We start from the raw sequence: 69,553 nt of genomic DNA on the forward strand, positions 1-69,553 counted from the left end.
AATTAAAAAAGAAAAAGTTCTCTGGAAGGCAGAGCTCTCTAAGTTATCTGTGGGCAGTAACAATCAGGGAACAGATGCCCAGCGGCTCTACACCCTGAAGCACTCCTCTCATTACTTTATCCCAGGAGGGAAAACCGCAGCCCAATTCCCACAGAATACACATTACTGGCCAAGATAGCTGACACTTGCAAGGGAATATGAGCTCAGAGCCACAATAACCACCAAAAAATGACTAGCAGAAGAAGTAAAATGAACAGACTGACAGAAGAGGAATTTACCGTAGAACGATATATATCTTCAAGATATAAGGAAGGACACCATAAATATGAAGCAGGAAAACAATGACTTAAAAATAACTAGAAATGTTGAAACAAATAACTCAGTAGATAGGGTAAATGGCAGAACCTATTCAACCAAAGAATAAATCAGAGAGCTGGACGACTGAGCAGAAGACGAGCACTAACATCAACAATACCAGGAAGGGTATAGAGATAGAAAATATTTAAAAAGTTAAAAACAAAACAAAAGTGCCTGCTCCATTTAACAGGAATCTCAGAAAAAGAAAACTAAACAGAAAAGTATTTTAAGATACAATGTCTAATTATTTCTCATAATTAAATATGGGGAAGCTCAGATTGAAAGCGCCTTGGAAGCATGGTCAATTTTCCCCACAGGACGTTTGCTGAGTACTTGGGTGGCTCAGGAGGCTGGGGGAGGGGCACAGACCAACAAACTGAAAATTTCCACTCTCACAGTAGTTAGTAGACAACATCTTGCTAGAAGGAGCGGGTCTTGAGTCAAACCCACAACTGGTATCGCTCTCATATTTGCCAAATTTGAAGTTGTATTGGGAAGCTAAAGAGCTAAGTTCAAACCTGTGAAAAGCATAAATGAATTTCCCACATAGTGTTATGCTGAAGAGGTAGAAACTTAACAAGCTCTCAGTCGAACCAAAGGGAGACTTAGTCTAACAGAAATAAAACTTAATCCCAATCCAGTTCATTTTCTAATCATATTGTTGTGACTGGTCCCGTATATTGCCTGCCTAATAAGGAAAGGGCAAAACCTATCTGGGGAAAGGTATTGTCATTTTCAGTCTCAGTTTATTTAAATACAATCTCCTCTGAACAATAAAGAATTATAAGTCATATGAAGAGGCAGGATCACACATATGATCACACATTCTCAGGAGAAAAAATATAATAGAATAAGACCCACAGATAACGCACATATTGCATTTAGCAGACAAGACATTTTAAAATAACTATTACAAATATCTTAAAGATGATAATGAAAAATACAGCAAAATGGTTAAAAAGAAAACTTCAACAGAGAATTATCTATAAAAATAGAAAATGGATTTTCTGGACCTGAAAACTACAGTATCTAAAATTAAAAATTCACTGGGTGGATTTAACATCAACAGACAGGATTAGTGGACTCAAAGGTCAATATAGGCTGGGTGAAGTGGCTCACACCTGTAAACCCAGCACTTTGGGAGACCATGCGGTAGGATTGCTTGAGGTCAGGAGTTTGAGACCAGCTCTGAGCAAGAGTGAGACCCCATCTCTATAAAAAATAGAAAAATTATCCAGGCATGGTGGTGAGCACTTGTAGTCCTAGCTACTTGATAGCCTGAGGCAGGAGGATCACTTGAGCCCAAGAGTTTGAGATTGCAGTGAGCTATGATGTTGCCACAGAGAAAAAAGCCTGGAAAGAACAGAGCATATGAGACATGTGGGAAACAATCAAAGTTTGGACTTATGTGCACATGCAGTCCCAGAAGAGAGGAGAGAGAGAATGAGACCGAAGCAAAATTGGAACAGTTAATGATCAATAATTTTCTCAAACTGATAAAAGATATCAATGTACAGATTGAAGATGTGGGTGTATTTATCCCATGCAGGATAAATACAAAGAAAACCATACCTGAGCACTTCCTAGTCAAATAGCTGGAAACCAAAACTAAATAGCAAATCTTAAAAGCAGCCAGAGAACAAAAACACATTACTTTCAAAGGAGCAACAGAAGATTTGATAATGTTGCATCAAAAATTTTAGAAGCTAGAGGGGTACTGAATGACATTTTCAAGATGCTGAAAGAAAAAAGCTGCAGATCTATAATCCTGTATCTAGCAAATATACCCTTCAAAATATGAAGACCAAATGAAGATATTTTTGAGCAAACAAAACTGTAACTGAGATAGTGGGCTATTAGCAAAAGGACAGTCAAATAAACCAGTGGGATCAAATGGGAAGTCCAGAAACAGACCTCCACATATACAATCAAATGACTTTTTAAATAAAAGTGTCAAAGCAATTCAATGGGGAAAGGAAAATATCCTCAACAAATGGTGAGGGAACAATTGGATGTCCATGTGGGAAATAAAGGACCTCAATCCTACCTAACACTATACCAACTTAACAAAAACCAACTTGATGGATCATAGACCTAAACATAAGAGCTAAAATAATAATGAAGATACTAGAAGGGCTGGGAGAGTATCTTTGTGACCTCAGAGTAAGCAAAGATTATTTTCTTTTCTTTTTAAATTTCATTTTAATGGATTTAGGGGGTACAAAAGGTTTTTTGTTACATGGATGAACTGTGTAGTGGAGAAGTCTAGGTTTTTAATGCATCTATCACCTGAATAGTGTACATTGTACCTGATAGGTAATTTTTCATCCCTCCCACCCTCCGCCTTCTGAATCTCCAATGTCCATTATGTGACTATGTATGACCATGCATACCCGCCTAGAGTAAGCCAAGTTTCCTTAGGGAGGACCCAGAAAGCATCAACAACAAAAGAAAAGATGAATAAATTAGACTTAATCAAAATTAAAAACTTCTATTCATCAGAAAGCATCATCAAGAAAATAAATAGGCAAGCTACCAACTGAGGGAAAATATTCACAACACATATACCTAATGAAGGATTTGTATCTATAATATATAATGAATTCTAATAATTCAATAATAAAAAGGCAACACAATTTTTAAATGGGCAAACCCCAGATATTTTACAAAGGAAGATATATGGATGGTCAATAAGTACATGAAAAAATGCCCAAAATCATTATTCATCAGGGAAATGTACATTAAAACAACAATAAGGCACCACTACATACTTGATACAGTAGTTAAAACGGAAAAGATGTCCAACACTAACTGTTGGAGAGAGTGTGGAGCAACTAGAACTCTCATACATTGCTGATGGGAGTGTAAAATGAAGCAATCACTTTGGAAAATTAGTGAGTTTCTTAAAAAGCTAAATATACATCTATATGACCCAACAATTCTACTCCTAGAGAAATAAAAACATATGTCCACAAAAAGCCTTGTATAAGGGTGTTCATAGCAGCTTTATTCATAATAGTTCCCAAATGGAAACAACTCAGATGCCCATCGAAAGGAAAATAAATAAACTCTGGTGTATTCATACAATGAAATGCTACTAAACAATGAAAAGGAACAAACTTTTGGTGCAAATGACAACAAGGATGAGTCTCAAAAATATTATGCTGGTGAAAAAGCAGACACATCAAAGTATATTCTGCTGTGGTTTCATTGAGATGAAATTCTAGAATAGGCAAAACTAACATACAATGTTAGAAATTAGAATAATGGTTGCTTCTGGAGGGAAGAAGGAATTGGCTGCAAAAAGCACAGGTGACTTTCTGGGGGAAGGAGTGCTCTGTGTCCCGCAATAAGGAGTAACTAGTTCACGGAAGGTCTGTGAATTTCAATGCATGGAACACTTACACCTCAGTAAAAAATATGATGCTTGATGAAAGCACACAGCCTTCAAAATCACAGACAAGCCAAAGATGAACAAGATCCCACCACTATTCAACCTGGGCACTATAGTAAGACAAATAAAAAAGTGAAGAGGGAGCTTTAAGCTTTGGAAAGAAGAGGCAAAGCTGTCATTATATTCAAATGATAGGTGTGGTCATATGCACAGAAAACTCAACAGAAAGTCAGACAATGTTTTAAAAATAAATAAGCACAGTTACAATATTTAAAAAATTTAAAATTCAGTAGCATTCATCTACATCAGATATTACAAGCTAGAAAATGTAATCTAAAATGAGATACCATTCACAGTAGAAAAAAACTATATACTCTATAATGTCAAAAGATAAACTTCGGCATATTAACATTTTAATGAGTTTATTTGGGCATTCAGCAATTCACGGATCCATCAATAGCAGATTGCGAAGCAGTTCAACTCTCCACACCCCACTGAGGGGGTGTGAGGGAGAAACATTTATAAAGTGCTCAGGAATGGAAGACAAACAAAATATTTGATTGGTCAAATGGAAGTCTCTGGTTAGAAGTTAGTTGATGGTTTCTGATTGGTTAAGTTTAAGTGGTGTTTTATCGTTTATGGAGTTGGGTTTTGGTTTCTTTATGTAGGTTCTTACATTGGAGCTGTCTCAGCCTAATGGCCTCCCAATTGATTATTTTAACAATAGAAATTAATCTATCAAAGAATGTACAAGAAAAACTTAAAAACCCTTATAAAAGACAGAGATAAAAACCAGGACATATAGAGAGACATACCATGTTAAAGAATGGGAAATTTTAATATCATAAACATGTTACTTATCTTTCTAAATAATCTATATTTTTAGTAAAATTTCTATGGAAAAATTTTTAAACTTAACAAAATATTCTCAAATGTATATGGGAGAATAGAAATTCACAGGTTAAGATAACTTTGAAGGAGAGTAAAGATTCTCTACAAAGCAAAGATGGTCTGTACCAAAAAGAATTGGGGCCAGGCACTGTGGCTCATACTTGTAATCCTAGCACTTTGGGAGGCCCAGGTAGGAGGATTGCTTGAGGCCAGGAGTTTGAGACCAGCGTGGGCGATGTAGTGAGACCCCATCTCTACAAAAACATAGAAAAATTAGCTGGGCATGGTGGTATGTGCCTGTAGTCCCAGCGACTCAGGAGGCTGAGATAGGAGGATCACTTGAGCCCAGGAATTTGAGGTTGTAGTGAGCTATGATGATGCCACTGTACTCCTGCCTGGACAACAAAGTGAGATCCTATCTCAAATAATAATAATAATAATAATTGGAACAAACAAATAAACCAGTGGGACAGAAACAGTTTTCATGAATTTAAAATATGATAAAGATGGAACCATAACCAGTAGAAAAATATTAATTTTATAATTGATGATATTGAGAATATTGGCTCATTTTATGGATTACAATAAATGCCTACCTTATTCTTTAAAAAAAGGTGAACTCTAGATGTATTAAAATTTAAATGTAGAAAATAAAATATATAGTTAACAGAAGAATGTATATAATCACTCTTTGTGACCTTTAGTTGGGGGAAAGATTTTTTAAACAAAATCCAAAAAGCAAAAGCTTTCATCTGGAAGAAGCTGATGAATTGATCTACATCAACATAAAGGATTTCTGCTCAGTGAAGGACACCACTGACACAGATAAGTGATGGAGAGAAGATAATTTTAATGTTCAAAACTGATGCGGGAGTATGTTAAATCTTCTAGACTCTATAAAGAACTCTAACAATCAACAAGAAAAAGACAGGACCTCCAATAAAAACAGGCAAATTATGTGAGACGGTACAATTCCACAGATATTTCTGGCTCTTCTCCTGCATATGTGGCTATGATAAGTGGCCATGTACCCACTTGCCTGACCCCTTCAAGTTAGATGTGGGCCATATGACTTGCCTAGTCAATGAAATTTCAGTGACAAGTATCACTTCTAAGCAGAAGCTTTAAAAGCCAGTGTGCAGTTTACCACATTTTCTATTTCGTGTGGTGATTCCATTGGTCCCTGAGTGGCTAGGACAAGGGGAGCCCACTGCTGACTTGCAATGACCAAGAAATACTCCTTTGCCATGCTAAGCCATTACGACTTTATAGTTGTTTGTCACCACAGCATAAAGTAATCTGTCCTAATTGATACAGAAGTGGGGTCCTGCAACAATAATATAATCTAAAATATGTGGTGATGGCTTGTGAGCTGGTCACCAGGTGGCGAGGACACCATTATCAAGTGTTGAAAGGATGGTGAGTCATGTCATGTAATGGCAAAATACTGGAAGGTAGATCTTGTTCCTAATAAACTGTAACCCTAGGGAAAGGAAAATAGTAGTGAGCATTCATTTCTTTTGACTGCATCTGAGGTAAGTTCATAAAATAATTGGCAAGTTTCCAAGTAAGAGTGGAAGGAACACCACATAAACAGAAGCAAAAACAAAGACCATATGATCCTCTCAATAGATACAGAAAAAGCATTTGACAAAATTCAACATCCTTTTATGATTAGAACGCTTAATAAAATAGGCATAGATGGAGCTTACTTAAAAATGATACAAGCCATTTATGACAAACCCACAGCCAATATCATACTGAATGGGGAAAAATTGAAAGCATTCCCATGTAGAACTAGAACAAGACAAGGTTGCCCACTATCTCCACCTGTGTTCAACATAATGCTGGAAGTCCTTGCTATAGCAGTCAGACAAGAGAGCGGAATTAAGGGTGTCCAAATGGGAGCAGAAGAGATCAAACTCTCACTCTTTGCTGATGATATGATATTATATCTAGAAAACTCCAAGGATTCAACCAAGAGACTCCTTGAATTGATAAATGAATTCAGTAAAGCCTCAGGATACAAAATCAATACACAGAAATCAGAGGCATTCATATATGCCAATAACAGTCAAAGTGAGAACCAAATCAAAGACTCAATTCCCTTCAAAATAGCAACAAAGAAAATAGAGTACCTAGGGATATATTTAACTAAGGAGGTAAAAGACCTCTACAGGGAGAACTATGAAACACTGAAGAAGGAATAGCAGAGGATGTAAACAGGTAAAAGACCATACCATGCTCCTGGGTTGGCAGAATCAACATTGTTAAAATGTCTATTTTAACATTGTTAAATGTCTACTAACAATGTCAACATTGTTAAAATGTCTACTACCCAAAGTGATCTACAGAGTCAATGCAATCCCTATTAAAATACCATCATCATTTTTCACAGATATAGAAAAAATAATTTTATGCTTCATATGGAACCAGAGAAGATCCTGTATAGCAAAATCAATCCTAGGCAATAAAAACAAAATAGTAGGTATCAATTTACCAGACTTCAAACTATACTACAAGGCTATAGTCATTAAAACAGCTTTTTATTGGCACAAGAACAGAGATATTGACCAGTGGAACAGAACAGAGAGCTGAGATATAAAACCATCCTCATATAGCCAACTAATCTTTGACAAAGCAGACAAAAACATACACTGGGAAAAAGAATCCTTATTCAACAAATGGCACTGGGAAAACTGGATAGCCACATGTAGAAGACTGAAACAAGACCCACACCTTTCACCACTCACAAAAATCAACTCATGCTGGGTAACAGACTTGAACCTTAGGTGTGAAATGATTAGAATTCTAGAGGAAAATGTTGGAAATACTCTTCTAGACATTGGCCTAGGCAAAGAAGTTATGAAGAAGACCCCAAAGGCAATCACAACAGCAACAAAAATAAACAGATGGGACCTGATCAAATTAAAAAGCTTCTGCACAGCCAAAGAAACTGTCAAGAGAACAAACAGACAACCCACAGAATGGGAGAAAAAATTTTTGCAAGCTACACATCTGATAAAGAGCTGATAACCAGAATCTATTTAGAACTCAGGAAAATCAGCAAGAAAAAAATCAAACAACCCTATCAAAAAATGGGCAAAGGACATGAACAGAAACTTCTCAAAAGAAGACAGAATAATGGCCAACAAACATATGAAAAAATGTTCAACATCTCTAATCATCTGGGAAATGCAAATCAAAACCACAATGAGATATCACTTAACTCCAGTGAGAATGGCCTTTATCAAAAAGTCCCCAATCAACAAATGCTGGCATGGATGCGGAGAGAGAGGAACATCCTACGCTGCTGGTGGGACTGCAAACTAGTTCAATGTTTGTGGAAAGCAATATGGAGATAACTCAAAGTGATACAAGTAGATCTACCGTTTGACCCAGCAATTCCACTACTGAGCATCTACCTAAAAGATCAAAAGTCACTTTATCGGCTGGGCGCGGTGGCTCACGCTTGTAATCCTAGCACTCTGGGAGGCCGAGGTGGGGGGATTGCTCAAGGTCAGGAGTTCAAAACCAGCCTGAGCGAGACCCCATCTCTACTATAAAAATAGAAAGAAATTAATTGGCCAACTAATATATATAGATATAAAAAATTAGCCAGGCATGGTGGCTCGTGCCTGTAGTCCCAGCAACTCGGGAGGCTGAGGCAGTAGGATTGCTTAAGCCCAGGAGTTTGAGGTTGCTGTGAGCTAGGCTGACGCCACGGCACTCACTCTAGCCTGGACAACAAAGCGAGACTCTGTCTCAAAAAAAAAAAAAAAAAAAGTCACTTTATCAAAAAGACACCTGCACTCGAATGTTTATAGCAGCACAATTCACAATTGCAAAGCTGTGGAAACAACCCAACCGCTCATTAATTCATGAGTGGATTAATGTGGTATATGTATACCATGTAATACTACTTAGCTTTAAGAAACAATGGTGATATAGCACCTCTTGTATATTCCTGGATACAGTTGGAACCCATTCTACTAAGTGAAGTATCTCAAGAATGGAAAAACCAGCACCACATGTACTCACCAGCAAATTGGTATTAACTGATCAACACCTAAGTGGACATATAGGAGTAACATTTATCGGGTGTGGGGAGGACGGGAGGGGTATATACAACCACAACGAGTAAGATGTGCAACATTTGGGGGATGGGCACGCTTGAAGCTCTTACTCTGGGGGGGAGGGGCATGGGCAATATATGTAACTTTAAACACTTATACCCCCATAATACGCTAAAATAAAAATAAATAAATACATACATACATAAATAAATAAAAGGATCACTGTAGCTGCTGGGTAGAAAGTTAACCAGAGAGAATAAAAGTGGAAGGAAAGAGACTAATTAGGAGGCCACTGCAATACAGGCACGTGATGGGATGGAGATGGCTTGGGTAGAGCGGTAGCAGTGTGTACTGGGAGAGGCTGCCCTCATTCTGGATAGATTTTGAAGGTAGAGCCAGTAGGGTTGCTGGTGCGGGTTTTGCACAAGAGAAAAATCAGGATGGTTGCGAGGTTTTTGGCCTGAGCTAATGGAAGAATGGAGTTGCCATCATCTGAGGTGGAGAAGACTGCAGGATAAATGGTTTGTTGTTTTGTTTTTTGGCAGTGGGTCAGGGAGGATGAAAGCATGGGTTTGATTCAGTGCAAGTTAAGTGGAGACGTCAAATAGGCAGTTGGATATGGAGAATGCAAGGATACAGTCCAAGCTGGAGATTTGAATTAGAGAGTTCTAAGCACACAGATGGTATTTAAAGCCACTGGACTGAATACAATGACCATGGGAGTAGTTATAGACCCAGAAGAAAAGAGTCTGAGTAGTAAGTCCTGGGTTCCTAAAAGTAAGGCTAGCTCCCACTAGGTTTACTAGGTTAAGGAATCCTTTGCTTGATTTAAGTATATTTAAATAAATATACTTTTACATTTACTTTTATATGTCAAAAGAGGCAAAGGGAATTTTTCTGTTTCACCATGAACTCATAATTTCTGCCCTGAGAAAAGTACTAAGAGGGTATTCCGTTGCATGCATATGCCACATTTTGCTCATTCATTCATCTGTAGATAGATACTTGGATTGCTTCCACATTTTGGCTATTGTGAATAATGCTACTATGAACACAGTGTACAAATATCTCTTTGAGACTCTGCTTTCTATTCTTTGGGGGATATACCCATAGGTGGAATTGCCAAATCATATGATAATTCTAGTTTTAATTTTTTGAGGAACCACCATGAGGGTTTCCATAACTCAAGGCTGCTCCTTTAACAAGCTTTCCCCAAAGTGCCAACCAGTGAGTTTCCCTTCCATCTCATTGGCTCCCCTAGGTCACATGACTGCATCTAGCTGCAAGGGAGTCTGAGAACCAATGTATTTTCAACCAAGCATAGAACTTCTTAAGACAAAAGCTATACTCTGTTGGTAAGGAAGAAGAGGAGAATGAACTTTAGGGGACAACTAGCAGCCCAAGGGCAAATGAGAACTGTGGAGAGCTTCGAGCAGCTGGGGAACATTGTAGGAAGATTTGTATTTTAGAAAAAAATATCTCTCTGGAAGCTATTGACGGAGGAGTTATAGTCAGGAGAATCAGTTAATCCAGTGAGGAGGAATGGGGGCCCAGATGACAATGGGGTGGCAGTAGGGTATCCAGGGAAGGGATGGATTCCAAAGATATTCTAGAGCATCCCTTTGTGCCTGTCTGAATGGTGGCAGTGAGGGGGAGGAAAAAGTGTAGGATGAGTCCAGGTTCTGCACTTGGTCCTTCCTGTATATGTAGGTGGAGAAATAAGGTTTTGGAGGTCAGATAATAGTTCACTTTTTCACATGTTTAGTTTGAGGAGCCTGCAGGATGGTAGGTAGAAAAAAGTGGGGGAAGGCTTGTCCTAGTCTAGATCTTTTTGAATTGCTTTGTGACCTCCTTGGGGAACCTGAGGCAAAATTGAAGATAGATTATTCTGAGCCATCCACTTCTCCTGTGTAGCACAGGAGGCAGGTGGGAAGTGTTGCCAGGGAGGCTATTGTCCAGAAAGAATGCATGAAGACAACCCTCCATCCTGAATTTTTCTGCTTCAGATGGGGACCTCTGTAAAGCACTCCCATTCCCAAAGTCCCAGGGACAGACAGACAAATATACTGTGAACCAAGGAGACTCTGCTGTGCTGGGATGGTCATTCTAGATGTCTGTGTCTTGGCTAAGCGTCTGAGTCCCGCTGAGCTGGCCCTATAGACATCCCATCTATGCCCTGCCCAAGCTGTTTCCCCTTCTTCGAGGATCAGATCCCCCTCAATCCACTGCTTCCAGGAATGAGAGCCAACACCTGTTTCCTTTCCTCCTGACCTGTGCTCTTGAGCAATTATGATAAAGTCTCTCCCCACTCCCCACTATACACTGCCCTGTGCTGTCCCTTCACTGTCCATCATGGCTTCCCTGCCTGCAGACTATAAATCCGCTGGGATAGGACTTGTCACCACTGTAGGGCACAAAGCACATGACTGACTCTTGATGAAGGGAAGGAAAGTAAGTTCCTCTAGATCTGTTCAGTGCCACCTACAGCCTCCTACGTGAGTCCTGCTGCAAGGGTCCTGGCTTCCCCAGCCCAGGGACACCTCTCCCTGGGATGTTTCTTCCCCAGGTTGCTGGGCCAAGTGGGGGCTACTCATCCTGAGACTTGTGTGGCTAGACCCAGACTGGACAAGGCTGGACAGGGCCTGACAGGGCAGAGGGGAGCAGCGTAGATTGGTCCAGAGGTCCCTGGAGGTCATTAGGAACCAGACAGCTGGCTTCTTTGCTGCCATCCATAGGAGCAGTTAGCAATCACACAGATACAGTGGCTAGCAAACACACTCAGAAACACACATGCATGTAGACTCGAGGTTGCTTGCATGTGTTCACAAATATCCACACCCATGCACCACCACCCCTACACACACACACCACACACACATTTAAGTTTGACTACAGCACTTAAATTTAAGGGGACAAATCCTGGTTCCTCTCCTAATAGCTACGTGTCCTCAGATAAATTACTTAATCTCTTTGCGTCTTAATTTATCTGTAAAAATGAGGATAATAATGGCATACTCTTCAATAAATTGTGAAGATTAAATGAGAGTAAAATGGAAAAGAGCTTAAAACAGTGGCAACACGTGCAGAGACACACGTGTATTCATACATATTCCCCAAGTCTTCTCCAGTACTGCTGCTGTCACTTGCTGGTGAGCCTGGCGCAGCACGAGGTTGAAGTCCCTTCATCCCTCCGAGTCTGAGTTTTCTCGTCTGTAAAATGGTAATAATATTATCTACCTGGTGGAGGTGTTGTGAAGATCTAAAGAGGCCCAGCATAGAAAGCTCCTGGCCTAGACTCCAGCCCCAGAGGCCTCCCTTCATTTTAGCTGCTGCCGCCTACCCGCCCCTCCCCCGCCCCATGATGAAGAACTGATCCACAAGCAGGTGCAGCAGGGCATGCACCAAGGCAAAATCGGGACAGGCCAGACCCCCATCTCCTCCCAGGCTGGAGCTGGGCCCTGTGAGGACAGAGTCCAAGGGCTCCAGGCGTCAGGCCTGCTCCCCCTCTGGGAGCCTGGGCTGGCCCACAGCCTGGCCTGGGGCTGGGGGCAGGGCCGGCCGGGTGGCCGTGGGTGGAAGGAAAAGAGGAAAACCAACTCTGTGGAAATTGCCCTGTGGTTGGCTCAGGCGCCCACGACGCTGTATTTATAGAGAGTTCCCAGCGGCTCTCAATTCCTCGCAGTCGAGTTAACCCTTTCTAGGCTGCGGTTCCAGCCGGGTGTCTGGGGAGAACACAGGACTGGGGTTGGACAGCCGGATTCGAGCCCTGCTCCGCCGCCAGCAGTCTGGAGGGTGGGAGTGATCGATGACCATTCACCTGTCCCCTCTTGCGGAAAAGAAAGGCTGGCTCTCGGCAGCACGCGAGCGGGGTGGGGGATGGGCCGCGAGTAACCAGCGCCCCTCCCGGAGCTCCGGGTTTCCCGGCCTGGGTCCGGCCTGGGGGCGGGCGGGGACGGGCCCGGTGCCCTGCCAGCGGGCGGGCTCAGGCCTTAGCCCCCAGCCGCCGCGGCGGGGCCAATCCGCCTCGGGGGCGCACCGGGCCGCCGCCTTCCGGGCCGCGGCGTTCTCCAGCCCGCCCCGCCCCTCGGGCTCCCGGCCGCCCCCGGCCCCCATTCGGGCTCGGCCTCGCTCGCCGCGGCCCGAGCCCCGGAGTCGGCGCGCGGTGAGTGCTTGCGTGGCGCGGGCGGGGCGGCCTTTGTCTGCGGCCAGGCCGGGCCGAGGAGCCGCGAGGCCGAACGGCGCTCCCGCCGCGGGCTGCTGGAGCCGGGCCCTCCGCAGCCGCGTCCGCGTCCCGGCCGGCCGCGGCGCACGTGAGCACGGGGGCGCGGGGCGGCCGCTGGGGCTCCGGCCCGGAGGAGCGGGGCGCCCGCACCGCCCGCCCGCAGCGCAGCCTCCGCTTCCCGGGCTGGGCGGGGGCTGCGGCTCCGTCCGCCCTGCAGACCCCGGCGGGCGCCGGCGGGCCCTGGGTGCGAGAGAGCGCTCGCGGAGGCCCCGGTGCGGAGCGGGGTGGGGGCGGGTCTGCCGCTGTGGGGGCGACTGTGAAGCCTAGCGAGGCAGGAGCCGGGGCTAGGAGGGACAGGGTCCCCCAGGAGGAGGACGCGCGCACCGCCAGCCCTGAGCAGGGCGCTGCGGGGAGGGCAGGGGAGGGGAGGGCGAGAGGCCAGGTGGGTGCGCCCTGCCTGGCCCAGAGGGACGCAGGAGCGGTCGGCCGGGGCGTCCGCAGGCAGCAGTGAGCGTGCTGGGGACAGATTCTGGGGAGGGTGGTTAGGGTGGGGAGGCCGACCGAGGCCCAAGAAAATTAGAGGGTGAGGAGGCAGCCAGGATGGGGAGGTGGTGGGAGAGGAGGTGGGAGACGGAGTGGGGAGGTAGGAGCCAGGGTGGGGCACACTAGAGGGGAGGGAATTGAATCCCGGGGCTGCAGGCCCTCAGTCATTACTGTTTAGCTAGCAAATTGGCAGGTTTGGGAGCCTAAGGCAGGGGTTTTATTTCTAAGCCAAACCTGCCCTAATGAGAAATTCGTGATGGATGACTCAGATATGGAATCTGTCGCGGGGGGAAAGCACTGGGCAAATAGTAAAAGCAAAGATTTGTGTGTGGGGGGGGAGGGGTTGACTTAATTGAGAAAAACTATTTACCTTCAAACTGGATGTGGATAATTGTAAATGAGTCTGATCTCTTCATTAAATTAAGGCCCCAGGTCCTTTTCTTACAAGCATATCTTTAGCAGTTAGTTTCTATATTAGAAAGTAATGAAGCTGTTTTGTCTTTAAGAGAGTTCTTTATTTAGTTCAGCGCCTCTCTAATTCCCTGTGGCCTCCCAGAAATCCCTAGGAAATCTGATTCTGGGCAGCCTTCCTTCTAGTCTGGGGGCCTGCAAATAGGAGGGGCACTTTTGGAGGCTGAGGGGAATTAGTCTAAACTTGAAATTGAAGTCTAAACCTGTCCAGTGGGTTGGGCTGATCCACGCCGGCGCAGGGGTGGAGGGCCGTGGGGCTGTGGGGTGTGAAGGGGTGACTATTTCCAGCTGGTTTGGAAACTGGAAGTATTTGGGGTGCGTAGGTTTCTCTGGAGTTCCCGGGCTTTAGCACTATCCTTGGGTTAACTGTTGACCATGGAAATTTACATATATCACAGTCAGCTTAGCAGAATGTCCCCATGTGAATGACATTTTCCTTCATGACTTCGAATCAGCCCTATGAACATCAGTTTTTGCACTGAGGGGTCACATGGCACAGAGACTCTTGAGGGACAGAGCTTTGCCTTGCGTTAAGTGGCCTCAGGGATGCTTTCATGGTCCCGTGGCTGACCTTTAGAGTTCTTCTGAGACCTCTGGGCATGGCTGCTGGTTTCTCCTGCCTGCGGTAAGCTTTTCAGTTTACTCTGGACTCCTGTGCTGCAAGGAGTCAGACCCTGCAGCTGGTCGGAGGTGAGAAACCTGGGCGATGCGAGCCTCTGGTGGGAAGGGGTGTTGATGTTTGTTTGAGCACCCAGTTTTCCTCTCTGTCCCCATCCCTGTTCAGCTCTGCCCCAGCACCCAATGGAAGTAGGTTGGCCGAATGTCTCAGGTGCTCAGATAGCTGACTGCTGGGTTGGGTGCCTGAATGTTTATGGAAAGGACAGTTACAGAAGTGTTGTCCCTTCACAGCCGTCCTCTGGGGAGTCTCTGTCCTATTCTGGTGAGGTTGACTTCTGAACCTTTCTGTGGAACCCTCCCATCCTGAAACTTTCACCTTCTCTGGAGTAGGGAATCTTCATTCTTTGCAGTAGGATTTGGGTTTGACACAGAACTAGGTGACACTGTTTGGGGTTAGAGATGCAGTGCTGTGGGGCGCGGTGTTAACGCCATTGCAAGATGGCGCCGACTTCCTGGTCACACCCATACCACAAGACTGATAAACAGGGTGAACCGTGCAGGTGTAGGGGCTTTTTCCTGTCTCTCATCAAGTATGCTAATGAGGGCTCTTGCGTGAGCCAATCAGATTCTGCCTAATGTACTTAGTGCCTATATAAGCCCGCTCCGAGAGCTCCTCGGGGTCTTCCGCTTTAGTCACCTTCAGATTCCCCAATAAAGCGCTGTCAGAAGAACTCCGGTTGCCGCGTCTTCCTTGCTGGCGAGGCGGGCGCGACACAGTGCGATTAGAGAGCTGTGAGTTGGGGTTCTACAGCACACAGAGAGACTCCTAGAAAGTATTATAGAACAAATGTCTGGCCTGTCGTGGATGGTTCTTGGTTGGTCATACGGGGTTTGGGCTGTGTGCAGAAAAATGACCAAATCCAAGCAGCTTCCGAGATTATGACCACATGGGGCCACTGAGCTGTGGATCTGAGTCATGGGGTCAGGGGAAGAGGAAAAAATGGCAGGGAGGATGATGTCACTGCCCATAAACTTATCCTCTGAGTGGGTGGTGACTTCTCATTGCTGTCCTTTTCCCACATCCCCAGGGCGGGAGTGATAGGGAAGTCCATTAGCAAAAGGAGAAGGGTACAGACAGGGCATGGGGGAAGGGGAAAGGAGTGAGGACTGGTCCATGTGATCTTTGAGAAATATCCTTTAGTCTGTTGGCTCAGAATGGACCCCACACCTGGGAGAGGGCCACATGCAGTATTATGCAGCCCTTGCCTGCCGCCCCGTTCTGCCACCCTGCAGCGTGCCTGATAGGAGCGCGGGGCTTTTGGTTTTGGGGGTAGGCCTGTGCTGGATGCTTCATAGACATCGTGTCATTGAATCGTCATAGTCCTATGAGATAGAGAGTCCTCAGTACCACTGTGCAGATGGGGAAACTGAGATCTAGAAAGGGCAAGTCACAGCCAAAGACGCAGGCGGGCAAACCGTGGAGCCGGGCTGTTGTCTGCCTCCAGAACTGGCTCTCTCTGCCACTCTGGAGGCAGGGGCAGGTTTTACTTGTCATTCTAGAACCTGATTAAAGCATGCTAAGGGTCCCCACAGGGAGGCAGAAGGACTCTGGGGAGCTGGGGAGAGGGCAGGCCTCACCTGGGTGACCCTGAGACCAGTGGTCTTCACAGAGCGATTGCGGCCTTTGCCAAGAGTTCTTGCCCTTCCTTACACTGGTGCCTCCGGGGTCCCTCCAGATCTGGCCAGTGCTCCTGGCCAGCTGCCCCCATTCTCCATCATTCTCTTTGTGGACCGGAGAATGGAGGCCTTGTCCGCACCTCCGGTGTGGCGGGCGTTGGCCTTCCCTGGGCAGAGGGGGTGTGGGTGTCGGAGGGAATCCACAGGAACTGAGGCGAGAAGCGTTCTTTCTTGGCAGCCTTGGAACAGGGAGAGATACTATGTCTAGGAGGCAGGGGTTCCAGGTCACCCTAAAATTAATGCAGGCTCCTAGGAGCGCGCCCCACGCGGGAGACACTGGAATGTGTGTTTGTGGGGGAGGCCATGTGCTGGGCGGCACGGTTCCGGCAGGACTGGAGCCCAGGGTGCTGGAGCTGTCACCTGGCCTCTGGGAAGGGGAAAGAGGAGATGACCCCTGGAATGAGCCAGACCCAGTGGTGGAGTCGAGTTGTGCAGTTGCTGCTTTGGAGCTGGGGGGCGGGCGCGGCTCTGGGTGGAAAGAGGGGCACAGAGAGTACTGGTCCGTGAGACCAGTGTATGGCCTCACAGAGGAACTCTGAGCCAGGGAGAGTGGGTGGGGGGAAATGGGAGGCCAGTGCAGAGGGGCCCAGGGGGCCTCGTCCCCATGCCTATGGCAGTAATAACGTTTTGGTGCTAGGCCCTTTCCTTTCTCTCTCTGCTGTCTTATTTTATTCTTACAGTAGCCCTGTGGGGTTGGGATTGTCACCCCCGTTTTGGAGATGTCTTAAACAGGTTACGTCATTTACACTTGGTCACATGTTTAGCAAGACTTCTGTGTCAGAATTTGAACCCAGGACTGCCTGCTCCTAGCCCATGCTGTGCCCTGGCAGGCAAGGTGGCCTGGGAGTTCCATGTAACAGTGGAGGGATCCAGGCCTGGGGGTGCTCATCAGCTGGCTCTTAGCATCTCTGCTGGTGACTAAGGACTTGAACAGCCAGCCTCACCTGTGTGGCTCAGATTCCCATCTGTACCATGGGCGTGGGGATTGGGACTGGACCAGCGGAGCTCCAAGAGGCCTACAAGCTCTGAGGACTGGCGGAGGCTGCTACACTCCGGAGAGAGAATCCCTGGGAGAGCCAGAGGGGTCTGGCGCGTAGGTGAGTGGGGCTGGCAGAGTTGCTCTGCTAGGTTAGGGTAGAAACCTAAAGGATTTGCAGGCAGGGAGGCGTTTAGGCAGAACTTGTCTAGAGAAAATGTGCTCTTCCTTCTGGAAAAGCTTGCGGAAAAGATGGGATTTAGGGACACATTTAGGTGGATGCTGGACAACAGAGGGTGAGCGAAGGCAGATGTGTACACCATGGGCTGCCAGTGATGACCTGAGGTCTGCCTCTGATCTGGTCTCGTGGGCTCTCATCCCTTCCCTTCCTGCCTCCATTCTCCTCGTTGCCATCCATTCTTCTTGCTGACCTCCTCTGAGCTCATCATAACTTTCACTTTTTTCAGGGCTCTGTGCCCCCCAGGGATGTGTGTGTATGCACGTGCACATGTATGTGCACCCATGTGCATGTACAGGTCGGCTTCTCAGACTGCACACGTCTCCAGTTCCAAGCAGAACTTGGCCCCACTCTGCTGGGCCGGCCCTGATGACACACTACTGTCCTGACTCACACAGAAATCACTTGGAGAGGAAGAATTGATTTCTTCTCTGGGGTGGGATCACGGGCTTGGGGAGTAGTGCCCAGCGCACAGTCTGGAACACAAAAGACTGACTCAGATTATCAGGAAAAAGAAAGGCCGCTCCCAGGGAACTCTGGAGACCTCTCATCTCTCTCCCCAGCCCCTCCCCTATTTATAGAGCTCCTAGTATTAATTAGGTCAGTTTAGATAATTTTACTCAGTTGAGTCCTATAATCATCTTGTGAAGGTAGGTTTTATAATCCCCATTTTATAAATGTGCAAACTGAGACTCAGAGAGGATATTTCCCTAAAGTCACATGACTAGGAAGTGGCAGAGTCTAGATTTGAACCTGTCTCTTCAATTCCAAAGTCATCTTAAACACTGGGGCTCACTTCCTCCATGAAGCCACTTGTGATTTCACTAGCCCAACATGTGATATGGTCATAGTGTGGGGTGGTGGCCAGGGCCCTTCTTTGACGTTTGAAGCGACAAAGACCTGGAGAGGGAAGGGCTTTGCTCTAGAGAGCCTCGCAAGTAGTAACAGAGCCTGGTCTAAAATCCACGTAGATCTTTGATGTTGCTGTTTTCCTTTTTTCTTTTGTTAATTGCAAAAGAATTACAGGTTCATTGTCAAAAACAGAAGTATATCAATTAGAAGTTGGTGGTAGACTCTTGCCCTCATTCCCACATTCCAGGGTTGGGTTCACTGTCAGGCTTCCAGGTCCTTTTCCCATACACAAATATCTATCTATCCCTCCATCTTTCTGTTTCTCTAAACACACTTGCACTCATTCATTTATTCATTCATCCATTCACTCAGCAGTGCACTGAGCACCTATTATATGTCAAGCCTGTGTTAGAATTAAAGATGCAGTAGTTAAGTAAAGCAGATGTGGTTTCTGCTTGGGGAAGTTCCAGTGTGACGCAGAGAAAACAGACTGGATGCACTGAAGGACAGGGAAGTCCTCAGAGTGGCAGATCTCTGACTTAACTTTTCTGCCAAGGTATAAAGGTGTTGCCCATTGCTTAGTCTGTTTTCTGCTGCTATAACAGAATACCACAGACTGGGTAATATAAAGAAAAGCAGTTTATTTGGCATCTGTTTCTGGAGACTGGGAGGTCCAGGGGCGTGGTGGTAGCATCTGGCAAGGACCTTCCCACTGCATTATCCATGGTGGAAGGGCAGGAAGCACAGGAGGCAGAAGATGAGGATGGAACTTACCTTCCTTACCCGGAACCGACTCCCTCAGTAACGAACCCACTCCTGTGATAATAGCATCAATCTCTTTACCTCTTAAAGGCCCTGCCTCCTAACACTGTTACAGTGCCAATTGAATTTCAGCATGAGTTTTGGAGGAGACATTCAAACCATAGCACCCATGTCATCCGGGGAGAAGGAACTGTGTTGGCAAAAACCCTGTGAAATAAGAGAGTTCTATGCTGTAGGAAGTGGAAGCAGCACACTGTGGTAAGGGGCAGGTGCGAGGAAGTGAGGCTGGAGAAACGGGCAGGGCCAGACCAGCCAGGGCCCTAAAGGACGTGGAGGAGCTGCGATCTTATCCCAAGGAAAGTGCACAGCCTTGGGGTTAACTAGTGAAGGTGGTGACATAATATAATTTATGTTTTTATGGCAGTTATTCTGGCTGCTATGTAGAGTATAGACTGGAGCACAGAATTGGGTGGGGGCACAAGAGAGAAAGTGGGCAGACCAGTGAAGAGGCTTCTGTAGTCATCCAGGCAAGAGATGATGGTGATGTGGAAGACCAGGGAGAGAAGCAGAGGTGGAGAGAAACAGAGAACGTGAAAATATGTCATATATTCAAGGACCCTTTCAGTTGCAGGTAATAGAAACCTAACTCAAACTAGCTCAAGGAAACCAAAAATGATTGGCTCATGTACCTGGACAGTCTGTGTGTGCAGCTAGCTTGAGGCACAGGGGCTTAAATGAGGTTTTTAGGACTCTGTATCCCTCTGGCTTTTATCTCTGCCCCTGTTTATTTGTTTGGATCAATTCTTTAGGTTGTTGGTAGCTGACAGAGTCATTGCTAACAGGCTCATATTATATCCTCCTTAGCAACCTCAGCAAGACAGAGTCTTCGGGTGGTTCCAGCTGCAAAGCTCTGGGGAAGTCTCTGATTGGTTGGGGCTTGGCTCACCACCGCTCCTAAACCAATCACTGAGTGGGGGCGGGGCGGGGTTGCTCCAGTGAGTCAGGTCCCATGCGGGACTGAGGTTGAGTTGACAGCCCCCCCAGCACCCGCAAGGACTGGTTCCCTGCAGAAAGGTGGAGCCCTGTAATCAGAAGGAGCCAGCCTGGAGCAAGAGAGGCAGGTGCACTCTGGAATAAATGGTGCAGAATAACTAGAGAACGTCAAGACTAGCTACCGAAGACAGATGAGATCTGCTAAGCATGTTTTTCTTCGTTGTCAGGGAAGATGCTAAGATGCTTAGAAGATGCTAAGATGCAATTGAAGTTCAGGCCAGGTAGGGAGGTGATTATCTGTTTTAACTGACTTTGTCTTCTAGCTCCAGGATTGCCTGTCCTGGTGCTGAGTGAATTTGGAGATAGTCTCTCTGAGGAGCTGTCAGGGTGGAAGGGGAATGGTAGTAGAGGTGTGGGTCACAGCCTTCCACAGTTTCCCACTGTGCACAGAATCAATCAAGGGTCCTTAGCCGAGTCCTCACTATCTCCCCTGCCTCACCTCCTTAGCCCCAGCCCTTCCTGGAGTCCCGTCTTCCCTGAATGTGCTGTGGACATTCACTCCTCCGTGACTTTGCTCGTGCCGTCCCCTCCTCCAGACAGCAGAGACGTCTCCTCGTCTATGCAGCCTTACTAGGCTCCCCACGCCCCAGTGAGTGTCTTGACCCTCCACTCCCACAATACCTCATCATAACATATTTTAATCATATTTATTTGTTTCCTAAATCCCTTTGCTATTTTTATTATGAAAAAGTGAGATTTTAAATATTTATGCTACTCAGAAGCTCTGTAACCTTGGGCAAGTTATTAAATCTCTCCATCCCTGTGAAATGGGATAATAATAATACCTACTTCACAGAATTGTTGGAAAGCTTAAAGGAGGTAACATGTGCAAAAGCACTTAGAACGGAGCATGGTACATAGCAGGCTTTCAACTATACTGGCTTTTGTTGTTTTTTTGAGATAAATAAAATAATATATGTAACACAGGAAACTTTTAAAGCATAATAATAAACATACCACCCAATTTATGAACAAGAACATTTACAACTGAATGTTTATACTTATGTTTCTTCATCTTGATCTAGCACAGTGCAGCACAATGCCTGGTACAGAGACATTCAATGAGTAGGTATTTGTTGAGTGAATATATGAACTAATGCTGGAAGAATTAGCATGGGGAAATAACCAGTTTTATGGGAAAGAAGGTAGATTATGGGAACAACAGATTGGTGATATTGTCCTTAAGCCCCGACAAGGTTGGTCCAGGAACCAGTTATCAAGTGAGCAGTGGAAGAAGAGTGCGTCCGTCAGTGAAAGCAAGCATTGCTTCACCGAAGTTTTGCGGATGAGCGTATTTCCCTTCTTTCCCATTTGACCGGTCCCCAGCCAGAAGCAGTGAAGCCTCTCGTCACAGCCTTGGGGGTGTGATGGGCAGATGGGAGCTGGGCGGCCACACAAGCGGGAACACTCATGACCCCAAAGTGCTTAATGGTGGGCGGACATTGATCCGGGGGCAGACAGTGCTGTGAGACTCTCCTATTCCTGTTCCTGTCTTCTCTCTGAGGATTTGGATGACATACAACACCAAGCAGGGAGAGGAGAGTGACCTTTTGAATGATATTCATTCTTTCTTTAATCCACCAAAAAATTACTGAGCATCTATGCACCAGGAACTGTCAAAACAGTACTGCAAAAGATCATGGCGTGGTTAGATAGCATTGTAAATATAGTTAATGCCACTGAATTCCACACTTAAACGTGGTTAAAATGGTAAACTATGTTATGTATATTTTACCACAATTATAATAAAAAAAAATCATGGTAGTGGAGGGATGGACTCAGGTTAACAGAGTGAAATGCAATAGTAACAAAGGAAGCATCCTATAAAGCTTCACCCTGTCCTCAACTCCATTAGAAGAGGATGGCAGAAACATGGATCAGTAGCAATGAGTGTGAATAACTTCCGATCATGGTCACAGATTTGATAGTCTGTCACTTGGGGTTATTTTGGTGAACAGTGTGACCTGGCTGCCCATTGGTGACCTCACTGAGGAAGATGAAAGACTTGCAGGGCTGTTACAAAGAAGGGGGCAGACTGGTTCTGAATGGTCTAAGGCAGGCATCCTCAAACCATGGGCCACATGCAGGTGTTTTTGCCCCTTTGTTTTTTACTTCAAAATAAGGTATGTGCAGTGTGCATAGGAATTTGTTCATAGTTTTTTTAAAACTATAGTCCGGCCCTCCAACGGTCTGAGGAACAGTGAACTGGCCCCCTGTTTAAAAAGTTTGAGGACCCCTGGTCTAAGGGATCAGATGAAGACTCATGTACCTGGGGAGTCTGTGCAGCTAGCTTGAGGCACAGGGGCTTAAATGAGGTTTTTTAGCACTCTGTATCCCTCTGGCTTTCATCTCTGCCCCTATTTATTTGTTTGGATCAATTCTTTAGGTTGTTGGTAGCTGATAGAGTCATTGCTAACAGCCACATATCAAATCCTCCTCCTTAGTAACCTCAGAGAGACAGTCTTCTGATGGCTCCAGCAGCAAAGCTCTGGGGAAGTCTCTGATTGGTTGGGGCTTGGCTCACAGCTGGCTCCTAAGCCAATCACTGAGATGGGGCGGTACTGGGAGACAAATCTGGGCTGGGTGTAAGGCAGAGCTTCCCACCAAGGAGAGCTGTCAAGGGCAGGTGGGCTGCCTTTGGAGGCCCTGCGTGCCCATCACTGGAGAGGGTAAACAGAGGCTGGGGGGGGGGGCGCGGAGAGAGGCGCCCTGTTCTGATACCCGACCATTGACTTACGTAGTTTCTCCAAAATTTGCCTTTCTTTGTATTCTGTCATCCCCCTTAGCGATCGCAATGTTGCCGCTGCCACCAACAATGCGGGGATGACTCCCTTGTCATTCTCTGTTCTGAGCTCCAGCTTTGTGTCTCTGGGAGTTCACAGGACCGTGTGTGATCCCACACTCGTGCACCCTTCCCATATGGACAATCCCCAAGCCTGGCCACGTCTGCCCTTGAAACATGGCCCACGCTGGGCTCAGGCTTCACGAAGTGACTCTGCTAACATGGTCTCCAGTTCATATTTTGAGATACCTATTTTAGGTGTGGTTTCTTTCTGTGGCTCTGAGCAGTGGCAGTTTTGCGGGATAAGGAGAGGGGGAAGAGGAGGGAAGGTAAAGGAGGGATGGCTCCCTAAATTAGTTCAGATGCTGTGAGAAAGACCCAAAATAACAGTGATGTATGCCAGAATAAATGTTTCTCTCTCACCCATGCGACCATCCAGGTATATCCAGGGCTGACATGACAGTCCCTCAGGGTCCTCTGCCGGGCTGCTCTGCAGTCCCCAGGGCACTGCCTTTGGCAGTGTGGTCCTGGAGGCCTCACCACACCTGCGCTCCAGCCTGTGGGAAGCGGTAGAAGGGAGAGGGTATGCTCCCTCTCGTTAAAGGCATGACCCGGAAGTTATACATAGCAGTGTACACATGACACGGCCACACCCAGCTGCCAGGAAGGCTGGGATGTGTAGTCTTTAGCTGAGTGGCCATGTGCCTACCTAAGAATTCTACAGACGGGGAGAATGGGTGTAAGAGGACTACTACCATGTTTCCCCGAAAATAAGACAGGGTCTTATATTTATTTTTTCTCCAGAAGACACCCTAGGGCTTCTTTTCAGGGGATGTGTTATTTTTTTTAAGTACGGTACAACAATCTACATTTATTCAAATATAGCTAAGTTGTCTTCTTCTGGAACATCATCATAACTCTCCAAACCCCGAATTCCATCCTGAATTTCTTGCGACTCTATTTCCTTTACAACCATTGGCCCCAATCTCTCATGTCGAGCAATGGAGCTCTCATGGGCAGATGAGAAGGGCTGCTGGTCGTCTTTACCGCTCCCCCGTGAAATGCATGGGTTGTGCAAACACGCTGCGTAGCCACGCCCATCACTAGGTTTTATTTTTGGGGTGGGGCTTCTATTGCGCAAATGCTTAGAAATCCTGCTAGGGCTTATTTTATGGGTAGGTCTTATTTTTGGGGAAACACAGTAGTAGTTTCTGCCACAGTCACTTTGTACATTTCAGTGTGACCTGCATGGCAGCAAATTGGCTGCACCTTAAGGATATAGTACCTGCAAGCTTAAAGTACTGAGGAAGTTTCACTGGCATCCACAAAACTTTTCTTTTATAGGTAGGAACATTGAGCTCAGAGAGGGGAAATCACCTAGTTAAGATTGCACAGCAAAGTATCAGAGTTGGGACTAGAACCTGTACTTTGGTTCACCTTCCACAATTTCAGGGTCTGGCTGGGAGGCAGTGCCAGGAGGACAGGTCTCTTGAGGTGAGGGAAGGGGCCACCTTTCCCAGTTTGTCTACCCAGGGAGCCACTGATGCCCCTTCAGGACTCACCTTTGGGGTCACCATGTCTCTGAGGTGCCTCCACTAGTCCTTGCTGTGTCTCAGCCAGTGTGGTGTACTGAAGTGCAGTGACCACGTGTGTGTCCACCTTCCCCATCAGAACTGCTCCTTGAGGACACACACAGCTCAGTCACCTCTCCATCACCCGTGCCTCCCATGGCGCTTTCGGTGAATAGTGAAATGAGTTGCTGAAGACGTGAATGAATGTGTGTATATTCAAGGACTCCTTTAGTAACAGATAATAGAATCTTAGCTCAAACCCAATAAAGGAAAAATGACTGGCTCAAGTGTCTGGGCAGTTTAGGTATGCAGCGTGCTTCAGGCATAGCTGGATCCAGGGACTTACTTGCTATTTTCAGAGCTCTGTGTCTGTCTCACCGTTCCTGTCCTCTTTGTGGAAAGTGTTGCCCCAGGAGCTGCTGCAGGGATTGGGAGTTAGGAGAGGGGGTTAGGAGAATGTGGGGTGCTGCTGGTGGTCCTGGTGGGGGCAAGGAGATGCTCTTGGGCACCCCCAGGCCCAGGGCATCTTAGCCCAGAGCCTAGGCTCAGTCTGGTTTTGTTGCTGTTTTGGCTTTATGGGGGCACATCTTGGGTCATCTCTTGGGAGCTTTTCTGTTGCCCTGGGGTTGGATTACTTGCTGCACCCTCAGACTGAGGCCTGTCCCCTCACTCCCGCGTCTCTGTGAAAGCCGAAGGTGGTTTGTCCTGGCAGGGCACCTTGCAGTTCCCACGTTTGGCTGGGACTGGGACAGAGAAGGAAGGAGGAAGAGGAGGAGGAGAGGAGGAGAGGAGGGAGGGCTGGCTGGTGACTCACAGGGAGGGGTGGGGGTGGCACATGTTGACTCCAGGGCAGGTCCCGCCTGGGAGGACAGTCCCCTCTGCATTGTAGAAAGGAGGGTGGGTGGCACGTGTGTCTCGTGAGGTCTGCATGTCCCCACGGGGCACTGGGTCCCGGAGCTGCCCATCTGTCCAGGCGGACAGTGATTGGCTTTCTGTTCCCAGGCCACCGTCCCAGTCCCTGAGCAGCACTGCACATCTGAGATGTGTTCCTCCCTCCGGCCCCGGCTCCGCGAGGCCCAGCCGCTGGGCCTGGAGTGTCTTGGTGCCGTGGAGTTCTCAGGTCTCCTGGGTTCTGGGTCGTCAGGCTCCTTCTCTCCGGGGCTGGCCATGAGGGTGGGTGTCCAGGGTCCAGGGTCCAGGAAAGGAATCTAAGGAGCAGGAGGCTGGTGCCCAGCCCCAGAAGCCCCTCATCCTCTCTCTGGAGGGAAGGACTGCTCAGCCCTGGGGAGCCCTGGCTGGTCTGATTGGGACAGGCACGCTCTGTTCCCCCCACACGCATGCAGGTGTTGTTCCCAGGTGATTCTGAGGAGTAAACCCCAGTGGCAGGGATTAGCCTGGTGTATGGAGGAGACAGTCATAGAAGAGTCTTGGTGCCAGGCAGAGGAATGTGGCCTGACTTCTATAGTGAATGGGGAGCCACAGGAGGTTCTTGAGCAGGGGAGGGACGAGAGCAGATTTCTGTCTTGGGCCCTAAGAGAAAGTACCTTAGAGGATGGAGTTGGCAGAGAAAGTGGAGCCAGCAGGCGAGTGAGGAGGGTCACAGGTAGGCCCAGGGCAGGGTGGAAGATGGGGCAGGAGCAGAAGAGCAGCAGTGTGAGGGGGCGGCTCTGTCTGGGCGTGGGAGGGAAGGGAGACCCGGGCGGAGCGCCTTCTCCCTTGGCCTTGGTGCTCCCTGCAGGCAGTGGGCGGGCGCGTTTCCTGTGGGCCGGCGCCCTGTGCAGCGGGACCAGCCGCAAGGGTGAATGGAGCGGGCAGCCGCTGACTCAGCAGGCGGCGGGCTGAGAGGCTGCCAGATTGGGGACGGGAAGCCTGTGGACAGGAAGTGGCTGCTCAGGGCTTCCCCACTGTGGACAGCTGGGGAGAGTGGGGCTGGCCAGGATGCACCCGGTTTGGCCGAGGACTCCCTCCGCCCAGCTGTCGGCGTGTTGAGTGGGGGGCCGGTGTGCTTGGCTGGGAGTGGAAGGGTTGGGGCTGGGTGCCAGGGACTGATGGGAACTGACGCTGATGGCTGCTGATCAGGTGGCTCCATGGAAGGACAGAAGGGTGTGGCAGGACTGGACTTGTCTCCACTGTGCTAACTGGCAAATTCTGTGACATTAATGAAATCACTTATCTGCACTTTATTTTTTTTTTTCTCCTGCAAAACTGGGACTCAGTGGGGCAGCCTGTCTCTCGGGGGGTTAGGAAGATGTAAAATTGGTCCAATTCCTGCTGGTCAGTGTTGGCTGGCATAGTTGGACACTGGCCGTGTGACCTGACCAGGGCAGCGGCTGTGGGACATGGGAAGAGGCGTGTGCGGCCTGCCCGAGGCAGGCATCCTGGGGTGGCCGGGAGTGGGAGTAGGGCTGGACCCAGCTGGGAGCCCCTGCTCAGGCCTGGCCTGTGGCCGCAGCCCTGACTCTTACTCAGTCCTGGTGCCAGCCTCGGCGGTCAGCCCTAGTCGTGGCCTCTTCCATCTCTGGTCTGTGTTGGTCACTCAATGCAGACGTGTCAGGTGTATCAAACTACCAAGTGTCCTCTCTCTCGAGTCCACACTCATATACTCAGCTGCCTCCTAGAACTCTGCCCTGGAAGTTTCTTCACAAATACCGTTAACTTCACACATCCATGTTCTCTGCCTCAGGGAATGCCCACCCGGACACTGGGGCTCAGAGGCCTGGACACCCTGAGTGCTCCTTCTCTCTCCCCATGTCCTCAGATGCTGCGACTCGTACCCAGACCTGCTGCTTCTCTTTCACCTACCCCTCCGTCTCCTGCAGCTGCTGTCAGATTAATCCTTACGGAGCTCAGCTCTGACCATGTCATTTCCCCCATTCAAGAACCTTCTGTGGCTCCCAGCTGCCTTTAGGATGAAGTTCATGCCTCTTAGCTGATCCCTAGTTCTGGCTTCAGCCTGAGCTCCTGCCCTCCCCACTAGCTATTGTCTGAAGCCAGGTTGACCCGCACATGGCCTTGCCCCAGAGCAGGCCTTTGCTTACCCCCTTGCTTCCTCTTCCTTATATTTGGATACCAGCATCTTAGGGTGAAAGACTGGATCCCTGCTTCCCCAGTGACTGCCTCCTGCCAGCCCCCTCACAGAGAGCCCTGGCAGGAAGCCCTGGGGGGTACAGGAAGGAGGGCCTCCCAGGGAGCAGCTGCAGCCTTCCTCACGCCAGTCCAGGGAGATGTGGGGAGAGAGGGCCTGGGAGGACCTTTGCAGACAAAGGCTTCACTTCCTCTTCCTCCTCGGCAGGGGCAGCCTTCCCCCACAGAGAGCCCAGCTGTCAGCTGCCCCACAGGAAGATGCTGCGTGGACGCGGCAGGCCCGGCATGGCCGTGCACGTGGGTGCAGCCCTTGGAGTGCTGTGCCTCTGCCTCACAGGTGAGGGGAGCAGCCTGGGGGCTGGAGGTGGGGCACAGGGATCTTGGCCAGGTGGGAGGGGTGCCCACTCCTACCAGGGGTCCCGCCAAGCTGGCTCTGGCTGGCAGGGCCACATCATTTCTACCTCTGGGATCCAGCAGGCAACTAACTTTACCTTTTTAGCCTCCATTCCTTCATCTGTGAAATGGAAATGCGAGCACTAAACGTGATAGTGCCGTTTCCTGAACACACTGTGTGTGCTCTTTCCTCAGGACCTTTGCACATACTGTCTCCTCTGCTTGGAACTTTCTGCTCTGCCAGACATCTGTATGACTTGACCCATTATTTTGTTCAGGTGTTTTGCTCAAATGACACCTCCTTGGCAAGACTTACTGGCTAGCTTGTGTGAAATAGCACGCTATCCCTCATCCCTCCCTATACCTGACCTTCCTGCATTCACCTTGCTAGCATTCACCTCCCCTGCCATGTTCTGGGTTTACTTGCCCACCCCCCACGCCTGACCTGGTTCCCAGAGCAGAATCTAGCCCTAGGGCCAGGATGGGTGTACACAGTAGGTGCTCACCAACTGTGTTGAATGAATGAGGCGAATCTTCCCACGCAGTGCTTGGCACATAGTGAGCACTCAGTAATGGTAGCTACTTTGAAAGCAGTATCATCATATTTCAAATCCCAATCAGCATCTTTGCTCTGAGGGAGAGCCTCGTTCCAAAGACAAAGCTGAGTGTCTGGCGCCACCTCGTGGCCACAACAGAGGCGATGCACATCTCTAACCATGGCCGCTCTGACTTCTCTAGAGAAAGGGTGACTTCCCAAGATCCACACCCCAGATGCACCCTGGTCCAGCCGGCAGGGGATGAGAACTGGCCTGGGGCGCCTGGGGTTTCAGCAGGAGACCCAGGGCCAGCTTAGGACCTTTAGAAATCTCCACGCACTACAAAGATTATGATACCCTCTCCCTGGGTGGAATTCACAATACAAATACCATAAAATAAGTGTTATTTTTCCAAATGCAAGAAACCTTTAATGGGTCCTGTATGCAATTGGCTTTGTTTCAAGGCTGTTTGATCCACACAAATTTTGCACATGCCTGCTTTGCTGGTGCCCAAAGCACACACTTAATCTAAGCATTACCCAACAGGCAGTGCTAGGGTGGGGGGCTCGCCCCCTCCAAAGGAAAGGCTGTCAGGATCCCCTGCCTGACTTCCCAGGACTCTAAAAGAAGAGCTAGAATGGAGACAGAGGTGACTGGGTGGGAAGCAGCAGGGTAACTCCACTGAATATACAGTGGGGGCTCTCTCTGGGACTCATGTTCAGGGACCGCCCACCCCGACTCTAGGGCTGGAGTTGCCTCCGGCTGCTGGGATTTATGCTCCTGCTTTCCCCTCACCCCTACCTCATCAGCAAGCCCTGCCGATTCTCCCTCCTAAACCACCCTTGAATCCGTCCCATTCTCTCCATCTCCCCCGCCACCCTCTGAAGCCACACCACCGTCACTTGTGAAATAACCTCCGGATAGTCTGCCTCTTGCCTTTCTATGGTCCACTCTCCTCAGAGGAGACAGAGTGAGTTTTAAGCACTGCCACCCAGATTATGCCTGATTGGTATTCCCCAGTGATTTCCCATTCATTGCTCTTGGGAAACCTAAATCCCTTACCTGGTCTCTCAGCGCCCTCCTTGCTCTGGCTTGGACATGCTCCGCCCAGATGCCTCTGCCACGCGGACACTTCCCGATGTTTCCACACTGCACGCCGGATCTCGCCTGGGGCCCTCCCCCTGCCTTCCCTCCACCGGGAACACTCCCACGCTGGCTTATCGTATGTCAGCTCCTTTGCATTCCCCATAAATCTCAGCTTCTTATCTTTTCAAAGAGAACATGTCTCACTACCACATTGAAAGGTATGGGTATTCTTTCTTGTATAAGAATTAGTCATGTTTATTTAGGAAAAGATAAAAAGCACTTGCGATCCCCTCATCCAGAGAAAACCACTATTAACATTTTTGGTGTGCACTTTTTAGACTTCCCTTCCCGATTCATAAAATAACATATGCCTATGAGGAATGCAAATAGCACAGACAGGTGTAAAGCACCTGCTCATTTTCGAAAAGGCACCGCTTTACTTTGCTGGCTTCTTTTCTTCTTTCATACCCTAATTACATGCGAATGAGAATTTGTGTGGTTTGTCCCTCCCATTCGGTGTAAGTTCTGCAGGGCATGCCTTGGTCTTGCGCTCTATTGCGCCTCTAACTCATACCTGGCACACGTAGGTGCCCCCATTTTCTCCTCGACTGAATGAGCACCTAAGGCAATAAACATTTTGGGTCTCAGGCCTGAAAGGAGGACTGGACAGGGCCTGGGTTTAGCTGGGGAGGGAGAGGCACCAGCAAGGCTGGGAGAGACCCGACCCTTCCTCCCCTCTGTCCCTAGGAGCTGTGGAGGTCCAGGTCCCCGAAGACCCGGTGGTGGCCCTGGTGGGCACTGACGCTACCCTGCGCTGCTCCTTCTCCCCCGAGCCGGGCTTCAGCCTGGCGCAGCTCAACCTCATCTGGCAGCTGACGGACACCAAACAGCTGGTGCACAGCTTCGCCGAGGGCCGGGACCAGGGCAGCGCCTACGCTAACCGCACAGCGCTCTTCCCCGACCTGCTGGCTCAGGGCAACGCGTCCCTGCGGCTGCAGCGCGTGCGCGTGGCGGACGAGGGCAGCTTCACCTGCTTCGTGAGCATCCGGGACTTCGGCAGTGCTGCGGTCAGCCTGCAGGTGGCCGGTGAGTGCCGGGAGGGGGCGTCCTCCCTCCCTGCCCTCCATTCCTCCCGCAGCCCACCCCCTGCGCACCAGTGCCCCCAGACCCCAGGCCCCAGTGGTGACCCCTACTCACAGCCCGACGCATGCTTTTCCTCCCCTGCATCTCCCCTCCCCTGCCCTGACCCCTGCCCTTTGCCTCCTCCAGCACCCTACTCGAAGCCCAGCATGACCCTGGAGCCCAACAAGGACCTGCGGCCTGGGGACATGGTGACCATCACGTGCTCCAGCTACCGGGGCTACCCCGAGGCCGAGGTGTTCTGGCAGGATGGGCAGGGTGCGCCGTTGACCGGCAACGTGACCACGTCGCAGATGGCCAACGAGCAGGGCTTGTTCGACGTGCACAGCGTCCTGAGGGTGGTGCTGGGCGCCAATGGCACCTACAGCTGCCTGGTGCGCAACCCGGTGCTGCGGCAGGACGCACATGGCTCCGTCACCATCACACCGCATAGAAGCCCCACAGGTTTTGTTTGTTTAAATGTCCCCCTGAGGGAGGGGCTTCTGGTTCTAGTAGCAGGGCCTGGGGGATCCGAATCTGGCTCCTACCCTCAATTTCCCAGAACAGCCAGATGCCCAGTAATGACAGGGAGAAGAAAGTGTGTGGGGGACACCCCTATTGGGTGGTGGTCAGTGATCGCAGGCCTTGGCTGTCTTGATTTCAAGGCTCCGGGAACTTCTAGAAAGGATGGAGACACATCCGGGGCAGCGGAGAGCAGAGGGACAGGAGAGGGAAGGGAGTCCTGCTGGGCCAGGGGTGTTGCCAGGGCCAGAGTCAGTGCCCCAGGCCTGGCTCCTGAGACTGAACTTGCAGGCCAAGGCCCACCTGCTGGGGTCGTCCTCGGAAGACTGGGGGCTCCACAGCAGGGAACGCCGAGACTCAACCTGCCTTCGGGGCTGGGGAGAAATAGAAAGATGGAACAGGGCCTGGGGGTTGATGGGGAGGCTGTGGGGCCGTAGCCTAGAGAGTCCCTGCCCTTCCTCACTGCTCGGCCCTCTGTCCCCAGGAGCCGTGGAGGTCCAGGTCCCCGAAGACCCGGTGGTGGCCCTGGTGGGCACTGACGCCACCCTGCGCTGCTCCTTCTCCCCCGAGCCGGGCTTCAGCCTGGCGCAGCTCAACCTCATCTGGCAGCTGACGGACACCAAACAGCTGGTGCACAGCTTCGCCGAGGGCCGGGACCAGGGCAGCGCCTACGCTAACCGCACAGCGCTCTTCCCCGACCTGCTGGCTCAGGGCAACGCATCCCTGCGGCTGCAGCGCGTGCGCGTGGCGGACGAGGGCAGCTTCACCTGCTTCGTGAGCATCCGGGACTTCGGCAGTGCTGCGGTCAGCCTGCAGGTGGCCGGTGAGTGCCGGGAGGGGGCGTCCTCCCTCCCTGCCCTCCATTCCTCCCGCAGCCCACCCCCTGCGCACCAGTGCCCCCAGACCCCAGGCCCCAGTGGTGACCCCTACTCACAGCCCGACGCATGCTTTTCCTCCCCTGCATCTCCCCTCCACTGCCCTTGACCCCTGCCCTTTGCCTCCTCCAGCACCCTACTCGAAGCCCAGCATGACCCTGGAACCCAACAAGGACCTGCGGCCTGGGGACATGGTGACCATCACGTGCTCCAGCTACCGGGGCTACCCCGAGGCCGAGGTGTTCTGGCAGGATGGGCAGGGTGCGCCGTTGACCGGCAACGTGACCACGTCGCAGATGGCCAACGAGCAGGGCTTGTTCGACGTGCACAGCGTCCTGAGGGTGGTGCTGGGCGCCAATGGCACCTACAGCTGCCTGGTGCGCAACCCGGTGCTGCGGCAGGACGCACATGGCTCCGTCACCATCACAGGTGAAGAGGCAGCTGGACAGCTGGGGAAGGATGGAGGGAGCAACTACCTCTTTATTAGACCCGAAGCTGGAATTTCTATAGGTTTGGGTGGTCAGAAGACTTTTTAAAAATCACTTTCATAGATTTCAGGTGTCTCAAACTCTTCCTGAAAACAAGTTCTTATAGGGCTTACTTTAATGGGCTGAGGACAATCATTCATAATATTTGCTTTTTTAAGAACAGTTTAGCACTTAATGCTGCTTCAGTAGAGGACAAAGTGCCTTCCTGGAATCTGGAAACGTGGGCGGGAACTCTGGGGCAGCCACAGGGCGTGGCCGGGGACATGGTGAGGGTGTGCTTTCCAATGGGAACTTGTGCAGGTGGTGGGAAGGTATTGCTATGTCCATGGGTGCCATTAGGTTCTGAAGCCCTGGGGACAGCTGGGCCTCTCAGGTGATCAGTCCCCCTCACCTGAGTCAGTGCCAGCCCTTCTTGTAGACCTGAGCTCCACCCAGGCAGCGGTTGGATTGGCAGGGGCTGCCTCTGCTGCCCCCACGTGGTCAAACACTAGATGGGGGCCGCCCATTTGACTGTTCTCTCAGTCTCCAGTTCCCAGGTCCTAGCCCAGGAGGGCACCCCTTGTGCCAGGGATGGGAAGGGGGAGGCCCATGTTCGGGCCAGGCTAGGAGAGGCAGGATCTATCCAGTGCTCCCCTAGGCCTGCCTGCTCAGTCTGGCTCCTCGATCCCGCCTCTAGGCCAGCTGAGCTTTCCCAGGCGCCTCCCTGCATGCTCTGAGGTCAGGACAGCTGGTTCTGTCTGTCTGGTTCTCCTCTTGTCCCTTCCCACGGCTTCTTCCCGACCCCCAGCCCACCCAAGTTCCGCTCTCCCCTGGGTTTGCAGGGTCTGCACAGACCTCGGGACTTACCGCCTTGCTCCTGCCTTGCTTCTGCCCCTTGAGCCTTGTGTGGCCTTCACTTCTGACAAGCTCGGGGTCCAAGCCCGTCACTCTGTCTGCCAGGAGTTCAGGCTCATTCCTCCCCCTCCTTTAGTTGTTTCCTTCTGGCAAGGCTGCGTTCCCTCTGCCCACCTCTTCCCGAGACTGAACCTGCCCTCTCCCGGAGACCCCCTGGATCTGTGATCTCTGTGAGGGTCACTGGCCTGGGCTCTGGGGTGTTGAGACATCTCCTTGACCTTTTAGAGAACAGCCTGTGGTCTGGTAGTGAGGATGGTGTTCACAGGAGAAAATAAGAAATGCAAGATAGAGTGAAATTGATGGAGAAAGTGAAGCTTTCAGAGAAGGAGGTAGTGGTCAGGAAGCCTCCAGTGGCACTTGGGAGCTGAGAGGGCCTCAGAGGAGAAGGGGACTTGTGGTCATTTGCAGTGCCCTGCAGGAAGGCTGGTGAGTGTAAACTTCAGTAGCTAACATTTAAGGTGGTTTCGTTTAGTGGCCGTGGTTGCCAAGCACATTTCACAGATGAGGAAACTGTGGTCCTGTGAGAAGAGGGAACTTTCCCAAAGCCACAGACTCAATCTTTCAGGGGTCAGGCCCCTCTTAGAACACTGGATAAATGAGAAATGCAGTCATTTGCAGGTAACTGGAGGGTCGTGGCCTCTCTAAACTCGCCCACGGCATCTGTGGCCTGGGCGCCAGCACCCTGCCGTGAGCCGATGAACCAGGATCAGAATCCAACTTTGGCCTCTCAGCCTAATTTTCTCTCCTCCCCACCAGCCAGCCTCCTGTTTTGTTAGAGCAGGTCTGGCCTACTTTGGAGCCCTTGGCCTGTATTTCGCTTCGGGCAGCTTTGTGCCGTGTAAAGCATTCTGGGAGTCAGACTGTCGGCCCTCCAGCTGGTCTCTCCCACACCGGACGGAGGTTGTGAGGTTGCGTGTGCTGGGCAGAGCCTTTCGTGGAGGGGCTTGATGGAGCAAGCCCTGGACGTGGAGGCTGGAGATGTGGTCTGAGCCCCGGCTCTGTCCTTTCCTGGGTGAACAAGGGCAAGTCTGGTCTGTGTTCTAGGCGCCGGCACCTGCCTAGGGGCGAGCATAGAAAGCGAGCTCGCGCGGCTTCTCTGTGCTTCTCGCCTTGTGCGGGAAAATCGGCTTCGTCCGCCCACCACGCCCCTCTGCTCCTCACAACGCCGCTTTCCCTGGGCACACAGAATCCTTGCCCTTCTGTACTGTGTCGCTTTGTGGGGTTGGCGCTTGCCACACTCCTTACTGATGGTCTGGAGGGTTTTAGGGACGTTCATCGAGCTTGTAGGAGTGCTGTCGGCAACGAAAGCATAGAGGTTCTTGGATCATCCTGAGAAGCTCGAAGCATTATTCAGAAGTCAGTGGGGAGCCATAGAAGGTTCTTGAGCATCATTCAACTACAGCCTCTTCAGCCCTTCCTGGTTGCGGCATGCCCACAACACAGCATGAGCCCTGAGCCGTGGCTGCCAGGGCCCGGGGGTGGTAAGGGGAGAGGCGGTGGGAGCGTAAGTGAGCTTTGTTCATAGTGTTAGTGCCCAGTGAAGTGGGACCCCTGTCACCTGGGCCATGGAGCCAGCATGCTGGTCTCATTCTTCCCGATTCCCCTGCCAGGGCAGCCCGTGGCATTCCCCCCCGAGGCCCTGTGGGTGACCGTGGGGCTGTCCGTCTGTCTCGCCGCACTGCTGGTGGCCCTGGCCGTCGTGTGCTGGAGAAAGATCAGACAGAGCTGTGAGGAGGAGAATGCAGGTGAGTGGGAGGGGTGCGTGGGTCCGTAGGGTCGCCTCCCGGGACAGCGGGAGTGAGGGTGTGCGAGTGGGCCTAGATGGCGTGTGTGTGAGCCGAGTCTGCCGTGTCCTTTGTGCGCGAGCCTGCCGTGTGCAGGCGTGGCAGGGCGGGAGTGGATGCGAGCGTGACCGGACGTGGCGGGTGTGGAGGGCCGGTGCTGTGAGCACACGCGTCTGTGCCGACAGGCGTGCCTGGGGAGCGGGAGCCACGCGAGCGTGTCTGGGGAAAGCAGACTAGAGCACGGGGACTGAGCAGCACGGGTGCGAGCGGCGCGGTGGGCATGCTGGTGGGGGGGAGTGTGCGGCCACGGTCTGAAGCAGCTGCCATTTGCTGGGCCGAGGGTCAGTCTGAGTGGACGTTAGCAGTTGGTAGTGGGTCAGAGGACGTTGGTGGGTGAGTGAGCGGACCCTGGGAACTGCCACATGGGCAAACAGAGGCATAAGAGTAGGTGGGTCACCAGAGGCTGGGAGATGGCTGGGGCCCAGCAAGGACAGTGGAGGCGAGGATGGCCGGGTGGCGGGTGGGTGAGTACCTGTGCAGCGGGCGGTGGGAGGCTGAGTGCATCTGGTGGAGGGTGACGGTGTGGGCTTGGTGAGCAAGTGAGTGGGCGAGGTGTGGGGCTGGTGGAGGGTGGAGAGGTGGTCCCTGGCCAGGTGAGTGGTGGGCTCCAGCCTGGGGCCCCTCATTCTGTCACAGGTTCGGCCCTGACCCCGAGTTGCAGCCCCGGGTCTGGCATTCAGGACACAGGTCAGGCCTGCTCGGCCCGCTGGCCTGCCTCCTGCACTCCTGCTGGGGAAGGACAGGGACGAAGGTGCGGCTAAGGAAGATGTTCACGCCCAGTTCTTGTCTTCTAGGAGCTGAGGACCAGGATGGGGAGGGAGAAGGCTCCAAGACAGGTGAGTCTGAGCTTGGAGCTGGCCCTCTTGGCTGGGGGAGGAACACAAGGGACAAGAGAAAGGACTTCAGGATCTAGAGGGGCCACATTTGCTATACGGTTTGAATAAAGTGTGTCCTCTGGGCTGGGGCCTCCTGACCAGGTGAGTCCACTCTTCGCTTGGAGCTAGGCATGGAGGCAGGTCTGACGGCCACCGGGTGCAGGTTCATTTCCCTGCCAGCCTTCACCTGTGCGGGGCCCACTCCACCGGGTTGACCCTGCATTGCGGAGTCTGATGGCTTCCCGGGGTGGGAGCAGGGACTCGCTACACGGCAGTCTGGGGTTGAGTTCTAGCTCCTCCTCATGTAAACTGGCCTCGAGCAAGTCCTTTTGCCTCTGTGGCCTCAGTTTCCTCCTATGTATTAATAAAAGGGGCGTGCTAGCAGGTTCATAGGTTCTTTGGGTGGAATTAAATGTGATCATGTCTATAAAGGACCTGGTACCGTACCTGGCACCCAGTAAGCGCTTGATACACTGGAGTCCTGTTATTATCAGGCAAACAGCCAAGACTGTCCTGTTCTAGTTAGAGGCCGTTTCACTCAGGGCAAGGTGCTTTGTTCCTCTGGGCTTCAATTTCCCGTCTGTAAAATGTCATTCTGACCCTGCCCTGGTGGCACCAGAGGCCGGTTTGGAAGTTCTCTCGAGTGACTGGATTGGGAGGTGTTTGCAAAGGACACTGCACAGTAAACCTGGAGCCCTGCTCGGGCTGGACGCCCGGGCACTTTACCGTGGCCACGGGAGGCTTCCCTTCCAGGGCGTCCTGGGCTGGGAGAGGTGGGTTCCTGATGAGCCATTTGGGATGGTTCCATTTGACACCAGTTTCCTCCCCACCCCCGCAGACAGGAGATTGACACCTGGGGACTGCTATAAATTATGCCAATTAATTCTCTGCCTGTTGGTGCCCAGTGTGGCAGGCATAGAGAGCTCTGGGATCAGACCTCATTTTTCATGCTCAGAGGCAGACGCTGTTGGCAGAAGGGAGGGTGTGGGGACAAGAGGGTGGGTTAGACATTTGGTCAATCTCCACGCCACGTGGTCCCAGCCGCCCGGGGGTACCTGCAGATCTGCCAGCCTCCTTAGCGCCTCACGTCACCTTGTGTGTGTCGTGGGCTCAGTGCACGTCCGCTGCAGTGCACGTCCGCCCTGCAGTTTGCTCTCTATAGACGCAGAGAGCTGAGGCCCAGAGAGGAGTGACAAGCCACAGAGTGGAGCTGAGACTTGGGACTGGGGCTTGGGATAGCAGCCCAGGGCCCCTTCCCTGTGCTGTGATGTTGTCCCTGCCCTGCCAATTTCTTCCTCCTGCCCCTTGGTCCTGGTCCTTCCGGCCCTCACTTCTCCCCCGCCTGACACTCTGCCCCTCCGCTTTCCACGGCTCCTCCCCTCATGCTCCTTCCTGTTTTGCAGCCCTGCAGCCTCTGAAGCACTCCGAAAGCAAAGAAGGTAAAGACGTGTGCTGCTTGGGGTGTGTGCCTGTGCGCTGGTGCGCCTGTAGGAGGCGGGGTGCGGGTGGGCGTTGCCTTTCACTGGTGGCCTGAAGCCCCCTCCCTGGAAGAGCAGCCTCACCTTCCCCCGGTGAGATGGCAGAGGGCCGAGTCACCAACGTCCCAGCTGTTCTAATAGGACCCAAATTTGGCAGAGGTTTAACCAGGGCAGGAGTTTTTCTCTCTCCGGTAATAGTCTGAGCATAGGTAATGTTAAAGCCACCATGTCCTGGAGCCAGGTTCCAGTTACCTGGATTTTGCCCTCTTCAACTCAAAGCTTCCAGCCCCAGGGCCAGGAGGCTGCTCCAGCTTCCAGCCCCCTGCAGAGGCAGTGGGAAGGAGGAAGGGGAGGGCACGTCTCCCCCTAGGGCTTGGCTGGAAAGAGCGTGTCACTTCTGCTGACCCTCCTGTTGGTCAGAACCTAGTGATAGGACCCCTGACCCAGGCGAGGCTTGAAAAGCCATTTCAGCTGGGCAGCCATGTCCCCTGCCCACAGTAGGCGGTTAGTAAGTGTCAACAGTCATCAGTATTCACATCATAACAACAGTCACATTAGGGAATATAGGAAATAAGTTGTTCTCCTCCCTGTTGCTTGGAACCAAATGATCGGAAGAGTTGAGCAGAGGGAGATCACACTGTCAGCCTGGCTTGGAGGAGTTGCCGGAGACCACGCCGGTGGGAGCGCAGCTGGCTTCCTCACCCTGCTCCTCTGTGGGGCAGCCTGGCCCCCAGTCTCTGGCCACATGGGGGACGACTGCAGAGGTGGTGTCCAGGTGGGGGGATTTCTTTTCCCGGGGTCAGACAGGCCCAAAGACCAGGACTGGGTGGGGTAGAGGCGGGCCAAGCCCTTCTCCCCGACTCCATTCAGGTTCGGATGTGGAATGAGGTCAGGGCTGTGCCCCTCCAAGTGGAGACAAGAAGCCACAAGGAAGGAGGTTACCTACAGCGTCATCTCGGGGAAATCAGTGTGGAGAGGGGACACTGGAGAAGGGCTTCTGCTAGAAGAGGGGTTTGGGCCAGACCTTGGAGAGTGACTTGGGTAGACCGTGGGGGGAGAGGGGCGGGGAACAGTGCTCCCAGTGGGGGGCCGGTGGGAGGACTCGTGGGATGGAGAGAGAGGTGGGCAAGGGGAGGGTGGGCTCCCTCGGGCTTTCCTGGTCATGCCCAGTGCCTGGCTCCCAGGTCTTGGCCTGGGCTTCCAGGGCGGTGGCAGCACAGGGGCTGTCTGTTGGACCGCTGTGGCCAGTGTCACATACACTCCCCGCCTGGGTTATGTACCTGGTGCCTGGGCTTCTGGCATTTAATACTCCCCCTCCTTTTTTTCTTCTCGTCATGAAATGCAGATGATGGACAAGAAATAGTCTGACCACAGGGACCAGGGAGCTGCTGCCTCCTGCCTGGGTGCACTGCGGCCTCGGTGTGAGCCCTGCCCCCAACAGATGGGTCCCGCTCTGGCAGGTGTGCTTGTTCTCCAAAGGATGTGACACACAGGCCACCCTGCAGCCTTACTTCTCAGTGGACGCGATTCCCAAGTCATCCTGCTGCCTTGTTTCTTAGGGACGCAGCACACAGACCACCCCACCACCTCATTCCTCCAGTGACACACTACATACATCACCCTACTGCCTTATTCTTAGGGACACAGTGCACAGACCACAGACCACCCTATTCCTCCAATGCTGCACGGCCATCTGACTGCCTTTTTCCTCCAAAGGATGCAATATTCAGACTGACCCCTGCCTTATTCTCCAAGGACATGATGCACAGTTGCCCCTTGCCGTGTTGCCAGTGGCCCCGATACACTGGTGATGGTTGCTTGGCCCTGTCCCCACCCCTGAACAAAGTCCTGTCTGCCCAGACAGGGGCACTAAGCCTCAGCATCTCCTAGAGCCCAGGGGCTGTCTCCTCCTGCCTCCTCCCCACCAAGTGGAGACAGGACCCTCTCCCCGCCACACACACAGGTGTACAGAGACGCACAGGTGCACGTGCTGGAACACGGAGCGCATGTGGCCTTCCCCTGGCCCAGTCTCCTGCATGGCGCCCCGGGCTGTGCCCTCTGAGGCCCTCTTCTCTGCCTGCCCTCCCGTGGGAAGTGTGTGCTGGTCACACTGCTTCTCTGGGGGGCTTCAGTGGGTCCCTGGGGGTTAGCTTCTGTCTCTCTGCTTTTCCCACCGTTGGACCCTTTGTTTCTTCCTTTTGGTCTGTCCACTTAATTAACGCGTACTGCGCGAGCACAGGGCATGAGCACGTGCCAGGTGTTGGGCGCTTCCTCGAGCATCTCCCCTGCAGCCGCACAGTAGCCGCCCCGCCTGCAGTTCACCAGCTCCTGCCTGGCTCCAGCTGTGCCCACAGCCTCCGGGATACCTCAGCCCCACCCACCCAGAGCGTGGGGGGGCAGAAACCTGGAGAGAGGGACACGCCCCTTGCCACAAGTAGGGAATCTGGTAGGCTCCAGAGCGTGTCTCTGCAGGTGTGAGCAGGTGGCCACGGCCCTCCACACCTTGCGTAGCAGCAGCACAGGCGAAGCCTCGGCCTCTCCCTGGCTGGAGTGGGGCAGGGCCAGGAGGGCTTCCAGGACCAGGGGGACCCCCACTCCCACCATGGTGCTATTCGGAGCCAGGGCAGACACCTCCTGGCTTGCCTCCAGCCAGCCCCAGCCTCCAGTAGAGCAGAACTTGTGACGTTCTGTCGCCTTCTGGATGGCGTCTCTCTCTACCCAGCAGTGGAAGATGTGAGGTTTCTAATTTAAATGTGGGACTCTGAGTTTTATAAACTGGGGTGTATTTGGGAAAAATAAATGTCTTTGTAAAAAGCGTTTTCCTCTGTCAAGTGTTTGGGAGCAGGGCGGGCCTGGGGCTGCGCAGGAGGGATCCCCTTCTGGACAATTCAGTCCGGGACAGGAGTGCCTGGGGCTCCCGACTCTCGTCACCATCCTTAAGTCACTGGGTCTCCATGGCCCTTGTGTCCCCTCGCTGGCCTCAGTTTCCCTCTAGGTGGAGTGAATCTGGTTGTCCAGAAAGCCAGACCTTTTGCTTAGTGTGTGGGTCTCCTTCCGCTCCTGGAAGCATCACCCAATTTCTTTGCCTCAGAGGACTCAAACCCTGGGCTCGTTTAGGGGTCTGCTAATGTCCCCATTTCACAGGCTGGGAGCTAAGACCCAGGAAGAACTGATGCCGGAAAGGAGTGCTGCACGCTATCCTTGGCTACCAGCAGGACGGGTACCAGGCCGGGCTTAGTTCTGCCCGGTGACCCGGACAGGCACTCCCCTTCTCTGGGCTTTGGCTTTCTTACATGAAAAATGGGGCTGAGGTTTTAACCACGTCCACTCAGAAAGCCTGAGAGGAGGGAAACAGGCTTCCAGAGAGCCAGGTTGGAGGAGGTGGAGCCCGAGGAGCGTCCGTTTGCCCAGATGCCATCGTCCCAGCGCTGGGCCGGCCGTCAATCCCAGGGCTGCACAGGCCTGGGCTGAGAGTTGGGACTCTTGACTTTCAATCCTGGCTCTTCTGCTAACTTGTGACCATGTTCTTCATCCTCTGAACCTTAATTTCCTTATCTTTTATTAACAAATAGGGGTAATGAATCCTCTCCTGAAAAGCATGAGGTGTTCTTTACAAACTGAAGGATTTGTTACAAAGTTGATGGTGCTAGGAGCGAGACTGGTCACCTTGCTTGAAGGCCCATCGTCGGTGCGTGTGGGGTTTCAAACAGAAAGTCTCACGCGGAGATGCGCCTTTGCCCCTTGCAGCCCGTGTGCCGGTGAGCGTGTCGTCTCAGCCCCACTGGTAGCGCAGAGGAGTGATAGCTCTTGCTTCAAAGGATTGTTGTGAGGGGCGGATGAAGCAAACTGTAAAGTGCTGGGCACACATGGAGGGTTGTTTTCCCTCCCTGCAGTTGGGCCATGCGCTGTTGCTGCCTAGGAGACTTGTAGATTGAACACAGTGACCCAGAGCAAGCTGTCTGAGCCTCAGTTTGCTACTCTGTAAAATAGGCACGGCAACTGGTGACAGGGCAGGGCAAGGCTCAAACGCGACATGGTCTCAAGTGCTTGGGGGAGGTCCAGCAGGCGTGGAGCTTGCCTGGAGGTGAGGGGCAGAGAGAAAGGCCACCAAGCGCTCTGGTGCCGAGCGCCCTGGACAGCAGTATTTTTAGCCATCCCTCCTGGGCACAGTGCCAACTGCTGCATTTTAATGGAGAAATAATTCTCACAGTGCGACAAGCTGTAGCCTGCAGGTGTCACATCCATATCAAAGAGGGGACAGAGCGAGGGTTCATTTGCCTGGCTCGAGGTGTGACCAGAATTCCCCTCTGGGATCATCTGTAAGCAGCGTTGTGCAGACCAGTTGGCTGATGTGACCGCTCGCCACCCAGAGAGGGGAGACAGGAGAGAGGTTGGTGAGAGGCTGGGGACCCCGAGTCATGTGCCTCTCCACGCGAGTGTGAGAGTGTTCTGTCACACGCACAGACAGCAGTGGTGCTGTCCACAGGAGCAGAGGCACCTGACCTCCCTCTGTCCCAGAGGCGGCGCTGAGTGGGATGTTGGGACGTGTCAGCCGGGCAGTGTCCAAGGATCCTGTTGCAAAGCCCAAGTCTGGAACTGAGACATGGAGGCTGAGACTCAGCAGAGTTTGCTGCGTAGCCAAGACCCTCGGCCTCCCAGCGCAGGGCGCTCGGAGAGCAGCTCGGAGGCTGGCGTGCAGCGCAGTCACCCACTAGATGCAGACGGTACAGAAAGGCAGTCCTCCCCTCCGAGGAAACGCCGTTAGGGTTTGCTGTCTTTCCAGACTGGTTTCTCCAGGCTCACACATTGATAAAAATGGTATCATACATATTGTTCTGCAACTTCTTTTTCCTGTTTTTCTTTTTTTTTTTAAGACAGAGTCTTGCTCTATCAACCAGCTAGAGTGCAGTGACATCATCATAGCTCAATGCAACCTCAAACTCCTGGGCTTGAGCGATCCTCCTGCCTCAGCCTCTGAGTAGCTGGGACTACAGGCTCAGAACACTGTGCCCAGCTAATTTCTCTATTTTTTGTAGAAACTGGGTCTCACTCTTTCTCAGGCTGGTATCGAACTCCTGACCTCAAGTGATCCGTCTTCCTGCCTCAGCCTCCCAGAGTGCTGGGATTACAGGCATGAGCTGTTTTGTGTTTTTTTTTCGGACTTTTCCCAAGTCAGTTCTTCTAGAGTGCCCTCCTCCTCTTTACTTTCCATATTGATATGTAACATACCTGCAGTGCTTAAAAGATACTAATCCTCACTGTAGGACTCCATGAATTTTTACACAAATATCTAACCATATAACCTCTACCAGATGGAGCAATTCCAGAATCCCAGAAAGTTCTTTACTGTCCCTTCCCAGTCAATAGCCCCACCCTGACTGTTTTCACCAGGAATTAGTTCTGCTTGTTCTTAAACTTCAAATGAATGGAATCCTGTAGTACATACTATTTTGTATCAAGTTTCTTGCAAAGACCTCCCTCATTCTTTTAAATGGCTACATAGTATCTCATAGTACTGCTGTTCTAGAATATTTTGTTAGTTCTTATGGCTTAGATACAAACAATGCAGGCTTATGCTCCAGTTTCTATAGTATAGAGCCCTAGAAGTGGGAGTTCTGGGTGCATTTTACATGTTGGTAGAATTGCCAATTGTTTGGGCTGCCTTTTTAGCCAGTCCCTGTGGCAGGAAGACTATGCAAGTGAAGAAAACTCCAGAGTGACTAGCAAAATGGATCATAGACAGGTAGAAATGGTGCTTGGAATTCATGGCCAGCTGGCGTCAGGGTCCTAGGGGCGGAGCCGACCCAGCAGTGTGCGGGGCCTGCAGTCAGCCTCGTCTGCCACCTCCTGGGCTGCCTGCCCTTCAGCGTCTGCTTCCGCTGCCACTGCCTCAGTTCCCCAGGAGCTGCCTTTGCCTTTCTGGGTCCCCGGCCCTGGGGTGGGCGTTCCTGACTCCGGCGGGTGGTGTGGGCCCAGAACTGTGGTCTGAGGGCGTGCCGGGCCGGGCCGCCCGCACCCAGAGCACGGACTGTAACGATGAGGGAGGTTTGCCTCAGGGCGAGCTCAACCTCTTGCACTACGTCCCAGGGCATTCATAAACTGCCATTTGGCTCTACTGGCTCCAGGTAATTATGGCGACACTATTTCATCACTAACAAGGCAGCACTTTGTTAGAACAGAGAAAAGCCCAAGCTTCACAGGCAGACACATCCCAGCCCTCAGACAGAGGGTCTGTGACCTTGATCCCAGCCTTTCTCCAGCGTCTGAGCAGCAAAATGTCCCCCTCCCCACCCCTCCTGAAGCTAATATGATTTCTCCATCTCAGCGCCCTCCTCTGGATGTGTTCATCATTGTTCCGTTCAGACCGAGGCCCCTGCCATGGATCATGACGTTTCAGCTCGGAAGAGATTAGCTCTCACCTCCTTGACCCTGGGCACTATGCTGCCATGACGCAGGTCTAGATGCCATTGGCCCAGAGGGCTCCAAACCCTGGCTGTGCACTAGCATCACTTCGGGAGTTTTAAATAATACTTCTGCCTGGGCTGCATCACCAGCAGTTCTGATGCAGCTGGTTAAGGTCACTGCTAAATATTTGACATGCAGCCCCCAGGGGCCCTAGCCTAGCTTACAAGTTCATACAAAATAGGACTGAGAAGGACACCCCGGGCAGAGACCTTTGAGACCAGGCACCTCGGTGATCACTGTATCAAACCAAGGCTTTTTTGTTTTCTAACTAGGGAAGCACAGGAAATACAGGAGCAAGGAAGGCTGAGGGAAGTGATGGAGAAGGAGGCCCTGTTCCCCGTGTTGTGAGGTCGGGGACTGCAGGAAAGCAGGAACTCCGAGTTCCTGTCCTCAGCCAGACCAGACACCCAGGCTCTGGGAGAGCGAGGAGGGCAGGGCAACACCGATGACGGCTCAGTCCCTTTCAGCTCTAGGGTAGGAGGTGGAGGGTCCTCCCGTGTTCTCTCCTCCTCTCCCTCCCACTGACTCCCTTTTTCCCTTTGTGTCTCCCCCTTGTCGCCCCCAGGCCTCCAGATGTGCACAGTCACATGGTGGCTCTGGCTCCCTCCTCCCTGCAGCACCGTGTTCTCTAAGGGAAGGACCATCTGTCCTGCTTCCCGTGGCTGTCAGTCTGTGCGTGCGTGCCAGGCTCAGGCAGGTAAGAGCCTTCACGCTCTTCCTGCTTTCCTCCCCTTCCCTTTCCTCTCAAATTTGCTGCTGCCCCAGGGCGTCCTAGGGTCCCGCTATGCCTCACACCTGCAGCACTCAGAGTGACGGGGCTCAGACCACGCTCTCCCTGCCACTCCCCCAGCCTCCCGCAGCTCTCTGGCCTCTGGTCCTCCCTCATTCTCAAAACTCACCCGCCCAGCACTCCCTGGGGGCTGGTCTGCGCCCTATTCCATTTCCTTCCTGCTCCTGTGTTCCAGAATCCTCTCCTAAAAGGTCCCTGCAGAGCGTGCCCCCCACTGTTGGGGGTGGGGAGAGGGACCAACATGTGTCTCTGCAGAGCCTGCTGCCACTGAGCCGATGTTTTGCCTTATTGGTGAGGATAATTCAGTGTAATTTGCTGCTAATGAATGAACGCACTTCTTGTTCATACAGCTTTTGCAATTGCATTGAAGTCCATGTGTTCGTGGATGGCAGCTTCAGCACACGTTCCGGGAACTGAAGCTGGCCAGGGTGCAGAGGGAGCTCCACCTCCTTGGGGGATCATGCTGAGGGCCTCGGTGACCTGGAAGGCATGCCAGGATGCTGATTTCCTTGGTGACTCTATCTGTGCTGCTTTTCTCAAGTGCCCTCCTAGCCACTGCAGCCAGGAGGATCTGGGTCAGCCCAATAGGAGAACGTGCTGGCAGCGAGGGGTTCTGGACCTAGGGCATTTTGGAATGGGCTCTGCAGTGCCGCTGCATTCTGTTCTGTCTGCAGGGTGGGGGATCAGGGAGTCGGGGGATGTATAAGGGAGGGGACAGAGATGACTGACGGGTGGCAGAAGTTGCATGTCTCATATCCACTCGTGCTTATAAGCCTTTTCTCAAGCTCCCCTCACCACTGGATCTGCCCTCCCTCTCCTCTGCCTGTGTGGGTCCCCCAGACCCGCCCCTTGCATTGCACAGCCATGATGAAGCGTGTGCGCATTCACTGCTTCCTGGGAGTTCTCTCCGGAGCGGGTCTGGATTGCCCACCCCCAGCCCAGGGCTGGGCACAGAGCAGCCCCTGTCCTCTGGTACACGGCGGGCGGGGAAGTACCTAACCACATTCATCTGATCTCCAAATGGAAATGATTGAGGCTGAAGTTTACTGCTGCACTACCCGTGAAAAAGGATTTCCCAGCACATGAACAATGTAAATGAGGCTGCCAAAGGGTGCTTAACCTATTTAAGGGAATAATCTATTTTAAAAATCTTTTAGAAGCCCTTATGTACCCAGAAACAATTGATATGGTAATTGCAAGTCATTCTTTTTTATTTATTTACCAGAGCAGCCTCCTGGGCTCTGTTCACCCCTGCTCGCTCTGTGTGGGGAGCCACCCGCGGCCCCTCGGGAGCTGGTGCTGGGAGACCTGCATCCCGGCAGCTGCGTCTGTGAGGTGGGCTCGAGAGGGCGACCCTCCCTGCCCTAGTTGAATGACATAGAGAGAGATTACCCGAAGAGCAGAGCTTCGTGGGGCCACCTCCCCGCACTTACGCAGTGTGACTGGATAGACCTGCGCAGGCGGCACTGGATTCAGCCAGGACAAAGGAGAGAGGCTTGACCTGAGACCAGTAACAAGGGACCGCTGGTCACACAGGGTGTGCAGGGAGGTGGTGTGGGCAGGGTGCAGGTGCAGCAGTGAGGGCTGCTCGGCCCAGGACGGTAGCCGAAGGAGCCCAGGCCTGGAGAGGGAGCCCAGGCCTGGAGAGGGAGCCCAGGCCTGGAGAGGGAGCCCAGGCCTGGAGAGGGAGCCCAGGCCTGGAGAGGGAGCCCAGGCCTGGAGAGGGAGCCCAGGCCTGGAGAGGCAGCCCAGGCATGGAGAGGGAGCCCAGGCATGGAGAGGGAGGCAGCTGGGGGCCACCAAGCGCCGTGCCGCAGCCAGTGGCCTGCAAGTCTGTTCCGCCTCCTCAGAGCTTGATGGGCCGCTTGGCTTGGCTTCGGCTTGGGGAAGAGAAAGAAGCTCTTTCTCAAGGAGAGGAGCTGTGTCAGAGGTAGCTCTGGCGCCGCGCCTCTGTCCCTGCAACCCCCCAGGGGTGACGGGCCTGCAGGCAGGCCCTGGCTGGGCTCTCCCTGCCTGGTGGAGTGGCGCAAGGCAGGGCAGGATACCTGGGCCGAGGGGCTTCTGGGAAGACAGTCTGTCCCTGCACCTGCTCTGCCTCGGCTGCCCCTGGCCTGATGTGTGTGGCCCTGCGTGCATGTGGGCATTTGGCGGGGGTGGAGGGGTGAGGGAGTGAGGAGGCAAAGGACAGCATCCACATCAGCCTGCCCAGGAGGGGCCTCCCCAGCCCCTCTCTTCTCCACCAGGTTGTTGAGCTCAGAGAAGGCAAGCCATGGGGAGCAACTGGGAGCAAATCTCAGAGCAGGACCCAGGTTGCTGCTGCCCCCAGGTCATGCTGTGTCCAGAGGACTCTGTCATATGCCTCTGTGGGGTTCAGTCTGAGGACAAGAGCATGGGCATCTGGGCAGCCACTTCCTGCACGGGGTGGGCAGCTCAACACGGTGGGCCTTTCCTCTTTGCAGCCCCTACGGGGCCAGCCCTCCACGGGAGCAAATGTCTCAGCAGCAGTGGTGGTGGCACAGCAGTGAGCCCTTATGGCCACCTCTCCTCCCAGCCTCAGCAACCTCCTCTCTGCTCCTGTGGTTTTCCTAATAAACACCTTTAAAATATTTATGAAGGAACTTCAGTGAGGCCACGCAACATTGCTTTAAAGTGGTTTTCTTCTAATAGGTAGCTTGAGCGTGGGCTCCAATCCCCAAGCTCCTGCGGGCAGGCCCATGGGGCGCAATCCCAGGCTGGGCACCCAGGGCTGTCCATGCGTGAGCTAAGCAGGGGGCGTTCCTTCCTCCTCTTGGGGCGGGGAGGGGGCAGTCCTGGTGGAAGGTGTGGAGGTGCGGCAATGTGACAGGGCTCAGGGACTGAACTATGGACGATGGAGTCTAGGGGGCAGGAGAGACCCGTCAGGGCTCTGGAAGAACTCACATGGGAGCAGGATGGAGACTGGAAGTTCCTCTAGAACCATGGACAGCACCTCCAAGCTCTGTCCCTGGGGGAGCCGGGACTCCTGGGTCTGTGCAGCACTTGGCTGACAGGAATGGGGAAGGGCCGTGCTCCCAGAGGAAGTGACGGACACTGTGGGCTTGTGGGCGGGGCCTGGGGTGCCTTGGCTACTGAGCAGTTGGTGGCTGAGCTCGGCTACTCAGCAGCAGCCCCGGGCGGAAAGGACATGGTAGCAATGCCTTCTGTGCCCGGTTGCAGGCGTGGCTCGGGATCTGCCCTGGGCCAGACCTGCCTGGCCTTTGAAACTCCGAGGAGCCATCTCCTACCCTCCTCGCCCAAATCCCTGGGCTGTGCTCATGTCGGCTAGGATGGCACCTTGTCCAATCTTCTCCCGGCACAAAGGGGAAAATCAAGGTTCCTCTCCAGCCCTGCCTCTCTCCAGGCTAGAAAGAAAACCCCTGACATATACGTCTGGCATGCAGATAGAGGGGAGGCCCTGATGGAGAAATTTGGGGGGGGGAAGGTTCTATTGTCACTGTGCTTGTCCCCAGAAAAGTCTCTTTCTAACAAGGAGCTGTTTTCATCACCATTGCCTAAAGCCCGGAGCTGCTCTAATTACGTGTCAGGTTGGAATCTGACAGGAAGCGTTTTAATTATTAATTTGAAGTGTGCTGAGCGTGGGGATGGAGGAGGGCCGGCTCTCCAGGCTCAAGCCCAGCCCTGTGTGTCTGTTGGGACCTCATTAGAGACACCTCAGGCCTCCTAGCCTTCCTTCCTAGCCAGAGCCGCCTACCCACCATGGCCCAGGACCCACTCCCTCTCGCGCCGCACGCTCCCTCTCGCTTCCTTCAGCACGGAGTCTCCTGTACCCGCGGGACAGGTGGAGGAGCCTGCAGCCAGGGAGTCTGCCCGATGTCACGGCATGTGTTGGCCACAGGCAGGGCAGGGTCTCTCGAGGTTCTTAGTTCTTGCCTGCCAGCATGGGTGGCCTCCTGCACGCTGTCTCTCATCCATTGTGTGCCGCCTCTATGTCCACTCCTCTAAGGCGGCACACCAAGTTCTCCAGTTTGTTACATGCATCTGACACTTTTGAGGAACTGTTTCCTTGCTCTGTCCACACCCAGGCGTGGGCTTGCCCTTCTGGGTTAACGGGCTAGACTGCTTATCTGTCCCAGGTGGGATAGGGTCAGGGCCTGTCATGGACCAAAGATGTCATTGTGCCTCCTGTTTGCTCTCCTGCCCCTAAGCAAGAAAGATTCATCCTCTACTCACTGGTTATTTTCTGGATTTAATTCCAGACACTCTTCTGTGTGCTGGGGCCTGTCTCTTTAGTCACACGTCATTGTTTCTGCATTCAGAATTCAGGGCCACAAAACCCCAGACTGGGACGCAGCCCCGGGGAGAAGAGTGTGCCGCTGCACATGTCTGGCTGCTGCTGTGGCTTGTGAGGTTGAGATGGCTTTTCTCACCCAGCTTTCCTTCCTCTGTGGCTGGCTCGTCCCCTGCCATCCCGGGGCATGCCTGCTCCCTGGCAACCAGATAGGGATGAGGAGGCTGCAGACAACCTGGGGTGCGGTGTGCTGTGGCCTCAGGCCTGCTGGGCCTCCAGGAGAGGACTCAGACCCTAGGCGCTCCCACAGCCACACGCCAGCCTGCTTGGTAAGGAGGGCTGCGGAAACCTGCTAAGCAGGGCAAGCTGAGCCCAGCCCTTGGTGACACCCACTGGGGAGGCACAGGCAGCCGCTTGGATGCGGTGGCAGGATGCTGCACGTCAGAAGAGGTGGCAGACAGAGCAGGACCCGAGGGCTGTGAAACACCCCGATCATCTGATGGCAGGTGGGCACAAGGTCTTCATACACACTTGAGTCAGCCCAAGGTGGCCAGAGATGAGGGGACTCTCTTCCTTGTGCCAGAGCCCCTGCATTGCCCTCTACACCCCACCCCTCCTCCTCTCCTCTCTAGCTCTAGGGGTCGCATGGGCCATGCCTCCCCACCCCCCATGCAGATTTCATGTTTTAATTCCAGTCTAGCAGCCCTGTGTCCTGTCCCTAGGTGGGTTTACCCACTACCAGCTGTGGGCATCTACAGGGTGGAGGAGACAAAGTGTTCCTAATGGACAGCTTGTTAGAGTCCCCAGGATACCACTGGTTCTGCTGAGTCCACTTCCAGCAAAGCCCAGCTGTCTGGGAGGCTCGGCTCCAGCCCCACCTTCCTGATCTGCCACTGTGATGACATAAGTGGTAGGTACTGCCCCTCGCTGGGCCTTGCAAACTGATCCTGGCAGCAGCCACAGGAGTGTCCTACTAGAACCGTTCTCCTTAGCTCAGGACACTTCCTAGGGCCAGTATGACAGAAGTCATAGAGTCCTTGGGAGGGGAGGAACATACATTTCTGCTGTGCACTCTGTCTGGCCCAGATAAGCGGCTTTATGTATATTTTGTCATTGAGCCTCCACGGCAGAGCTGTTGGTGAGTTTTATATCCTTAAGAAAGTGAAGCTCCAAGAGGTTGAGTGACTGCTGCAAGGCTGCAAAAGCTAGGAGGAGATGGAGCCCCAGTTCAGACCAGGGCTCTCTGGCTCCAAAGCCTGGGACCCTGCATTTCAGGCCCTGCCCACCATTTGGTCCATGGTACAGACGGCTTCTGGATCTGGCTGTGAGGGTCACAGATCTTGAGCCTCAAGCCCCTGGGATGGGGTCTGCCAGGCCTGGGCTGCCATGGATTCCGTCCTCTGCAACTAAAGGTTTGGGATGAGGTCTCTGCCGGAGGTGGGGAGTGGTGGGGTGGGGTTATGGTCCTCTTGGGACCAGTCTGCATTCAGGGCAGGGACCGATTCACTAGTCACACCTGCCCCCTGCTGTGTCCCATGCAGGACCTTCTCTGGGCCACAGCGTGCGGGGTGAGGGTGCTCCAGGGCAGCTGGGGTGTAGAAACGTGAGGTCTGAGGAGGCCCTGCACCTGGTCCGGAAGGCCCGGCAGTCTCGGCTCAGAGTCAGGGCCGTGGGTCCTTGTGATCCTGTGCAAGTGTCAGAATTGCCATGTTGCCCCACTCCAGGGCCATCGTTCCTGTGGTGTGCTTTGGGGCGCTGTGCCGAGGGCCATTCACATGGGAGCCAATGAGAAAGGTGTCCTTGCAGTTGTGCAATGGACCCGGTGGGTGCCCCCAGCACATCCCCCGCCCCCAGGGAAGGAAGTTCTGCCAAGGGGCAGTGGCAGAGGAGGCAAAGTGGATGGAGCTTAGCAGTGGGTGTCCTGGGGAGCTTCGGGGACGGCCTCCCCAGGCCACCAGCAGTGGGGACCGGGAGATGCCGGTGCCCAGGTATTTAGCTAGACTTCGCTTGTGGGAAGCTCCACCAGGCCATCAGACTGTACAGGCCTTACAGGGCAATGGCACTCGGTTAAGAAAAATTCACTCAGCTGACATCTCACAACACTCCACCCGGTACTTGAATGGCGGCAATTACTTGGTGAACGAGTTGTCCCTGTGGCTGGTGCTCCAGTGGATTGATGGAACAGCAGCAAGGGCTATTTGGTTGAAGATTCCCTTATTAAAAGGTATGAAATCATCCCTTGGCCCTGCGATGATGCCCTGAATTAAAAAGCAAAGAAAGCAAAGCAAGTGAGTGCTTCGGAAATTCTGCACCAGGCAAGGTGGCCTTCTCAGGCCTTCCCTCCCCCAAGACCGGAGTGACACGCCTCCCTTTCAGGAAGTCCTAGGGGCCTTCTACCTTGAGTCTGGAGAAGGCCTCAAGCCCTGATGGCAAAGGAGGGCGGAGCCGAGGCGAGAGGCCTGTGCATTCAACGCACCTTCCCTGAGAACCCCGGGCAGCTTCTGGAAGCACCACGGGCGCACAACGGCAGTTCCTGCCCGCAGGAAGCCTGCAGTCCACTGGAGGAGACAGCTGTGCGTGGTGGGGGAGTAGCCTCCTGCAGTAACCAGGGTGGAAGGAAGGTAAGCTTCAGACTTGGCAGGGCAGGCAGGAAGGGATGCCACTAGGGAAGGAGAGTTCGGAGCGGGGTGGAGGTGCGAGAGCCGCGTGGCGGGGTGCCGGTGAGTGCCCGGCCGTGCAGAGGGCCCCGCTGCTCAGCTGCTGCTGACTGGGAATGTGTGGGAATGCCAGCCCAGTGTTGTCACAGCTCCTGGTTTTTTCTAAGAAATTTGAAATCTGGATTTTCGTGTAAAATTCTTTCTTTAAAAACGTGGGAAGCAAAACAGCTGTGCAGGCCACCGATGTGCAACCTCTGGAAGAGAAACACCCAGGGAATTGGGGGGCGAGTAGGCTTAGCCTGACCTGAAAGGAGGGGTGTCTCTAGGCTGGAGAAGTTCTCAGAACGCCTCCCACTCCCGGGGCAGGAGGACCAGCCGCAGCTTCCCAGCACTGCTCCCGGCCTCCCGCTGAACACAAGAAACCCTTCTTTTAGGACGCCAAAGGAACGGGCCTTCCTTGAGGAAGGCTGGCACCCTAGGGACAGCCATATGCTGAGTGGGCAAGACTGGACTCCATGTCTGGGCCACTCGTAAACAATCTCTCCTCTTGCCTACACCAGACATGGAGCGCAGTCAATCTTGAGAGGGGTTGGCAGCTCATTCTCAGGCAGCCCGGACACTGCAGTGTGCCCCACCCCTTAAAGTGGTGTCAGGCTGAGCCCTCACCCCTGGGACCATGTCCTGACCCATACCCGGGGACCTCCTCTGAGCCCCTGGGGTCATAGGCCAACCCCAGCCACCCTCACCCCACGCAGGCCAAACAGAGGGCTCATCACCCCGGGGACTCTTCTACTCTCACTGGCTGTTTTCTGGATTGAACCCTCCACATTCCCTCTGGGTCTCAGGGGCAAATATGCCTCTTCCCAGCACTGTCCCCCACAGCGGTGGTCAGTCTCGGGGGGGGGGGCAAAGGAACGAGATTATGCCGAGATTTCTGGCTGTGGGCAGGCTTCTGTCCCCCTCCCTGCACCCCTGGGTCCCTCTCCCAAGTGGGCTCAGCCATCGCTGCCTCCCCTGGGGAGCCACCCACAACCCGTCTGCTGTTTGGCTAAGGAAAACGTCTCCATTCTTACCGGACTCCAGGGGAGGCCCCAGCACTGGCCAGGATGAGACAAGGAAACCCCGCAAAGATCCGGGTCCCAGGCCTCTTCCCACAGTTCCTCGACAGGCTGTGCCTGGCAGCGACCCCGCCATACCCCACCCTGCTCCCTGGGGTGGAGGATGAGTGGGGTGGTGTCTGGAGGCCGGGCGCTCCTGCGATGGCAGAGGGGAGGGCACCAGGGCGGTCTGCACCGCTGACTTATGGCCCGCAGCGGGAACCTCCTGACCTCCCCACGCTCCAGTAGGAATAGGCAGCCTGAGCAGGAAAGTGAGGGCCTCGGGCCGCAGGCAGGTGTGTGGCTTGAGCGTTCCCTGCAGGGAGTCAGATCTGGTCAGCACGTGCCTACGTCATGTACAGCGTCGGCCTGACGTCACCCACCCAGACCCTCAGTCCCCTGGGCTGGCATGGCTGGTGCAGGTGAAGTTGGAGAGGTGGGTGGTGATGGCAGCGTCTGTGCTCCCCTCTGTGTAGGGGTTCAGGGCAGGCAGGAGGGAGAATCAGGTCGCACGAGCATCCAGCTAGCTCCCCGGTAATGAGCCGCAAGATGCGGCTCCAGCGTCGCACCCCTCTGCCCCTCGGAGGAAAGAAAGGTTCACTGAGACTGCATTGCAGGACTGTTTAACCTACTTGTAAGATCAGATAATTTCCAAGGGCTTAGCATATCTGTGTTACTTCCCAATGTGCTAATCGCGTGCTGCTCTTATCTATTCATCCGAGAGTCCCTAGCATGTCTGTCTCTACTGGGTAACTGCTGCTGAGCCAGCTTAAAGCTGCCCCCAGTCTCAGCCTAGACAGGAGGCCTTGACTCCTTTCCCTGCAGCGAAGAGGACGGAGTGGCTCTGAGGGGTGTGGGGACTCCAAAGTCCCTTGCAGAAGGTGTGCTCATCTTCCCAGCTTGCACCCACAGGTGCCCTCTGCTTTAACAAGGCCTGTCTCTACCGACCTGTGTACCCCCAGCCATCTTTTTGTGAAGTTCTGCTGCTTCCAAATGTCCTTCATCGCCATTTCTAGGTGCCTGAGCTCTACTCCATTTCAAATCCCTCCTCCTCCCACAGGTCTTTCCTAAATACCCCAGCCCCCAGAGGGAGCCAGGTGAGCCCAGACCAGAAAGGGCTTGGACGTTTACTGGGCTGAGGACAGGCTGGACTTCCTGGCTCTGCCAGAGATATGAACAGCGAGGAAGACACTTTGGACCTGGACACTTTGGACAAGGGTCACCTTGTCAATGTCGTGGACCCTCTGGGAAGCAGAGTGGGCTCTAATAGCCCGGCCTAAAATCAAGTTGAGGGCCGGGCGCGGTGGCTCACGCCTGTAATCCTAGCTTTCTGGGAGGCCGAGGCAGGTGGATCGTTTGAGTTCAGGAGTTCGAAACCAACCTGAGCAAGAGCAAGACCCTGTCTCTACTATAAATAGAAAGAAATTAATTGGCCAACTAATATATATAGAAAAAATTAGCCAGGCATGGTGGCACATGCCTGTAGTTCCAGCTACTCGGGAGGCTGGGGCAGGAGGATTGCTTGAGCCCAGGAGATTGAGGTTGCTGTGAGCTAGGCTGACACCACAGTACTCACTCTAGCCTGGGCAACAAAGTGAGACTCTGTCTCTAAATAAATAAATAAATAGCAGCACTTAGGTAGGGTGAGCAATAATAGAATGTCAGTCCCCAGTGCTGCCGGTTTTTCACTTTCAACAAATTCCTTATTTGTTCTTCAGTTTCCTCCCAGACCTGTAAAATAAGAATTGTGGTTAGTCCATTTACTCAATAAATAATTATTGAGCAAAGTATTCTGTTCTGGGCACAACTGAATCTGTCATTTAGTGTTAGCTAAAAGATGTGGCCTGGTGCCTGGTGTACTAGGTTGTTAATAAATGTCAGTTTTCTTACACAAGTCCCCGCTGTGGGACGGGACGCAGGTGGGCGCAGGAGGGGTTGGGGGAGGGCTGGGCCTGCTGCCTCCTTAACCACTTCGGGACCAGCGTTGACTGTAGTCGACAGCCACAGATGAACGCGCGCAGGACTGTAGCCGACAGCCGTGACACGACTTTTCTAATTTTCATTTATCAAAATAAAATTGTGAACATTTAAAAATAATGTAATGAAAACATATATGTATATAATGTAATGAAAACATATATATGTATATGCTACCTATTCTGATTTACAAGTAAAGCTGCCTGGAAAGTAAAACAAGCTGTCAGTGCTTTAAAGCTTTCCTTGTCACACAAGAGCAAACCGGACTCGTTGTCAATGCGCAGCGCACGCCACCGCGCCGACTGCGAGTGCTGGCTGTGGGCGAGGCTTCCGAAGTGGTTAATTCCCGGCTCCCCTCTTTCCCTTCTTGTTGACATGGCTTCACTTTGTTTCTGAGGACAGGGGATGGCGCTGGGGTCTCTGAATGGTTTGCCTCCTTCTGCCCTTTGGCCGCATTAGGCCCTTCTGCAGACCACACCACCTGCCCGTCTGTAGAATGGCGACAGTGATGCCTCCTCATTCCTACACACTGGGGACGTGGCAGTTGCTTGCCTCATTAACACGGGGTCTGGCTGGGGCCCCTCTCCACCCTCCCCAGGACGCGGCCCGGCGCGTTCTCCTCACCAGGCTGGCTCCCTCCCACTTCTGCCTCCTTCCCGAGGCATTCCAGGTTAGACCAGCACCGCCTCTGGCTTCTCAGCGCCGAAACCCACACCCTTCAGTTCTGACTTTGCCCAGCCCCTAGCCACAGCAGACCAGGCCCTCCCAGGTGAGTTGTGTGCATGTGTCTGTGCAAGCGGTGTGAGACCTGGCACTGGGAGGTCTGCAAGAAAAGCTGATTGAATGAATGCACGATGGATGCCCTTCTGCAAGTGGCGCTCATTTATTCATTCAACAAACATCTACTGAACCCATAATCCATTCAGTGTCAGGCCCTGAGCCAGGAGTTATGATATTCAAGTGAACAGTAGCCAAGTCCTGCCAAGTCTGAACCACATCCATAGGTTTCCTCTTTCCAATACCCACCCTGCTACTTCCCAAGGCCTGCCAGGCTCTCAGCCCCTCGGCCCCTGGGACCAGAGCACCAGCTTCACCATGTATTTTGACGGCAACAGATGTCTGGGTGCACAGTCACTGCGTTTGAGGTCCCATCCTGGGTCCGTAACCCATCCTGTGTATGCTTAGGCAAGTCGTTTCCCTTCTCAGAGCCTCTGTTTCCTCATCTGGAAACTATGGAGGCGTAGGTGAGTCGCTCATCTCAATCGCTGTGAGGACTAAGCGAGACAATGCCTGTGCTTAGAACGCCGCCCGTGCACAGCGCGTGCTCAGCGAACGCGAGTTGTCTGTTATGACAGGACTGCTCTCTGTCGCAGGGCCTGGCTCCCTGCCCCTCCACAGCACCGGCCAGCACAAGCCTATGCACACAGGGGGTGGTCAGTGAAACAGGACTTCTGGAAGCAGAGAGATCTGATGGGACTTTCTGGGTGAGGAAACCCAGAAACCGGCCGAGGTTTGGAGTCAGGGAAGAGCAGTGAAGGGCTGTACCTGGAAGGGCTGCAGGAAGGTCCCAGGGATGGCTGTGTCGCCCCAAGGACGGGAGTCAGGACCCAGAAGCAGCCCGCTCCGTGGCTCAGCAGCGCTGGCAGTCAGAGTCCTGTGTTTGAAGTCACAAGGAGCCGGGGGAACCACCCCCCTGTCAGTGAGGCCCAGGCTGGGCGCGGCAGGATTCCGAAAGCAGCCAAGTGCTCTTGGGGCCTTCCCCAAGGTGAACCTGTATCCATTACACAACCCACTTCCCCTCTTCCAGGACACACTGTCCCACTGCCGTCTCTGGGCAAGCAGTTGGGTAGGGGTGGGGGGCTCTCCCAGCAGAGGTCAGTTCCTCACCCAGGCCTCTCCCAGAGGCCTCTGCCCCTGGCCCTCAGTTTCTTCCTCTGTGAAATGGGAACTATTCTGTAGGTTTCTTTTCTCTGACTTTTGTAAAGATGAGAAACTATGAGTATAAAAATGATCTTGCCATTGGACATGAAAAACAAGTTCAGGAGGAGAACTGGATGTCCACATGAGAGCCAGGTGGACCCATTCCTGGGAGGGGACTGCCCCCACACCGTCAGGGTGGCAGAGCCCCTGGCACTCATCCTCCAAGCCAGAGACCTATCACTGCTCAGCACCAACTGCTTGAGTTTCCTGGGGCCGACAGGGCTCAGAGCCCTGGCTCTCACGCCTGAGCTGGGGGAGTGGCCAGGGCCTGCAGCGTCCCTGGATTTTCACTGTGGAGGCTGCACCCTGGCTGGCTCCTTAGGGCTCTGATCTCAGCACGGGCTCGAGGAGCAATCCCAACACTGCAGAACATCCCAGGTCTGTCTGCCCAGTCTCCTGGTGGTACCCCCTGCACCTGCTGCAGACTGACCTGCACAGTCTCACTGTCGCCCCAGAGCGGGCTGGACAGCGCCTCCTCAGGCAGGAGCAGTGGGTGCTGCCAGGCCTGCTGGCAGGGTCCCCTTCTCGACAGGCCCGGTGGGCTGTCAATCTGCCTTAACTGAAATGCGTGGCAGGGAGGCCCCTGAGGGGCGCCGTCCTTGCTGTGCCAATGGTGCCACCTCCCTGCTCACAGGGAGGGGCAGCGCATCAAGCTGTGGCCACCTCCTGACCTCAGGCTACTGGGGGGCATAAAGTGGCCCAGCACTTCTGACCCAGGGACAGCCCCCAGTTGGATGGGCGTGGCTTCTTTCCCCACTCTGGGCCCCTGGCCATGGAAATCACTGAAAAACCTGGGTTGGAGCCCCACTGGCCACAGAGTGTCCAGTGCTGTCAGTGTATTAAGTGCTTTCACATTCTCTGCCTTGTGGGAGCCCCACAGCTGCTGGTGAGGTAGGTGAGGACTCTCAGACCCATTTTATATATGAGGTAGGTCGACTCAGAGAGGCAAATGGACCTGCTCAGGGTCACACAGCTGCTAGATAGCAGAGCTGGCTCATGGAGGACAGGGTGGCACAGGCTCTGTGATCTTGGGCCAGTTACTTAAGCTCTCTGAACCTCAGTCTTCTCATTTGAAAAATGGGGATAATAGTTCCTATCTTGTGGGTTATTGTGAAGATTAAATGAGGTGATGCTCTCAGATGTATCTGGCATAGAGACCTGCTCGGTAGATGTGAGCAATAATTGTGATGACTACCCCAAGGATATGCAGACGCTGACCCTGTGCAGACCATGCCTGTATGAAGCCCTAGTGCCTCTAGGCTCTTACCTGGTCTCTGTTTAAGACCTGCTAAGGTGGGCTCAGGGCCTGAGTGTGGAGGTGCGGGGGCAGAGTAGGGCCACTGGACTGCTCCCCAAGGCTGCCTGCCTGGTAGGAGGGGTCAGGAGGCTGGTGCACAGCCTCGCAGCTGCTGCCTGCTTTCTCGCACAGATCTCAGGTCTGCTGAGGGCCAAGCTAGGGCCTAGCTGAGGCTTGGCCCTGAGGCTTTGGTCCTGGTCTCAGGACCAGGCTGAGAACAGGAGCTGAAAGGATTGGAGCCGTCAGGGCTCTCCAAACAAACTTCTGCCCAGCCCAGCCTGACCCTCCAGGCTCTGTGGAAGCCCAGCATCCCAGCTGGAGGCCTGCCCCACACAGAGCTTGCCCTTCCTCTACGTCCTGGCCAAACCTAAGCTGGAAGGCGGTGAGGGTTGTGTATATCCAGGTAAGTCTGCCTTGGAGTAGAAGGATGGCAGGTGCAAGTGATCCAGGGCCCCGCCAGAGTGATGCTATCCCCAGGTCCTCAGTCCTGCAGTCTACACATCATCCCAACCGGGAGCCCTGGCCCCGAGGACACTGCTCCCTTTACAGCCTGCCTCCTGCGGAGGCGTCCCCTCCAGGCCCTGGCCCAGGCCAGCAGTCAGAATCCACTGTGGTGCTCAGAGGCTTGGGGGGGCCAGGTTAGACCTCCCGTCTCATTTACATACTGTCAGACACCCCCTTCAGGAGCCCTGCAAGGAGAAGGGGAGAGGGCGGCTCCGCCACACTCCTGGGACCTGGGAGGCAAGTGGGCATCTCGTGTCTAAGACGAGCTCAGTGAAAGCGCCGAGGCCTGTGGGGCTGGATCCTTAGCATTTCAAAATTTTATTATGACTACATGTGTTTAAATATATATATATTTATAGCTCTGTGTGCCCACTGCCCCCCAGCCCCTCCCCGGCCCCTAGTTCTTCCCTCTGGCTTTCTGCCTAGTGGCCGTGTAGGGCAGCGCCGTCTGCGTGCTCTTGTCTGACACCGTCTGGGTGCTGCTGTTCCTCGTGACCCTGCGGGGCTGGTCGGGGGCCGAGGTGGGGCCTGGGCGGCGGCTGGTCAGTGGAGAGCGCCTTGGCTTGTAGGGGGCTGGGGAGGGCTGGTGGGGGCCTGTGGGGGCCTCTGTACGGGCAGGCTCCGGGGGCAGGCCCGCCTCCTCCTCCATCTCCTTCTCACTGTCCCCCTCCTCGTCATCGCAGCACAGCGCGTGGTAGAGCACTTTGTCACTGAACCGCACCCTCTCCCGCGTCCCTGGGGTCCGCTGGGGCAGCTGGCTCTTCGCGGGGCCAGCACTGAAGGCGTCCTCACTAGAGGAGTCCGGGGTCTCTACTCGTGGCCCGTTGGGGATGGGCGTGCCACCGTTCATGAGCCGGTAGTCAGGGCCAGCCCCTGGCCGCGTCGACTCGGGGCCGTCCACAGAGTCTGAGGGGGTGGAGACGTCCAGGAAGGAGCAGAACTCCCAGCTGTCCGAGAGGATGTCAGCTGTCATGAAGTCCACGTGGCCCAGGTCAAAGGGGCCGCCCACGCCCGCCTTGTCGCTGCTAGAGGTGCTGCTCACAGTGGCCGTGGTCCAGTCGTCCGGCTCGAGCTCAAAGTCGAAGTCTGAGGTTAGCTTATCGATCTGGCTCACCACCTGACCAGGGAAGGGGAGAGATGAGAGGGGACGGGCGTGAGCGCGCCTCCACCCTGCCCTGGGAGAGCCCCTGGCTGGTGACTGGGCCTGAGGCCACAGGTTTGTTGCTCTGTGGAAGGCCCACTGGGCCCGGGTGGACGGATTGTTCCCGCCCTTCCCAAACGCCTGTTCACCACTCTGCAGTCTCTGGGGGGAAAGGGTCTGCTTTCCGGCCCTGTACCCCATCCATCCACACGCCCCTCTCCCAGACACACGGCCGGTGTTCAGGGGCGGCCCTGGTGAGCAGGGCTTCTTCCTCTGCTTGAGACGGCCATTTAAGAGGGGCTGAGGAACTCCAGCATTCAGGAGAGATGAGCAGCCCACCCACCCTCAGAAAGAGAATGACATGTGGTCACCACACGGAAGGCCCTGTCCAGGCTTCTAAAGCCTCCTGGGCCAGTCCCTGCAGCCGATCAGTGACTGTCACCCATAGGTGCCCACCAGGTGTATGGCACTGGCTAGATTCCCGCACCGCACCTCATGCCCTGGAGCCTCCTGCTCCTTCCCTTCCTGCCCGCTGCTGAACGAGACAAGCCTGGCTTGTTGGGGAAGGAACAGGCAGGCACTATTTGGAGAGCAATAAAGAACCCAGAGCTGCTTGTTAAACGCACTCGGGGCAGCTCAGCTGAGGAGGTCGCTGCTCCTTGCCTGCCCTGCACAGCGCGAAGCCCTCAGTTTCCATTTGAGCAGCCTCGCCTCAGGACACCCCCTTTCCCGGGCCACTGTCAGCACATAAATCAGGGAGGAAGACAGCGAGGGCAAGAGAGAGACCCGGTCAGAGATGCAGAGAGAGGACAGCGCAAGAGAAGATTCCAGCCGAAAACAATACAAAGTGGAAGGACTGAGTCCATGACAGAGACCCAGAGCCAGAGACACAGGGAGCCGCCAAGACCAGACCCAGCTCTCAGAGCCTCTCCCACGTTCTTCACCCGGGGTCCAAGCAGTCAGCTAATTAACTAATTAAGTCCTTCATTCAACAAACATTTACTGAGGACTACTGCTGTCCAGGGATGTGCTCCACGTCTGGCAAGGAGTGGGGTCGCTTTGGGTGCTTTCTCTAAAGCAAAGGAGGAAGCAAGAATGACAATGATGGCCGGAGTGGTATGGGCCAGGGGCGGCTACTGGTCAGGACCGGGGCAGGACGCAGGTGCCCCAGTCAGCAGTTTCCCTCTCTGGGCCAGCTGCTCAGTCTGCAAAGGGAAAGGCTGGGTGAACGAGGTTATCTCCAAGGCTCCTACCATCTCCAAGATTCTAGGACTCTGTGTCCACAGCAGTGACACTGAGAAGCTGTTTTGGATACTGGTGCCTAGGAATGTCCTCTCGCCATGGTCCCCAGCCAGGAGTGGAGAAACCACTGGGCTGAGTCCTGCAGAAGAGCTGGGGGAGTCAGGACACCTGGGCTCTGTGTGTCTTTGAGCAAGTCACATAACCTCTCTGGGCCTCAACTTGATTCTCCAGCAAGTGGGGATGAAAACCCCAGTCCCACCAACCTCACCACAGCTTCCTGGGGTACAGTGAAGGGGGCAGCAAAAGGCGTCTGTGCAGCACTGGGGACAGAGTGACATCACCACCCCTCTCTGAGCACCTACTATGTGCCGGGCTTTCTGCCCACGCTTTGTAGTGCTCACCTCCACCCACCAGATCATTATCTCCGAGTTTACTGAAGGGGAGTCAGAGGTGCGGGTCCCTGGGGGAGCTGAGATTCCCATTTCCACAGTCCCCGAGAAAACTGCACACTGCCGTGTAGTGCTGCTGTGACTGCGGGGCTTGGCAGGCAGTGGGGACAGGCCCCACCCTCCAGTCTGGCAACCCCCTCCCTGTGCTGCCTGCCCAGGACAACCCCTCTCCCTAGGGATGCTCACATCCCCAGGGCCCTTGCCCCACCCACGCTCCCCCCAGGCTGGCGGGACTCTGGCCTAGAGCAGGGGTCCTCAGAGCTGCGTGGGCCTCAGCTCTCTCCCCAGAGTCTGACTCTGCAGGCCTGGCTCGGGGCCAGAGAAGGGGCACACCAACATGCTCCCGTGCTGTGCTGCGCGGTGGGTCCAGGACACACCCTGACACCAGCCTAGGGTACCGGGGATTTAAGCCGGGTGGAGACTCAGCAACGTGAGGCACTGCCAGCCTTAGGAGAGGCCCTGCTACATTCTCCAGTGAGATTCTCCTGACTGAGCCGGAGCTATTGACAGTCTGCTTCTGCCTGAGGGTGGGGAGAATGCCAGCAGGAATCTGGAGTTGAATGACTTGGCTGTGATGTCACAGAGTCAGCTGAGGCCAGGCCGGGCCCAGAAGCTGAGCCTCCTGATGCTCAGTGAGGACGAGTCCCGCATGCCGCGGCCCAGCAGCAGGGATGCAGGATGCACCCCCCACCCAAAAACCCTTGCCGCCACCCGCTCGGGAGGATTTCACCTTCTGGTTCTTCCCCTTCTTCCTTATACACCCTTCCCTGGTGCCGCCCTGGGGACCTGGAGGGAAGGGAAAGGGGGAGGCTTGGGTCTGAGCCCCAAGATTCCCATCTCTTGGCAGAGAGACCTTAGGCAAATGATTATCCCCTTCCAAGTCTTGGTGTCCTGCCCTGTAAAACAGAATAGCACGCCCTCACCTGCGATGATGAAAATTTGACAGATATGAACATGCTTGGAATTTCTGGGTCAGCACAGCTAAGCCATTAAGAACCTGGTATCTGGAGGTCGCACTACTTCCCAGCTGTGGGACCTTGGCCAAGTTACTCAACTTCTCTGTACCTGTTTCTTCATCAAAGGAGAATGCTAGCAGTACCAACCTGAAAGGGCTGTTGTAGGGATTTACTGACTTAATGCATTTTGGAAAGCATTAGGAGAACAAGGTGGACTAGCAACATATACCATGCACCCATGGGTGCTAACACGTGACCATGCCCCTGGCCCCAGGCCCTAGAGCAGATGGGATTCAGCTCTGCACCAAAGGAAGGACACTCTGATGGAGAAATTTCCAGTGCCTGTGGCAGAATAATGGGATATACTGGGCCTTTCAAATCCCAGCACACAGGTGGTATCTGTTTTGTCCAAAGTAGGGCTGTCTCCAGACAGAACAGAACCAGAAGACTGTGTGAGGCTCACAGGCAAATCTGGCTCAGTCTGTTAGGTGGGACAGGTGACAACCACTTGATGAACAACCTAAGTGAGGATCAGAAGGGAAGCCATGTGCCCAAGGGTACCTGGCTTCTACGCAGGGGCGTGGGTCAGTCCACAAACCCACTGCCCTTCCTGGTGCCTCATTTCATGGGACCAGGGTGGAGGGCAGGCCCTGAGCTACCTGCCTCTCTGCTTTGGATGTCTTGAAATCTGTGATTTCTCCCTGAGATTTAATAATCATTTTGCCTACATGTAATTTGGGATTGTCTTGGAGTACAGGGAAATAATTATATACACAGAAGAAAAGAGAGGGGGAGAGAGAGTGGAGAGAGAAATGGAGCCATAAAATCACAACCCTCGAGCCGGAAGGGACAGAGACGCCGCGGAGCCCCCGTCCCGGTGTGCTTGCTGATGGGGAAAGGAGGTGCAGAGGCTGGAAGGAGCTGAGCTGAGATCAGAAGTTGCATCCTAACTACTGGGCATGGCACCGTGAGACCAAGAATGACCTGCTCTGGGGAGACCAAGAGGGAGATCTAGACAGGAAAGGCAGGACTGAGGGCTATACGGAACCCAGTGGGGGTCCTCAGCCCTGTCCCAGGTAGACCCCGACCTCTGTCCTGGTCCCAGCCTTAGCTCCCCTTGTCTGAAAAACGGCACCCATCTGGTCCTCCCAGTGACCGCAACTCTCTGTCCTGCTCCATGGTGCATCTAGGCGCTTTCTAATTGGCCACAGGACTACATCGCCTCTCTGCTTCCAGCCCTTCCATGCGCCCCAAATCTGGAGCCTCCGAAACACAACTCCCTGCCAACCAGCTTTCCTATCCTGCCAGGCCTGCCTCCTCCCCACGCTCCTGCCTCTGGGCCTCACCTGGCCCCTCCCTCCTTTCCTACTCACCCTGTCACTTCCAAAAGGAAGCTTCCCTGCTCCCCAGCTGAGGTCAGGTTCCATGTGAAAGGCCCTCAAAGTGCCCTGCACCTCTCCCTCAAACATTACACGCTACTTATCACTGCTACGATTTTGCGCTTATCAGTTGTAACGTGGTTGGGATCTGTCTCTCCACTAGAAAGCAAACTCGTGAGGGTGGGCCCAGGTCTACTTGCCCACCGTATCCCCAGCTTGGCCCAGGACCAGCACACTCTCCAGACACAGCCATTGGATACAGGGGTGAGTTGGATAGGGCTTCCCAAAAACTGCCGGGGCTCCTGGAAGCGTTCCCTGGTCCTGGGCGCTCCAGGATTGCTTGGCCCCAGCTCTCCCTCCAGCCTTGCCAAGCCCCCTCTACACGGAAAGCATTTCCGTGTTCCTAAGGCCGTAGAGCCAGGACTGAGGGCCCGGGAGTCCCAGAAGCAGCATCCTCCCCACCCTGCCCCGCCTCACCTTGCCTGGCAAGCGCTCCCTCCTTCCCTCCCTCCTAGCTCCCCAGGCAGCTGGTTACATAACTGGGGATTCTGCATTATTTATGGCCACTGATTATTTTTTAATTCTGTGATTACGTTATTATCTTCCTGGGGGGCTGTGGAGTTGGGGAGGGGTGGAGCGAGCTGACCGTGATTCACAGCTCTCATCCTGCAATTTGGCCTAATTGGCTAGGGAGCTTCAGTGAATCTGTCCGGAGGAGGAGAAGGCAAAGGGAAAAGGGAGGAAAGGAAGGCGTGAAAAAAATAATAAGAAAAAAATCCGCGCAATTCTTGCTGAGCTGCGGGTGATGGAGCTGACCCACTTTGGCACAGCTCCGTGGTCCCCAGCCTCTCCTGCTCCAGCTGCTTCCGGGCTAGGCCACATTTATCTCACACTCGTATGGCCCATGGCTTTCCCTGCCACCTTCAGACGCGGCCCCTTGCCGATGGCACTGCACAATGAGCAACCAGAAAACAGAATGCCACGGTGCCTGCTTCCTGTGAAAACCGGCGGGGCATCCTCCACCGCCACTCCAGGCTGCGGAAAGGCTGTGCCCATCCCTTCATACTCCTGGGGCCAAAGTGGGCAACTGTGCCCCTAGGTTATTTCCCACCCAAGAGTCACTGATGGCTTGGGGGATAGAGGTGGTCAATGCGAGGATCACTATCGAGCCTCCACGCTGAGTGGCATGTTGGGGGGACCAAGGAGGGAAAGGCCAAGTATCTGCCCAAAGTTACACCCAACACCAGGGGGAACAAGGATGAGGGCACTTAACCCTGCCCTTGGGAGCTTCCAGTTAGTGGGTACCAGGGGAGCAGGGGGGAGGAGATTCCCACCCAGAAATAAGACCAGGAGACTCCTGCAGCGAGTGCCGGATCCTCACTGAGAATGAATCCAAATTCCATGCCACACTCTGCAAGGAACTACGCAATCTGACTCCCTGCCCCCTCTCTGACCTTTCCTCTTGCCCTTCTCCTTGTTCACCCCCCAGCTGCTCAGGCCTCCTTGCTGATCCTGAAGACGCCAAGTACACTTCCTCCTCAAGACCTTGCTACTGGCGGCGCCCACGGCCTTCCCCAGATAGCCACCGACTCGCACCCTCGCTGCTGTTGGGTGTCTGTGCAAAAGCCACCTTATTCGAGAGCCCCTTCCCACCCCATCACGGTCACGCCCTAACCTCCTTCTCCGCTGGCAGGGCGTGAGACTGCCTTCTACAGGAGAAACTAAGGACCCCAGCCAGCAGGCCAGGACGCGGTCCTGACCTCCCTGGTCACAGCTAAGAAGATGATGTGACTCCATAAACAAGGCTGTCCACGGAGCTGAGGTGCAGGCAGTGCTAGAGCAATCCATTAATACCTCACAGAACGGAGCCAGCCTTGTGCCCTCATTGTGCTAAGTACCTTAAATACAGCAACTCATTTAATTCTTGCAACAACCCTGGGGCAGGGGCGAGGGAGGAGGCATAGAATTTAGTATCCTCGTTTTTACAGATGGGGAAAGGGCACAGAGAGGTAAAGTAACTTTCTCAAGTCCACATGGCTAGGAAGAGGGTAGAGCTCAGGTCTGAACCAGAGACATCTGGCTGCAGGGCCCATGCTCATGGCCCCTGAGCTGGGCTGCGTCTCTAACCTAAGATCTACAGAATTTTGAGGATCTTAGAGAGCCCGCTGGGACTGGCCTATACTACCCTGAGTATTGGGGAACCTGGAAGAGATGAAGGCTAATTAATGATTGATCGTCATATCCCTCTGCAGCACAGTTTTAGCTTTCAAAGCACTTTCACATTCCTCACCTCACTTAATCCTTTGAATGACTCTTCCCACCTATGGTTGCTCCCAAACACCCAGGGAGAGGTGGCAGAGCATGGCAGGGTTGGGAGGGTGAGGAGGTGTGGGAGAGCGAGCTCCAAATCCTCTAGGAGTGTGAGTGGGTATTGGTTCTCCCACTGCATGCTCAGCCCCCAATAAACCCTTGTAAGATCACTCTGAAGTGCAAATCATCATCATCTCTGTCTCAGAGAAGAGTAAACTGAGGCTCTGGGGCTTAGGGAAGAAATGCTTGAGTTTCTCTCATCTTTCAGTGAATTTCAGGCTGTGTGCTCAAGAGGATGAGGAGGGTCTGCCATGATCAGTGGTGTCTGGGGCTGGGGAAGGGAAGCAGCAGGTGGAGGAGGAAGGGGAGGAGTAGGAGGATGGCAAGAGGAAGGAAGCTAAGCCATTGTCCTCTGCTGGTCTTGCTCCTTCACTACGCATCCTGGGCAGCTGCCCCCATGGTCCTGTATGTGAATCTTGTCTCCACCTCTAAGTGCTTTGCCAGCCTGAGACAGGAACCCAACTGGTGGGCCCTTAGCTGGTGCTGGCCAGGGAATGGGTGTGATGAGGAAGCAAGTATTTGTCACCCTCTCAACCTTGAGCATTGCTCCTGATGGAAAAATGCCACGCAAGGGGACTGAGCAAAGCCAGGCAAGATCCAGCTGTACAGCCCCTTTCAAGGACCAAGAGCCAAGACCACAGTTCCAGGGAGCAGGGAGGCTGTAACCTTCTTCTCCAAACCAGGGCCAGGCACCCCACTTGGTAACCCCATCCCCAGTAAATCCCATCCCACAGGAAGCCAGTTATGGCATCTCTTCTTCTGGCTGGGCCTCCCAGAGCCTTATCTGCCTTCCCCCATACTCCCCTCTCTCCATCACCCCATGCCTAGACCCTGCCTGGGACATGCAGGAGTTCTGAGGCTTGCCCCCCTCCCCAGCTGGGTGCCATTGGCAGCGGGCAGGCAGTGGCATACGGGGTAGACTCTGGTTGCTGTAGCAACCTGCCAAAGTCTTGAGTGGAGGCACATGGCCTACAGGGTGTGTGTGGGGATGGGACGCGTCTTTCTCTGTCCTGGCTCAGACCTCTGGGCTGCACAGCCTATGAACCTGAAGCTCTGCTGCTGGAGACATGGGAATGGGTGGTGTGAAAAGGAGAGACGAGGACATCCAAAAGATCTGCAAAGAAATTCTAGTGCTGTAGAATCACAGAATGAGCATAAGGCATCCTATCTTAAAGGCCACTGTCAAAATGCCAACAGATCATCCACTAGCCCACCTGCTAAAGCCCTAGAATAGGCATGAGGAACCTTAGCTCTAGGCTTAGTTCCATCACTGGTAGGCTGTGTGACTTGGAAAAGCCCCTATCCCTCTGTGGGCCTCAGTCTCTGCAACAGTAAGTAGACCGGGCTGTCTGGGATGCTTGCGAGAGGCCTTCAAGCTGCGGATGGCTATGCTGTGGGGAGAGGACGCAGGTGCTTGGAAGACACCCAGTTGGGAATAGGCTTGGAGTTGTATCAACTCCAGCCTTAGAGTCAATCGTAGATCTTTCTGGGTGGGCTGGCTGGGGCATGCCCTGCTCAAGACAGACTCTGGACAGTCCCCATGGCCCTAGTAGAACTACAGAGCATCTGAAATAAGATCAGGGGTGGGGGGTGAGGTGGCAGGGAGCAATGTAGTTCTTTGGATCCATGAGGTTGGAGGAGGAGGGGTTGCTCAGGGGCATCTGGCCTTTGACCTCTAAATTGTACTGCCCAAAGATGTTCAGCCCAGACCATGGCCAGTCCAGTCCAGTCCATGAGCAGTAACACCACGACCTATGAAGCAACAGTCATTTCTACCTCCTAAGACAGGGTTTCCTGGCAGGCTCCATGAGGCTGACCCTAGGCGTAGGGGCTACCACGCCCAACCTTAGCTCCTGTCCTGGCATCTCTATAACCACCCAAACCCTGACTCTGAACACAGTGCCCTTAAAACAACCCCTCTCCCTGGCTCTCAGGCCAGGCTGGAATGCCACTTTGCCAGCCTGGAGTTGGTAGCCATCATCACCCCACCTCCTCAGCCCTCCTGGAGCCCCTATCTTCCCTGCACAGCTGGCCAGGAGAGCTTGAGCCCATAACTCTAGCTCAATCACTCTCCCTGCCACCTCTGCAGGGGCCCTGGTTACAAGGAGTTGAAATTTGCCTAAAGCCCACCTGGCTGGTGTAATGGCACCCAGCGGGCAAATTCAGGCTAGTGGCTCAGAACGCTGGTCATGCATTTTGGACTTGAACGCAGCCCAGGGGGCAGGGCTGAGGACATGTGTACCTCATTACCCCAGCGATGTGGGAAGCAGTAATTAAACCGGGCTCCACTTAGAGAGACAGAGAGGGACATACATATCCCAGCATTTCTCGGTGGCTTTTCAGCCCTGGACAAAACATTCAGTACCGTGGGGTGGAGAAGCAACCCCTTAGAGGAGATTCCTGCCCCTGCCAACATCCACAGGAACTCTGACACCACTAGCAGGCCCCCAGACCCATTCTTACCCCAAGATAGGGAGGGCACAGCTGACTTTAATTTTTCCAGGATCAAGAGTTCTGAGTATCTGTGTGATCTCTGGGGGAATGCTTTGAAATGGGCCTCAAGCAGCGAGGACGCCATCCACACTTTCCCAGTGCCCCTTGTGACCAGGTCCAAGTCTGGGAGGTAGATGGTAGAGTCAAAGGTCAGCTTGGGTCCCAGAAGAGTCTCCCACTAAGGAGCTGTAGTGGGATTTGGTCCTTACTGGCCACGTTGGCACCCGTGAGTGCTAACTCCAGAGCTATGGGCCCACAGACATGCTGCCCAAGCAATCTCTGCAACACCGAGGGCCCTCCAGTCATGGGGCATGGTGAGATTTTCAGCAAAGCAGATTTGGGGAAAGGAGAAAGGAGGTCCCCAGCAAAGCAGCACACATGCACACAGTTTTGCACACTCAAACACATGAGTACACTTTTGTGCCAACCCAGGAAGGCTGGTGTGGGGTCTGCCTGGCCCCTGTTCGCCCCTCACTTACCTCCCTCAGCTCCTTGGCCACCTCCTTGAGCTCCCGAAGGATGTCCTCAAGCTGCCCGATGACCATCTTCATGCGCTGTCGAATCCGCTCCCGCTCACCACCACTGCTGGGGTCGTCACTGGGCTGCCCGAGGTCCGGGGCGCCCCGAATGTTCATCCTTCACCACGTGGCCGCAGGCCTGCCCATACTCCCCCCAGCCGGGCACACACTGCGTCTGCCTCCACGGAGCCCCCCTCAACTGGGCAGAGCTCCACATCTTAACGGCCCCCCAGC

At 53.5% G+C, this 69,553-nt stretch overlaps 2 protein-coding genes across 4 annotated transcripts in view; one reads left to right on the forward strand and one right to left on the reverse strand.

Annotated features, from left to right (window-relative positions):
* Positions 1-12,430: 12,430 nt before the first annotated feature.
* On the forward strand, positions 12,431-40,554 carry CD276 (CD276 molecule). 3 transcript variants are annotated; one of them, XM_020286077.2, is made up of 10 exons: positions 12,434-12,880; positions 27,836-27,964; positions 30,390-30,728; positions 30,912-31,226; positions 31,768-32,106; positions 32,291-32,587; positions 35,151-35,285; positions 36,179-36,220; positions 37,663-37,698; positions 39,083-40,554. In XM_020286077.2, exons 2-10 carry the CDS (start codon positions 27,886-27,888, stop codon positions 39,103-39,105), a joined length of 1,605 nt encoding a protein of 534 aa, XP_020141666.1. In that variant the 5' UTR covers positions 12,434-12,880; positions 27,836-27,885; the 3' UTR covers positions 39,106-40,554. The 3 variants fall into 3 exon arrangements, with proteins under 3 accessions (XP_075860656.1, XP_020141666.1, XP_020141665.1); XM_020286076.2 differs by lacking the exon at positions 12,434-12,880 and adding an exon at positions 14,259-17,406; XM_076004541.1 differs by lacking the exons at positions 30,390-30,728; positions 30,912-31,226 and having other exon boundaries at positions 12,431-12,880.
* An 18,495-nt stretch (positions 40,555-59,049) lies between these two features.
* The window catches only part of INSYN1 (inhibitory synaptic factor 1), a 12,786-nt gene continuing 2,282 nt past the window's right edge, over positions 59,050-69,553 (reverse strand). The window contains exons 2-3 of the mRNA XM_012748256.2: positions 69,281-69,553; positions 59,050-59,888 (exon numbers count right to left, since the gene is read on the reverse strand). The exon at positions 69,281-69,553 is cut by the window's right edge and continues 443 nt beyond it. Of these exons, the coding sequence (XP_012603710.1) occupies positions 59,169-59,888; positions 69,281-69,436 (876 nt within the window). The 5' untranslated portion in view covers positions 69,437-69,553 and the 3' untranslated portion in view covers positions 59,050-59,168. The remainder of the gene's footprint in view (positions 59,889-69,280) is intronic.

This window comes from Microcebus murinus, chromosome 6, assembly GCF_040939455.1.
Source record: "Microcebus murinus isolate Inina chromosome 6, M.murinus_Inina_mat1.0, whole genome shotgun sequence".
NCBI lineage: Eukaryota > Metazoa > Chordata > Mammalia > Primates > Cheirogaleidae > Microcebus > Microcebus murinus.

Coding starts and splice junctions, on each gene's coding strand:
- CD276 (XM_020286077.2), top strand. CDS start 27,886: ATGCTGCGTGGACGCGGCAGGCCCGGCATGGCCGTGCACGTGGGTGCA. Junction 32,107..32,290: donor GGTCAGCCTGCAGGTGGCCG/GTGAGTGCCGGG, acceptor TGCCTCCTCCAG/CACCCTACTCGAAGCCCAGC. Junction 35,286..36,178: donor CTGTGAGGAGGAGAATGCAG/GTGAGTGGGAGG, acceptor CTTGTCTTCTAG/GAGCTGAGGACCAGGATGGG.